Below are 58145 nucleotides of genomic sequence, written 5' to 3'. Positions count from 1 at the left end.
ATTTATTTGATAATAGCGCTCATGAAAATTACAAATTAACATCAGTATGTAGGACCTAACGTGACCTCAGTGAATCTTGGGCAGTCTTTGTCCTTGCTTTTCTCAGCTGGGCCCTGACCTGCTGTGCTTGTTCCCTTCTCCAAGTTATATCCCAGATTGACAGGGGTGGTGCACTACAGAAACTGCAGATGCTACAAGAACCGAAGAATTACTCACTTTGTATCATTTAAGGCAAGTGAACCCACTCGAGTTTCTTATAATGAGAGGAATTTAAAATAATAATACTTCAGTGCTGTAGTAACTGGCCAGTAATCAAGAATTTAGTTAAAGCCGTGAGCATTTTAGAATATACTTAGGTACATCCCTACTTTGCAATGCATTTGTAAGTTACTTCAATCCCCCTCTTTCTTCATATTAATTGTTTATGCTTCAGGGGAATGTGATTATAAGATTCAGTCCTTAGATGAACAGTGCGTTAGTGACTGAAGACTGATATAAAGTGGCAAAATGAACCTGTTTAAGCCTGCAGTACTAATTTCTCCACACTCACACCCACATACACCCCCACTCCATCTTTATTTGTCAACCACTTTAAAAAGTGATTCACTCGTGCATTTGGAAAAATGTTAGTCATCATCACGGATTTTGGTGATACTGAAAGAGAAGAAGAAAAAAACAAAGAGCAACAAAAATTTAACATCACATAGTAAGCTATACACACTGCATGCACTCAGATGACATCCTAAATATGTCCCAGAGGAATGGAGTGAGGCCATTTACACGAGGGAGTCATTACCTCACAGTGTTCAAGTTTAGATGATGTTCATATACAGCTATCCTAAGGAAAACTGTCTTTTGTCCACTGAGGAGCTGTCCAGTAGGTTAGAGCAAAAGAGATCAACAGAATCAGCTTTTGCCTTCATTTTCATCATAAAACCTTACAGGAAATTTAATTTGATTTGATGCAACCCGAAACACACCATACTGCCATTAAATTGCATGGTAATATATCACTTAAAGCACTCCCCAAAGCTGAACCTTCTAGTTCATTTGATTAATTTAACATTTAGCACTTCCTCCCATGTCTCCCTACCGTCTGTTCCCTCCTCTCCAAAAGAAAAATTGATCAATTAATTCATTATTGGCTCCTGCTGCAGGGTAATTCCCTGTCCTTTCCAATGCCAGTATACAGGTGTAGCTATCTGTTAATAAACCCAAAATCAACAAACAACCCAACAATAAGAGGGTGAAAGATATTTTTGAAGGAAATCACAAGCTAAGACCTGTAATGTTTGCAGAGACCAGTACACTTCACGTTTTAACAGTAGCCTCCACTCCTGTAAACAAATGCATGACATCCAAGAGTCCCACAGTTGTGGCTCAGGCAGACCTTCACTCTGCAATTGCTGTACCGGTGGGTTTGATGGGAGGACAGTTCACACCATCACATCCACCTTTCCAGCAGCTGGGCAGGAAGGAAGGATGCCAGCACACTCTCAGTTTGGGGCTGCTGCTGCCTTCTCCTGCCTCCTGAGCGTGAGTGCACTCAGCAGTGTCCCCAAGCACTGGCTCTGCCCTGTGTCCCTCATCAGGAGCAGCTTTAAATCCTTCAAGCCACTCCTGAGAAGTAAATAGCTGGCCAGGTGTTCTACTAGGAATGGAATTTTGAAAATAAAAATTGTAGTCAAGTCTGGGTCACAATATTTTTTATAAGAAGGGTAGAAAATCTAAGAGTAATGAGGGTTCACACAGATGGATTTCCCCAGACAATCCCCTCTTCCTCTCAGAAATTATGCTTAAATAAATTTTAAGGCTTGTCTCAGATATCCAGATTGATAGCTACAATTGATTGTACACCACTATGACAGAGCTTGGACTACTAGAAGATTTGACCACACTATTAGATGTTGACCTCACTATTAGAAAATTGGTCTTTACCCTTCTGAAACAGGTCATATGGGAATCAAATGGAAAGCAGAAAATATTGGAAAAAAAATTCAATACCATAATAGTTTTTTTGCAAATTATTTAAGAACACAAGCCCTCCAAGCCATGTACACCACTTTTTGTAACTCAAAATTTTCAGCTAGCAGCAGACATCTGACCCTGTAGTGGCAAACAAATAATTTCTAAAATGTGAGATATGATTTTGACTCAAATCTCTGCCTGCATAGCATTAAAAGCCTCATGAACTGGCAGAAAGTGAAGGACCCGTGCAGAGGAACCTGACCAAATCCAGTGGGGTGCTTTTTGCAGGTGACAAGATGGAGTAGTTGTGCAAGCTTCACAGAGCCCAATGCACAAATTGCCTGATTTCCTGTGAGAGCACTGGTCTAGTTAATAACTATAGAGAGGCTGGTTTATGAAAAGGCATTGCCATGTTGCTCCAGTGGCAGCTCTGAACAGCAGCACTGTTTATTCTTTTCCTTGAAAGACCACATGTCCTTCCTGAAATGTAAAAATCTGTTGTAACTGACTTTTGGCCTCTCTTGGGAGCCTTTGAGCAAGAGCAGTATGACTGCTCTGTTCACACAAGGCAGAGCAAAAACACGCTACTGACAAGTTGGAAACTTTTCTTCCTGGCCTTGAGGAGAAAGCACCAAGATCCTTTTAGCTTTGCATTTAAAATTTAGGTGTTCAGTTTTCACAGTAGGTCATTCACATCACAAAATCCTGTGGGAACCTCATGCTGCTGTGCCCCCTTCTAGGTGGGTCTGGAGATGGGAGAAGCTGTCACCAGCATCACTGCTGAGGCTGCTGATGGGAGAGCCTGTGACACCAGGCTCAGGAAAGCCTCCCCAGGAGAAGGCAGGAGGGATACCAGCCTCCAGAAAAAAAGCCTGTCTGTCCTCCTCCTCCCCTCACCCACAGGACTAAGCTTTGTAGTATGCAATGAGATATTACTGCTTGAAATTCCCTGTTGTATGCCCAAAATGCCACTAAAGGAATGCTGAGTTAAAGTAATTAAATTTGCCTTTGGTTTCTTCCTGCAAACTCTGCAGTTGTTCCTGTCTCTGGTGTAGTAAGGGGTACGTTTTAATCTAGTCCTGGCTCTTTCCTCCTATTGGAAATAACACTGGTGCTCCAATAGGATGCAAATGTTAATGCCAGGTGATGTCACAGACAGAAAGGAATGACCTGGTCAGGAAGGACTGAAGGGAGCTTTTTTATCAGTGTACAGGTACAGGTACACCTACAACAAATTGCAGCCACTGGATGAATTGTTGGGGCTAAATATGTTCTGACAGTGTCCAGAAGTCCAGCTGGCAGGATGTTACAAGGCTGCAATTTTCTCAGCAGCTACAAAGTGAACATGTAGTTTTAGCTGTCTTGAATATTGGGGTTATTCAGAAGCATCTGGGAGTCTATATAGGTCAACACTCAATAATAGGTACTTAGGTCATATGTACAACATTTATCAAGATGGCATCAAGTGATGACAGACATTATCACAAAACTGGGAGATGATGCTGAATTTTTCCAGAAAGATTGTGTGAATGTGACTATTCCTGCATTGAGTTCAGTCTAAGATAGCCAATTCCTGCCATTTTTCATCACTCTGGAGCCTCCTGAAGGCAACCTGTACTGAACACCCTGGGGACTTTCTGCAAGATGGGGCTGGGTGGGGGTGACCTGGAAGAGGGCACTCACCATCATTTCAAGTGCTGGATCTACACCAGGGCTCATAGAAATCCAGAAGTGAGCAGGGTGTGCTGGCACCTGGGTTTCAGTACCAGCAGACCTCCTGATGGCAAATCCCTTTCAGTTGTAAACCAGAAAGGCAAGAGATTTCAGTTGTCTCTGAAGGAGACAGCATTCAATGCTCTCTTTCTCTCTAGAAGAGAGAAATTTGCACTTTATCTGTGCAAATTGTGCTTTTTTTTTCTGACGGGCAGAGATGATTTGTAATCACAAGTGGTCTGTTGCCATCTTTGTTAGCTTGTAGGAATAAAATTTAGACTTCCAGAAGGTAATAGTCAATAAATATTATTATCTATTTCACAGGAGTAAAGTGCTCAAAAGAAAGAGGAAAAAATATGTAGTCTAAATCAAAGCTGATGAAAAGAGAAATCAAAAATACAGAATGTACCCAATGTTCAGATGTGTTGGCTCATTTGTCATAAACATCACCCAGTGCCAAAATATTAAAATATGTGGCCACTAGAAGAGTTTTATTATTTCTTGTACCACCATCATAGGAGTAATAAAGAGATGTAGGAGTATAGGTGGAGAGGAAAACAAAAATGGTTTAGAGGTGTCAAAAAAAAACCTGACCACCAATGAGCAAATGCTGCGAAGTGATCAGACTAACAGGGAAGGACACTGAACTGCCTTCCCACTCAGGGTGAAAATTCAGCCATAGAATCAATGGAGATGACGCCAACATGGCTGCTACCCTTGGCAAGTTAGCTTAGTGGCTCTGGAAAACACTTCAGCTACCTTCAGCTCCTCACTGCTGCAGACACTCACACACAGTTATGTGTGTAACAGAAAAAAACCTTGTTGAAAAGAGCTCTTACTGAATTTCACACTTTGGGCACCTCATCTGCACTGTAAGAAGATGAATTGCTTGCATGTTAGGTTATTATTTTTAATGTTCTTCAGGTGGGGAATTATTCAGGATTAGGAAACAAAAGCTGCTGGTCAATTTTGCAGCTCTGAGTGCCTCTTCACAGTGATAACATTCTTTGAAATCTGCCAAAGGGAAGGTCTCACCCACTGAATCCTGTGTCTAATCTAAAATGGTCCACGCTAAAACTTCCTGTAGCTTGAAAACAAAATGAAGAAAGAAAGAAAAAAAGCTTGGCCAAGAGGAGAAAAAGGAAAAAAAAAAAAAAAAAGCCAAACAAAAAACATAGGAGAGATTTGGCTGTATTATTAAAAAACCTTTGAATTGCTATTTTTTGACAATCACTTTTTGAGAAAAAAATATTTTCTCAGGCCTATTTCTGGTATGTCTTACTGTATCAGAAACCCATGCTGAGGATTCAGATATCTGTTCTGCAGGTGCCCAGTAAAATATAAATGATCATGTCTTTGTCACAGGAGAGTTTAAGCCAAACATATTAAAGCAAATAAAAATCTTCTGGTGTCTTCAACAGGTATTAAATCAGGCACAAAGTAGGTGATGGGGAACTATGGGGTCTCTGCCACCTGTCCAACTCTACCACAGGATTGCAAGTGATCCCAGCAAATAATTTACGCTTTATGCCTCAGTTTCTCTACTTTTCTGAGCCGGCTAAAGTTCCTGCCCAAAAGCATAATCAATCATAATGGCTCATAAGGTGATTGTAAGATCTTAGGAAGTGCTATAGGACTGCAAGGAATTCCTGCTACCCAGCAAAAAGTTTCTTTTATGTCTGGTTACACACTTAATGTTTAAGATATGAGGGGCTGGTGAAGACAAGGGTTAATTACAGGTTCCCACAGATTATGTTTTCTCTCGTGGGTCTGCTTTGAACTTCATTCCCGTGTTTATTTAGCTGTGTGTGTGTGTGCGCATGGCCCTGCATGTAGCAAAGGGCTAGAAGGGCTGAGCCCCTCCCTGAGGAAGCTCTGACAGAGGATCTGTGCAAATGTGCTTCCTCTTCCTTTCACTCCCCAACCTTAAGGTCAGAGGATCTGGAAAATCCTCCTCCACCCTGTGACTTGATCTGATGATTGTGAGAGAACTGTGGTTCCCCCGCGCCTTCCTGCTCCTTCCGCTCCCCACCCTTCCCTCTCACAGCCTGCTAACCCTTTCAAGCCTTCCCCAGAGTGATGCTGATCCATCCCAGCCACTGGAGAGGGACATGGGGGAGCTGGCTGCTCGTGTTTTCACAGGATGAGCTGTGAAATGAGTCCTGGGCTGTCCCACGTTGAAGGAAGGCTGTTTCTGTAACCCCCAGGGGCCAAGGTAACACATGAAAATTGATGTTTTTCAGGGCATTGCTTCCTATTCTCTGACAAAAGGGACAAGCCTGGAAAATGCATCAATTATTAACTAGGTTAAAAAGAGCTAATTGCTTTTATTTAAAAATTTATTTATTTATTTAATTTTAAATCTCAGATCTTTTGATTCAGAGCAGCCAAGTCAGGAATTCTTGTCTTTGGCTTCCAGCTTTGCTGCAGCATGAGGGACTCCATCATGGCTGGCACAGGTGGGAGCATCAGGGCTGCAAGGATCCTTGTTCCAGGCATCTTACTTTGGGTGGAACACTCCCATCAAGATGCTTTCCCACAGCTGGTGGTGCTGCCCTAAAGCAACTGCTCTGAGAGCTCTTAGAAAAGTCTTCAAGGTGCCCCATGTGGAAATCACAGGAAAAAGGACAGGTGGCCAGAGATGTGTCTCCATGCCCAAAATATGTGGCCAAGTTGGGTGCCAGGCAAAATGATGAGCAACCTCATCTCCAGGCACACCTCATTCCCAACAAGGCAGCACATTTGCCACTGCCTGGATTAAAAATATCCCAGGACTTGGCCTTGGCTGCCATTTTTAATGTAGCTCCAGTAAAAGAAGCAGAGAGCAGCAGCAGCACTGTCCCACCAGAGCCCAGAGGGCTCTTCTCGCCCTGTTTTCTGGAGGAGTGGGATCACCTTCCTGCCTGTCTGCTCGAAGAGACCTCGTGGGGGTGATGTGACCACAGGCTGCTGCTTCAGGTCACAGAGCCATCTCTGCTGGCTTTTCCAGCACGCCTCTCTTTGCAGGGGCTGGAGGTGCAGGAAGGGACACTGGGGACAGGATGACTTGGGGTGTCTCTGATTCCACCCTCTGCAGCTCTGGGGTCATTTCAGCAAGCAAAGGTGCCACCCTGAGGTGGCAATGTCTCATCTGCTGCTCAGATTTGTGGTGGACAGTCTAGCCAGCACTTTCCAGAGATGCTAAATGCACTCCTAAACTTTAACGCACACAAACGTGATAAATTTGTATCAATTTAGATTATTTCTAAGGAGCCATTTATTAGCACTTGTTGCTTTTGTATGCAGTCTGAATTTTGGATGCCATATATAGACTTTGCCTCCTTAAAAGGAGCTGAAGGTGCTCCCAAAGGGCACATTCAATGTGCTCCTTCATTCCTCTGCTTAGACTGAGCCAACATTTTAGGTTCTATCAGTGTTTGTGGTTTGCAGTTAAGAATGCTGAGACAGATACAGGTTAGTCTAGTTCTTCTGTAGATTGATTCATTTCAGACCAACAGGTCAGGGCTGCAAACAGCAGCAATGCTGACCCACAGAATAAGTACTTTCTAACATTAGCACTGACCCAGGTATATTACAAAGATGCCTACGTAATTATGCTTCATTGGAAGGCATTTCAGTAATCATATCTATGTATAAAACATCTTTAATTTAAAGAGCACTAAGTGTCTTGGGTTTTATTCCACTCCATTTACACTAAGGTGCTATTACTCTTCCATGGAGGTGAAACTATATTGGGCTTCAGCCCAGAGAAAACCACAGGTGTTTGTATCCTGCAGCAAACATTTCTGAATTCCTACACTGGTGTTTGTACAGGTAACCATGAAAGGAGTTACCAGGGGGCCACAAACCTGGCTATAAATATATTCACAAATTTCACATTTCCTGAAGTGTGAAGGAACTGCTACTTATTGTGTACAGCACCTGACACAACATAATTGTGAGCTGATTAGGGTCCTCCTGCAATGAAATGGTAAATAAATGAGTGATAATGATGTCTTTTCCTTTCCTTCTGCATAGCATTATTTCTGTGGTGTTTTGATTTAGTGGGTCTAATTAGCAAACTTCTGGAGTTGTTCCTGAATGAAAAGGATTTCAAAGAAAGCATGATTTGTCATTTGTGAATCCCATCTACTTTAAAACAGGGCATGGATTTCTCAAAATTTTTAAAGAAACATAACTGTGGTTTTTACAATAGTAATGAATTCTGTGCAGTGAAAAAGGTCATATGAAAAGCAGGAGGACAGGATGCTGGGATAAAGCACTGAGCAGATTTACTTCCTAAATTAACATTTTTCTCTCTTTTTTTTTTTTTTTTTTTTTTTTTTTTTTCCTACTCTCCCTGGGACTTTGTAGAATAACAGCATCTTGTGCTAGACAAAGGAAATGAAAGAGCATTAAGTACAGGTGTACTGGAAATGTAGTAGGCAAAATATTGGGATATTTCTAAAGAAAAAAACCCAAAAGATCCCAAAAAGGAATGCAGATTTAAGTGGAAACATGCAATTCAGCTTATCAGCAGCTTTACTTCTTGCTGATTTTTAGATACAGTGGAAAGATATTAAGAGAACAAGTGTATGTAAAAGCTCTCAAATGTTATAAAGACAACAAAGTAATTAAATTTAAGAGAAGCTCATGTATGTCTCTCCATGCAAATATGAAGTAGGGCTATCACACCCACGTATATGATTTTGAAGGGACTCGACCTAATTCTTCTCTATCACAATTTCATCAGTCTTCAGACATTTATTAAGTTCAGATTTGTCTGGTGTAAGTGCCTGAAAACATAAGCTCCAAAAGGAGATCGGAACCAAACAGATTTAAGAACATTGGTTTTAATAAAATGTAAGGGTCACAAATTCAAATGTCCAATATGTGTGGAATACATTTTAATTAAAGAAAGGTTTTGCACTCTGCAGCAGGTAATGATTTGCTTGTAAAGGTGTTTGACACGTATCTATGGCTAGGCAAAAAATGTTGTGACATGGACTTTGAAAATATTGTCAAGCTTACCAGGAATGTCCATATACATTTGCCACTTTGCTTCACTAGCTAGACCCTTCTGCCTGATCCGAGGTCCCAGGAGCACTCTGCATTCAGCTGCCCCAGGCCAGGAGGAGCACTGGAGCACACTGACAGTGAGACTCACCTGCTTGCTTGTGGGTGTAATTTATCTCACCATCCAGCTGTACATTTTGGCAATTCTTTGCCTTTCCCTGTCCTTTGACATGCCAAGGAGATGTAAAATTTGCAATCCTGGCATCTCTGCCCATTCTTCTCTTTTAGCCTCCTTGTCCACGGGACTGTTTCTAATTTCTTGCCTTGTTGTCACACTTACTGGGCACACCCATGAGTCCTCAGGTTTCTGCAGGATAAAAGGAGGATCAAGTTACCTGCTTTCTATTTCTGGCAAGAATTTCAGAGCCCTTTCCTGTCTCGAGTCCCCTAGTCTCACTAAGGATAAGCTCTTGCAGAAGAGAGGAAGCAAAGAAGACTCCTACAGCAACAGCACTCCTTACCTATCTCTCTGAATATCTCTGTGCAACCTCTGGATTTTCATCTGCAGAATGGAAGAAGATAAGCTTTGCCCCATTTTCCTTTCTCATGGGAGCTGAAAGATTACAAGAAAGGCTGAGACATGTAAAAAAAGCATAAATATTAATAGTTTAGGAAAAACAGATTAAAAACAAAAGATAAAAACCTGCAAGCCAGAGAATAATACAGGGAAAAAAAAAAAAAAAAAAAAAAAAAAGGAAAAATAGCATGAAAATAAGAAAAGGTACAGAAAAGAAGTTATGGTCCCAAATATCTGCATAGCTGAGGCTTTCACTTCCACAGTAATGTGCACTTCCTAGATTGACAATACTGTGCAGGAGTGTTTTGTCCTCATAAACACTGATTTTACACACAACCAGTAGAAAGGATCACAAAATCCCAGTCTTCTGTGAGATGTCTGGGAATAGCTACATTCAAGTTACAGTTCCAGTGAATAAGGAGAAAAAGTCAATACAGTGTGGTGCACTACAGCATGTTTCCATGTTTTGCCTGGGATTGCTCCCCAAGTACCTCCTACTGGGATAATTTAAAACTTTTAACATCCATGACGAGTGCATACAAATTGTATTCTCCTTTGCTTTTTCTTTATCATCTTCCTCCCAACCTTCCTCTTAGTTCTTTGGGTCAAAAGGGCATAACTTCCTGTCTGCCTCCTAGAGTCATAGTTTTTTTTATTTTGAAAAAATATTGAGTTGAAGACTGATTTTATTTTGTAGATAACTAAAGATGAAAATATTTAAAATCCATAGGAACAGAATTGGGGGTCTTCTATAACAGAAAAAAAATCAAGCAAAGTGGTTCCCTCAGAGTACTTGCAAAACAAAGAAACAGATGTGAAAAAATCCAAATGTAAATATAAAGTAAAATCCAGACCTGTGAATCCTCTTTTTTTTTTTTTTTTTTTTTTTGGTAAAGAAGGCCAGATGTTTTTAAAACATAAGGTGAAAATACAGCATTATAGGCCTAAAAAACCAAAATCAATGAAAAGAACAAAGTGAATGAGGATTTGGAGAAGCCAAATAAATGCTGACAGGACTTGAAGAGAGCAAATCAAATAATCCTGCAGAGAAAAAGATACTCTCTGTATCATAGCTGAAAAAAAATGGGAGAGATGACACTTCAAAAGATGATCTGTTATCTTCATCAGGAATTTCCTAAATTCTGACCCTAAACAGGCTGTACTAAATAATTTCTGCAGCTGATCAGCGTGCTACTTGAAAGGATGTTTGTTTATTTTCTATAAATCAGAGACCAAGGTTACTTTGAAGTTTCCAGACACTAACACCGTATACACTCCCTTGGTGTATGGGTTGCTTCCAGGCTGAAAGGTTTAGAAAGATGTACAACTGCACTCCTAAAGAGAAAATTCATCCCAGTCAGTACCATAAGTTAATCAATATAATATAATAACATGAACTGTTTTTTCTCACTATTTTGAGGAACAACAGTAAAAGCCACACCTGAAAAATTGTGGGGTTAGAGGCTTCATCCATATCTGTTAAAGACTTAGCACAAACAGCTACAATCCTTATCCTCTAGGAAATGAATCCTCCTTCTCTGTGAATTTTGATGTTCAAAATACAGGCTCACTCAAAAATCCCAATTATGTGTCTGACAGAAAACAGAGGTTTGGTTGATTTTCTTCTTCATAATTTTAAGATATGTAATATGTTGCACATACAGGCACAGATACTAATTCTTCAAATTAATTTGATTTATAATATGCAAGATGTCAACTGCCAAAAAATGGGAAAAAAAGTGACAACGGTTATCATTTTACTGGCAGAAATTCCATTAGTGTCGTAGACAAAAAAACCCCAAACTTTTAAAATTAAGGCATCAGTGCAAGGTTTTTATGAAACTTCCTAAGCAATGATGACAGCCCAAAGCAGACACTTTTAAAACTTCTTCTGTTCATATCTCACAGGCCAATAATTTTCTGCAATCTCTAAAGCTGGACCAAGTAATGCACTGTAATCTCATGCAATAGCACAATCAGTACAGAGCAATCCTGTACATTAGCATTAATGTTAGTGAGCACATAGAATATCCACTGGGTGTATAAGTCACAAATATTTGAGGGTATAACTCCTAAATTAGGATATTTTTATATGTAGTGTAAACTGTTAGATATAACTGAATACAGTTTAAATCTCTTCTCTTCTCTTCTCTTCTCTTCTCTTCTCTTCTCTTCTCTTCTCTTCTCTTCTCTTCTCTTCTCTTCTCTTCTCTTCTCTTATGTGCTGTTTGCTTTACAGCTCTCTGGAGCAGACATTTTTTTATACTGCATTTGAGAAAGCTGGTGATACTAGATTAAATGTCTTTTGTCTCCTTTCCATCTTTGTTACTTTTTCTCTTCTATACCCTGGAAGAATCCCATCCTCATCTCACAGAGAGATGACTCCTTGTCATCTCCAGACAGATGACTCAGTGTAAGTCTTGCTTAAAGTCACTCAAATAGCAAATACCTGTTACAGGGTGACAGTGTGATTGATCTCTTACCTGCAGAGTTTGCCTGCCCCTTCCTAAGCAATTTCACTGAAAAAATAAACCCAGATAATGGCAGAAGCCTTAGCTTCAACATCTGGGTCTCTACCTTCTCAAACAGATATTTTCCAGACATACGACCTACCTTTTTCTCCAGACCTGAGAAGGCTGACAATACAAATCACTGCAAGAAAATATCCCCTGAAAGATATAAAATACTCTCACAATTCAGCAAAGATTTTAAAACAGCTAAGCTCTCCCTTCCTGAAGCAAAGGACCATTATCAATAACTGTTCATCACTTCCTAGAACCCTTGCCAGGACACCCAGGACATCTCAGTTTCCTGTTTTAACCCACTCAAATGTTATGTAGAACTTTGAAGAGAGGTGATGAAACACCTTGGAAAAAAAAGATCCCACCTCTATTTCCATACAGTTCCATGGAAATTAAGCAGTCTTTGAGAGGAAAAACTCATTAAGAAGGGCCAAAATGCTACAATTCCAGATTTGTTTTGTGCCTGGACATCTCTAAGCTAGCAGTCCGACCTTAAAAGTAGCTGGCAAAGCTACAGTGAGGAAAGACAGAGGTGATTCTTGCCGGGAGAAAGACAGGCAACATAGAAGTTGCTGTTTCCTCTTCTATACCACACATCCTTGAAGGCATCTGTTTCTAGATTATTAAATTAATCTTCTGCCTGTGACTCATTTTCATTTTTTTACAAACATAAACTCCCTTGGCAGCTGTTTTGCTCAAGTAGGAAAAGTATCAGGCCTCAAAGGAAAGTATTGAACAGTTTGCACTGGTTTTGGGATTAATCCAGACAGCAGAACAAAATTATCTGAACCTTCTGATTTGTGGTTTCCTGAGGCTCTGATAGGCAAACCAAGATTATCGAGACAACCAAAAAGACCAAAGAAGAAGATGGTTAAAGACTGTCTATGTTTAACTGGCGTAACACTGGCCCTGAGGACAGTCTGGTCTTGCCTAGTAGCCTCATGTGTGGGTTAGACAAGAAGAGAGGAATTTATATCTCTGTGGAGCTGTGCAAAAAACCAAGTTGTTCCAGAAGGGAAGAGATAGTGAAGTCTGGCTTCATATGGGGCTTTACCTTTTTTGACTGGTGTTTTTTGTTGCCTAGTAAATGTAAACTCCAATTGGCTCTAATCATATGATAAAGGCATTTATACCTTATCATCATGTGGACTCATTTGTTGAGTTCAGTTACACTTCCTCCTGACTGTAGCATTAACAGATCTTCTTCCTAAGAGCTAAATTTCACAGATTTTTCATGGAGTTTAAAGTAATGTTCATCTCTGCCCAACCTGTATGTGTGTTGGGGCAATCAGGCAATCCCGGGCAAATCTTCAGGTTGGGTGGAGAAATGATTGAGAGCAGCCCTGCAGAGGATTTAGGGGTTATGGCTGCCGAAAAACTCAGCATAACTGGGCATTGTGAGCTTGAAGCCCAGAAAGCCAATGGAATCCTGCACTGCAGTAAAAAGAGGCATGGCCAAAAGGTTAAGGAAGGTGATTCTGCCCCTCTGCTCCACTCTGGTGAGACCTCACCTGGACCTCATGCAGCTCTGTGCCCCTAACATAAGAAGGACATGAATTGTTGGAGAAAGTCCAGAGGAAGGAACAAAGATGATAAGGGGACCAGAGCACCTTCCCTAGGAAGAAAGGCTGAGAAAGTTAGGGCTGTGCAGTCTGGAGAAGATTGAATGGAGACCTCATAGCAACCTTCCAGTGTCTGAAGGGGGCCTGTGGGGAAGCTGGAGAGGGAATCTTTGTCAGGAGCTGTAGTGATAGGACAAGGGGGAATGGCTTCAAACTAAGAGTAGCTTTAGATTAGATGTTAGGAAAAAATTCTTTACCAAGAATTTATTATGAGGATGGTGAGGCACTGGCACGGGCTGTCCAGAGAAGAGGTGGATGCCCCATCCCTGGAGTGTTCAAGGCCAGGTTGGATGGGGCTCTGAGCATTGTGATCTAGTGGAAGGTGTAGCTGCCCTTGGCAGGGTGTTGGAACTACATGATCTTTAAGTCCCTTCCAACCCAAACCATTCTGTGATTCTGTGAGTCTAATGTTGGTCAATTTGGCTGAAATGGGAAGCCTGGGTTACCTGCTAGCAGGGAGAACTGACAGATGCCATGCAAACTCATCAAAGTGTTCAAATCAGTCACACATACATTGGTTCTCTAACTTGCACGGTGTGTGTTCAAAGACTCATTTTTTAAAAAAATGGATTAAAGTTATTTCAGTCTCTTTGGGATTGGGAAGCTAGTATTTATTTCTGAAACATCAACAGGGCTCTGAAATTGTGTGTAATTAGCCCAATGAAAATTCAGAGTAACACCAATGATTTGTAGTAGCATTCTGTTAATTTAGACATGAGGGAGCCTGAGCAGAACAGGAGTTAGAATTGAATCCATTAACCACAGGAGCAGGATGCTCTAACCCAGTCATAAATATTTGCCACATGCAAAACTATACTTCCCACTGCTAAATGTGATCCTATGATTTGATTAGAAAAAAAAACACTCGATAATTTACAGTGTCACTGTATCAGTTTTAAACACAAGGGCTTTTTAGGGACCATTTCTTGCCAAATATTATCCTTGTGCTAAATTACTTATTATTAAAGACATAATTTTTATAGAAGTAAAGACCAGGCAAGAACATTATCATATAAATAGATATGATAAATAAAATAATGGTTAAATTGATGTATATTTCTTAATCATTTGGTAATCAGTGAGGACACAAACATGAAATCATGAATCTTGATGGTTACATTGTTATTTTGCTGTTCTAATGATTTCCTGCAAGTCAAAACATTTCCCTTTTTTTGTTTGCTTTTTGTATTTAGCACAAAAAGAAATATAACCACCCCAATAAAATATATACATTATCAGAAAAGGTGGAGGGAAAATAAAAGACTGATAACTATGGGAACTTAAGTCAGCAGATCTTATCCATGCAGAGGTAGAAGTTTTGTTCTGTACTATTTTAAAAGTAAATTGTAAACCTTCTACTTACTGTTTGCTATGTATTTCAACAAATTGTCTGAAACCTCCACATAATTTTTAAAGTTTATTCCTTTTTACATTGCTTTTAGCTTGGCAGCCCCATGGATTTTTAATTATTTAACATACATGAACTTCAGGTTAAATGTTTGTTTTCTGATCTTCCCTGTCTACCAGATGATGGAATAGTTCTCTTCCATCATACCCTGCATCATGCCTTATTGCTACAGTTAGGAAAGAACTGCTGAATGAACCAAATGAGAAACATAAATATATACATCAGCATTTATATGTATGTAGAGTTATAAAACAGGCTTCCAACATACAGAGGAACAGTTTGATGGTTAAAGCCTTTGCTGACCATTCATCCATTAGCATTACTTACACTTTTAAAGTCCTGTTCCTTTATTTTATTGTAAGTATTAACTTTTAGAATGAATAAAAACTGGAACTCAGATACAGGCCTTTACTAATTTATTTATTTGTTACTGAGAGTTAGGAAATTCCCCTTCAATTCCAACAAGGATGCATACAGAATCTGGACAGACAGACAAGTGAAAAGTGGGAGCTAATGAATATTGCTCCAGTGTCAGACAGGTAAAGCACTCCCCCCTTCCTGTTAATTCAGTCGAAACAATGAAGAGAAAAACCCAACCCACCCTTGTCTTGTTTGGCTTAGACATGAACCCTTGATAAGACTCTGGAAAACAAGAAACTTTGTAATAGATTTTAGCTACCTTTGGCTGACAAATTCATATGTCATAAAAACGTAAAAACAGTGGTGCACTTCTGCCATTCAGCTTGATATATTGTAGATTACAGAAAATTACTGAGATAAGGAATAATGTAACATTTTTACTTGAATATTACAGACTTTACATTTCTCTACAGAAAGGATATCCCAGCAGGAAGGAGAAAGGTGGAGCACAATCCCTGTAGCATTTCTTGTTCTGCATTGTACAAAACTTTGTAGGGACACAGGAAGAGGATACGGAAGTTTCTACAGGAAAACAGAGAAAAGTTCAAACATAAACAGCATCCAAAAAATTTACCAACACTTTATAACATTTCCTTTTTATTTTTTAATGTTTAAGAACAGTTGCATTACAGCACAGTTTACTATACAGTTCTATGTGTAAGTATTTTTACAATTTCTCTTGCAATTATATCACAAAGCAATTTTTAAGATGGATTGTGAAAGCTTTATGAGAGTAATATATATGCAATAATCTATTTGGGATAGCATCTTCCTTTTAACAGAATGAGCAAGTGTCAGACTAACAAGTTTATACCACAATCCATGCAGAACTTTGAAGAAACTTGGTATTTAATCAAAGTCTCTAAGCATCTGGTCCCCCAGGGCTGGCACCACAGGTCCCTGGCCCCTTTGTTATGCACCTCAGAGTCCCTTGCCTGGGGCTCCAGCCACCCAGAGCTCAACCCGCAGCTCCAACTGCAGCTGCACCCTGAGTACCTGCATTAAATGCATTCCTCAACATGCTGCTGCTTGAATATAGTTTGTGCTAAGCAAAACATAGAGCACATGGTTAGCTCCTAAGAATTTGTTTAGTAAGTATGGGCTTTGGCTTGTGTTTATGGCCTTTTGCTAAGTCTGGCTATGAAGGAGCCTATGGTTTGCATCAAAAGAGCTTTCCATATAAATGTGGCATCTTTTGACAGCACTCAGTCAGGAACACACAACAAGAGCCAAAGTAATATTCATATAACTGTAGATTTGGCTGTACATCCTCAGTTCTCTTGGAACTGAAACTACCACAAACATGATAATAGGGTATCAGCTGGGATAATGGGTATCAGCTTTTCAGTGTGTCTATTTCAGGTACAGGTAGGACAGTAGTCATGTTCTATTACAGAGCAAGTAAGTATATGAAAGATGTATAAACTGGGAATTTTTTTGAAGAACAAAATCAAGTTTGCATTTCAGCTTGAGTTTTTAGAAGGATTAAAATGCTGTCACTTTTAAATTACTTAGATGTGAGTTTGTCTACACTGAAAACCTTTCATACTTCAGTTAAAATGTGTAGCAAATAAAATATCCTCATTAGCAGCTGAGAAGTGATTCCACATTTCAGCTGTACAGAAAACAGAATACAAACCAAAGATACACCTGTGTCTTCTAACCCTAAGCTTCCCAGGATCCCTGCATGGTCAGCAGGGAGAAGCAGGAACCTCCAGAGCATTCATACCAGAGTACTAACTTACATGCCTTGAATTATTTTCCAAAAACTTTCTCTATTACCATTCAAGAAAAAGGAGTGCACATGAACATGCAATTTTTAAACTCTTTTTGTGTAAGGTGACTTAGAAAAAAGGATTTTCTAGGAAGCAAAATGAAGCTATAATTATGCTAATAGCTGTCATTTCCCATAAGAAACACATAATCTGTGTACTTTATGGTCTGCACCAATGACTGGTTAAAGGGTTAGTTTTGACTTCTAAAAACCAAACATTTTGAAGACTTTGCTTTTCCAAAGTGTCTTTTACATGAGGTTTATAATTATTGCTATGGAGTATGAGAACAGGAAGGGCTTTAAGAAACATCAGTTATTTTATTAGAAAATACACATCAGCAAGAACATGCATAATTAACTTTGTAACTACAAAATACAAAAATACATTAATTGGAACATTATAATTAAATACACAGTAATTAGAAGAGAAAAAATGTTGTCATTTTCACCCATCTGAAAATTTTAAAGTAGAACTGTGTCCCAAGGTGTATGTCATACTGGGAAACATAAAAACTATAAGGTCACATGTTGAAGGTGAAATATGTTATTTCATTCATCATTTAAAAATTTTGGAAGTAGTGTGGGTTGAACAGAAGTGGCAGTGAGTTGTGCTCCATTTGACCAAAAGCACTTGAGAACAGTAAGAGCAGTTTAATTTATGTTCAGATGCTATGGTGATGTTTGTCAGTAGAATTACCTTGGATCAGTTATATTTAGAGATTAGGTTGGGATAAAATAGACAGATAGGAAACGTGGGTGGGGGCTGGGGAGGGAGACCAATAAAGTGCAACTAAAATTCTAACTCAGACCTTTAAGTAATTAGCCTGGAAAAGAAATTTCTGTAGAACAGATTGAAAGATTTAGGAGAAGCCTGAAATAGTTAATCTTTGCAGTTAGATTAGACTTCATGGTTAGTCAGAGATTCACGGAATCCTCTTTCCCTGTATTCATAGGTTGCTCATTAGATGCTCTAGGCTCCTTCAATACACAGTGACACCACATTCCTTTAATGACAAAAAAAAAAATCTTAGGCAATTACACAGCACACAGGATGTAATTCCTTATAAATCTTTCACTAAGGAGGCAAGCCTAATGAAATTGTACACGCAATGATGCTTTGACTTGAAACATGTTGGGTCGTGTGCTTTCTTCCACAGCACACAGGAAAGCAAAACATTCAGGAAAGCAAAATTTGCCAGAGGAAGAGGAGTATAAAAGCAGCCATTTACCCTCAAACACTCCTTCCTGATCAAGCACCACAGCCTTCCGGAGGTGGATAGGGGAGAAGAGGAAAACCTTGGGGTCTCTAAAACATCATTCTCTTAAGACTGAAGGCAGATTTCTAACTGCAACCCAACAACAAATCTCATTCACAGACAGTCACGAGGGTCTAGAACATGCTCCCTAAGGGAAAAAGAAGTCCCTGGGAAGACAGAAGACGTTCCTGCTTCCTTGCCAAAGTCCTATCATTTGTACAGTATACTTGTTTCTCAGTGTGAAGAAGCACTTAGCCCTTCTCCTAACTCTGACAGGAAAAATTTTAGGTTAAAACTTGCAGGATTGCTTTGTTTCAGAAAATGTGACATGAAGTTTGGAAGCTTTAGATGGTAACATGCAATTGTTTTCCCACTAATCCGAACAAACTTTGAACAAGAGGTTTTTCAAGAACAAGCACAGTTCTGTTGGAATCTGCCATCACCTCATCTAAAGTTCACAATTTTACTCCAGACTGCTCAGCAAAGAGTCCCGGAAGAAATGCTTGTGTGAAGAAATGCTATGTGCAACCTGTTCCCTTGAGTTTCCATGGATTTAAAGTCAGTGTTACATGTTGGAGCTATGGTACTGCACACGGTGCTCCTCTTGCCAGTGAAGCTGCATGTGAGATGAGATACAACTGAGGACCTGACTACTTTGTGAGCAATATGGATCCCCCACGGATCATTTTTGCAATAATGAAGTTGTTGGCTCTAAAGCTACAGGAGAGTGTGAAAGAGAAAAGCCAAACCTCCTAAACCAACATTCATTGGTATTGATGCAACATTTGTAAGACATTTAAATAACATGTTGTGAAGGGCAACCAAGAATCTTACATGAATTAGACTGTGATTTCAGCTCAGGTAATTAGTTTCTATTTACCCAGCTTCTAAAATGCCCTGGAAATCCTTCTGTAACCTATCAGGTGGTTTTTCAATTTAGAATTGCTAGAAAATAAGAGAGAAGAATGGATAGGAATATTTCTCCCACAGAACTATTATGTTAGTTGTCCTAAAGAAAGACACAAATCTGAAGCCTCTTCACTGCAGAGCCTGTAATCTAGAAAGAAATAAAAAATGATTAGAGAAGATGAAACAATGTATACATTCATTAAATATATTAGCACTTGAAGTATTAAATGAAGCAACAATTATTTCCAACTGCTTTCAACTTTGTTCTTGATAATTACATGTGATTAGAAGCATCTACGTACACTTAAGGAAAATAGTATACCACAAAGTGACATTGCAATTATATAATTTAATTTAATAATTTAATTACTGAGGGACTGAAGGCTGAGAGTGAAATTACACCAAAACCTAGACCAACCCATTTATGAGTCTCAGTCTGAAGAGCTTTAAACAGAGATTTGGAGGATGGCAAATCTACCTTTACTTTTTTGTTTCTTTCTCTTAGATTGTTTAATTACAGCAGCACATGGGATTTATGAACAGGAGAAACAATCTGAAAAGACAGACAAAGCCTGGTTTCTTAATTGATGTAATCTAATAAAATGAGACAGAATTATAGCCACTATTCTTAGGAATGCTTTGGGGCAATTTTTTCGGCAGGAGCAGTTTATAAATACAGGCTCTTACAAATCTCACTGTCTCTAGGTAAACAGAGACATCCTGGGTGCATATGTTTGTTCAAGGATTGCCTGAACCCATCAGATTAGGACTTTCAGCAGCAGTAACCTGCCTTACTGGTACAAGGGGAGTTGTCTCTGTTAAACTTAGTCCTTTAAGAGTACAACAGCTGTTGTCTGAACCAACTCTGAGCAAGGAACAACAATTTCCAAAGCTAAACCCTCAGATCTTCATAGCTTGAGGACAGAACTAAGGCTTCACAGTTAACAGTTGTAATGATATCATGTGCTGATGAATGGATATGAAATGAGACACAGAGGCTGACTAGTGACTTTGCTAAAAATATAACCAGCATTTATAACTTTGACAACCAAGAGGTTTTCTGAAAAACAGAAGAAGAAAGCTCCTACATGACACAAACACAGTGTTTTCCTTATTCATCATCTTGAATTTTTGCATCAGATAATCCTTAAGGTTAACTGCAAGTGTAGATTAATCGAGCCAGGCAGATATTGCAGAAGAGAGTTTCAGCAATCATTCTGTACAGTGTTTTTATCAAGACATAGATGTAATTTCCAAAAATACTTTTCCTATGACATCCACAGTGCTATGATCAGTAGCTCTGGACAAAAGCTCCCATTTTCTTCCACTTTCCACAGAGCTCTCTGAACTGCTTGTGTTTCCAACACATCCTGGTGTCTTCATTCTGCTAAACGAGTTCTTTTTACTCCACTTTTGTAGGGTAATTATGAAGAGCCTCATCCAGTAGTCATATGACCTCCTGCATGGCGACCTTATTTAGGTTTGTACCTCACTAGACAAACAAAGGGCTGGTGTTGCAAAAAAACATTAAAAAATTGGTGCTGTAAACAGGTACAGCATAGGAAATTGGAGGAGAAATATGTTTTAAACATTTTTTAGAGACATAGTATTATTTGTAGAAGAAAAGAACTTGTAATGGTTTTGAGAGTTTGTTCTCGCAGATCTTCACACCAATAGCTGGTCAAGGCAACTGTGCTTTATCTGCTTCACCTTTTGGTGAGAAAGACAATAAAATATAAATGTAGAAGATGAATACTGGTACTGTCAGCTTCAGTCCAGCATTTCATTTTGATAAAAACTTCTCTTACTGCCCTGTTTGCAAAACTGGATCTTCAGCTGTAGTTCCCAAATAATGACTGATTCCTTTATCCTGATGACTTAAACTAGTGCTTACAGTAAGGACTTTATCCACTGTACATTTAATCTAGGAAATATACTATCTGAAATTAAACATTTTAATGTTCCTTTATTTGGGAAGAACAAAATGAGGATTTACCAGACTTCCTATCTCTATTCTGAAATTCAGAATGACTTCTAAAAAGGAATGATTAAAGAAAAATAACAAACTTCCATTATTTGGTGTGCTGGTACTGAGTTATTCTTGCTCCCCTATGGCATGTTAGAAGACAAGAAGGAAGAAACCTGATGGACTTCCTCAAGAGACTGAATTTGATCCTACACATCTGTTCAGATACTATTGGCTCGTGCTTAGTGGCCAACTGTGACAATCTCTTTAACTCCATAAAAACATACTTTTGTTCCCAATGACATTGCAAGCAACAAACCAATAGAGTGATAAAAAATAATCATGGCTTCTATGCCAGTCCTCATCAAAAACATTCTGAACAGCAGATACAGTGCTGGAATGATAAATCTCTTTACTATTAAAAGAAATAGCATCACTGATGTTCTAGGCAGAGAGAAGATAACGTCACTCACTCTGAAAATTTCCAAATAAAGTTAGAAATGCTGATGAAATGACAAGACACAAGAAAAGACAAAATTTATGTAAACTCCGAATACTGGAAATGTGTCCCTTTTAATAAATCCAAACCAGCAATTTAGATCTGAGGTCTACAGCTTGAAGGTCAAAACCTAAACCTCAATCAGCTAACTACCATAGGTCTGACTCTTGAGACTCGACGTGGAGACGAAAGATCCAGCTTGTATTTGACAATTTGCAATGGAAAAAGGGTAACAATTTTAAACTAAAAGAGGATAGATTCAGACTGGATATAAGGAGGATGTTTTTGACAATAACAGTGGTAAGGCACTGGCACAGGTTGTCCACAGATGTGGAGGTGCTCCAGTCCTGGAAAAATTCAAGGTCAGGCTGGAGCAGTAGCTCTGAAGAACCTGATCAAGTTGATGATGTCCCTGCTCATTGCAAGGGCATTGGACAGAATGACCATTAAAGGTCCCTTCCAAACCAAATCAAACCGTTATTCCATGATTTTACGATTTGAGTGCTCCTTGATATTTAACATGTTATTTCCCTCGATTTAAGTTGTTGCACCGCTTTTGTACTTTGCTATCGCTGCGAGGTTCAGCTCGGGAAGGTGGCCAGCGAGCATCCAGTGAGCTACTGCACCCCACCAGCCCCTCAGCCCCCAGTGACCCCAGCCACAGGTGCTGGGTGACCCCAGCCCCAGCACGGTGGGACAAAGGCGGCCGTCTCTCCAGAGGCACAGGCCGTCACAATCCCTCGGGATGGCGAAGCCCCGCTCCTAAGGGGTTCACAAGCATCTCTCCGGTGTCCCCCGGGCAAACGCGGGGATATTTCGGCCCCGGCAGCGGGGGCGGCCGGCGGGAAGCTCCTCCCTGGGGGTGTAGCACAGGAAGGGGTGGCGGGGCGGGGGAGTCGCGGAGCTCGCTGCGAGCCGGCGGAGTGCCGCTGCCCGCTGTACTATGCCTGTGTCTTGTGTTACAGCCATGCTGCACATCGGCGGCCAGAGCGAGGGGCGCGGGGAGGAAAAGGCTGTTTACACAGACTGCAAACCGCCCGGGGAATAGTGCGGGAGAGGAAGTGAGCCGGGCCGCTGTCTGACTGCCCCGGCTTCCTGCTCGCTCCCTTCACGGGCAGGCTCACACACACACACACACATACACACACGCACCGGCCCAGGGGAAAAAAAAAAAAAAAAAAAAAAAAGGAAAAAGGGAAAACAAAATCAGGATCTCATTACTAGAGCAACAGAGAGCCTGCAGAAGACTGTCAGCATGGAGAACCAGGGGATTTTACTCAGCTCCCTCTAGACTTCCAGGAGAAAGGGAAAAGTCCCTCAGCCGCTGGGTAGGTACAAGTGCCGCTGCCCGCCCGGCTCCCGCGAAGTTTCGGGGGCTGCGGCAGGAGCAGGGGAGGCCGGCGGTGCCGGGGCCGCGCTCCGCTCGTGAGGGTGGCAGCGGGGACAGCCCGCGGAGGGAGGTGAGGCTGCCGGCGCCGCGGGGAGGGGGCGCGGAGCCCCGCTCGGGGCCGGGGAGCCCAGGGGTCCTGCCCCGGGGTCGGGCCCGGGCAGCGCGGCCGTACCGAGGCAGGGGGCGGGATGCCCCAGGAGGCTCCCGCCGCCGCAGGGGCCCCGCCGCCGTGGAGGGTTTCCCCGGGGCCCTGCCGCCCCCCGGGAGCTGCGGCTGCAGGTGAGGGGACGGACCGTGTGTGTGTGGGGCGGGGGGGATGCGGGGCGAGGGGCAGGGCCGTGAGGAGGCGCCGGGGGAGCCCCGGGACCCCGCGCCGGCCGCAGCCCCTCGGCGGTGCCGGGACGTGTGGTGTGCCCGGGACGTGCCGTGTGCCCGGGACGTGCCGTGTGCCCCTCCCGGCGGTGCCGCGGCTGCCCCGTCCCGGCGGGTCCGGGTCCCGGTCCCGGCGGTCGGGGGCCGCCCGGTGCCTGCCAGGGGTCCCGGCAGCGCTGCGGGGCCGAGCGGGGCGCGGGGGGAGGGACGGGAAGGCTCCTGCAGAAACTGCAGAAGGGGCTTTAAAAAAGGGAAAGAAAAAAAAAAGTGTCGGGAGAGTTTCTGGCTTGTCTGGAAACAGCAAGACTAATTGCCATGCGCTTCCGGTTTGAAACTGGCAGCAGACAACATCTTGAAAATGAGTCACTGCAGCTCACAAAGAAACTCTGTGGTTTTCTCCCTCTCAGGTTTATGTATTTGCTCCTTTTTACAGTTTCCTTTGTAGTCTTCTGCCTTCTCCCCGGACCTCCCCCCACCCGCCTTTCTTAGCCACCCCCTGCCCCAGACCCCCTTGGCCGACGTGGATAGTTTCCACCACCAATTGAAAAAAAAAGAAACACATTTAAAAAAAAAAAAAAAAGAGAGAGAGAGAAAGGGAGAGAAAGTGGAGAGTTGTTGTTGGATCTGGCTTTGCTGAAGGTTAGAGGGACTCTGATGCTGCAGGGGGAAAAAGTTCCCTGAATTTTCCACTGGCTGCAGGAAGAGAGCCCATTTAGTCATGGCTAAGTAATGTCTGCACACACACCAACTAATCTCATTAGGAGTTTCCGTTCCCTAACACAGGAGGGTTTTGTGAAGCCCTGTCAGCCTTTCTAACGCTGCAGTTGAAAGGGAGACAAGTTACATCTTTATTTACTTAGGAGTGTAGTGCTGTGACAATTTTATATAATGTAGCATCTTTTAGGTCATGAGGATTACAAAAGTCAATCATTACATTTCATTTCAAGCCGAAAGTCGTGATTCATCTCGTATTTTGCTCATACAGACTTTTCAATTATTTCAGAATAATTTATGCATAAATATTTCCATAGGGTGAAGCAGACAAACGGGGTAGCAAGATGTCTGTGTTATGCATGCAGACATGTTCTGTGCATGTCTGACAATTGCATGTAATTGCAAAGTTAAAGGACTTTTGAGCCAAGATACTGAGGTGATGGCCATATTTGAAAAATATATTCACCCACATAGCCTTCCTGTATTGGTACTTTACGTATGTAGTTTTCAAGTGATTTTGTACATACCAGTTTTGATTTCGTGGTTTGTGTAATTACTTCATGATGATTTGCTTTCATAATGGTCATGAAAGAAATCTATGTTCAGAATTACAAAGATTTCTGCCTTGCCCCACCAATCTTTAAATTAGAAGTAACAACTTTTTGTGGGAAAAAAAAATAAAGTCTGGAGCAAACAAAGAAAATGGATTCTTGCTTGCAAGTGGATTTTAGCTGAAGGAAATGTCAATAAATGCAAACAGAATGGTATGCATTAGAAAGTTACACTTAGCTTCTTACTTGAATTATCATGTGATAGCATTAAACTAATTTGCAAATATTATGCAAAAAAATAGTCCTTGCAGTATACCACGTGTTTATCTCTGAGGATCTGCAGTTTTTCCTGCACTTCCTATGTCCCAGTGGTACAGAAAAGTTCTTCATTAACATCACAGAGGACTTCTATTAGTGGATTAGTGACACAGTCTCCAGACACAGATGTCTCTTGATTTTCTAGCTGGGCAGTGAAGAATTTTTAGAATAGTGTACAAACCAGACAATGCCTAATCTCTGTCTCAATCAAATGCAGCCATCAGGAAGCAAGGGATTATTTTTCAGTTTTGGAAGTTTATTTCTTTTGTAAAATTCTCAATTTTAGATAAAGAAGTGCAATACTGGACATAGTGTTCAAAAACCTGTTAAATATGTTATGGAGCAGTTAGTGTGGTGTACAACACCAAAACTTAATGAGGAGTATTTCCTGGCTCTTACTGTCTCTCTCTGAAATATTGACATTAAACTGTTCACCTATTGCATTAAATACTGCTGGAATTTCAGTGTGCTGTCTACTGAATCAGAACAGATGAAGCACACATGTTCATACATACATACATACATATATATATATATATATGTAGTCTATTCACACTATATAAATGTTGTATGTTTTGTTTGTTTAAGTGTAAAACATCTTGATGTCCTCAGGAAAACAGATGTAGTAGTAGTGTACTTTGTGTTGTTTGTTCTGTAAATTGGAAAGACTGAATGAAAAGTAATCCATAGATGTGTTAAAAATACAACAGTTCTGTCTGGAATAAAAAAAAAATCCAAATATCATGTAATGCATGATAGTTTCCATTCAAATAATTAAAAAGTATTAAAGGTGCTTTTATTGTAAATGTAATTTTATTCTTCACCTGTCTAAAAATGTATAAAATGAGTATATATTGTCTGCTAAGTGTTACAATCATTGCTAACATCTTGAGTTTTCCAAATCAACTCTGTGAGTTGTTCCTAAAAAGAAAAAGCCCACAGTCTTATATCCTTTCTGATATCACTGACTCCACCTAGATGCAAAAGCTGAAATAAGCAATCCAGTCTCAGGGGAGAAACTCAGCTACAGCCTTCCTTGTAACTGTTTATAACACCACACACATGGACACTTTTATATGTAGAAACAAAAGTGTATTTTGTTTTATTCATTAGCGATTCTCAGTTCTTACTGATTCACAGTGCTTCTTTGCTCCTGTTACTTAATGTTATTTCATTAAACTTAGACCATGGAAAGAAATCAAGTACATCACTCCAAAGACTGAAGTATTTCCCCTTTGCTGTGCAGAAAATCCAATTATGTAAACTTTGCCTTCTTGTTGTAATGCCCTTCTTGGGATGGAGGTATTCTTATGACAGAGTTATTCTTAGGGGCAGCTGTTATTGGTCAAGTGAAGACAAATATTGACCAAAAACTGATTCTGAAAGACAGCACAGAATGAAAGTCAGTTTCACCAAGGTGCATGGAGCTTGTTGCTTGCTCTGAGGCTCATATGTTTACATGAAGGAAGGTAGCTACACGCAACAGGGACATGGAGGTCCATGAGCTGTACAGAAAATACAAATCTTAGCCTTGGGAATGCAATCACATGACAACACGTTGCTTCGGAAGAAAGAAATAGGTACCAAAATAAACAGACGTTGGCTACTAAAGATAAGGGAGTGCAGGAGAAGGGTGGGAACACCAACACATAGTTACTTGTGATGCATGTATTTATAAAAAATTTAACTAGATTTTAACTAGTGTGTTTTGGTGGCATCATATAAAATTTGTAAGTTCATGTAGTTACCATTATCTCTCTGAGTGGTTCTCTTTAGCCATAATGCTAAATAATCTAAGATAGTAAAGAACTGATAAATTAGCTAGTTCTTCCCATAAAGATAGGGCAGGCTTTGTGCAATGGGGTGATTAATCAGTCCATGGCTTTCTTCTGGTGGAGGTGGCTCCAGCTGCTGGAATCCATCTTGGAGCTGTGACACTGATTATAGGACAGTTATCCTGGGCCGGTTTCAAAGAGAACTGCTGGTTTTGAGCTGCTGCTGTCTGTGCTTGGTAACCACACCCAATGGCTCATGCCACAGGCTGTCACTGATGGGCCTGTGAAAGTCTTGTTGTGCTGTGTATCCCTGGATGGATTCACCCTGGCTTTCTCCTCGGTGTTTCCCACAACAGGGAATCTTACCATCCTGAATCATTAGACAGATGTTTGCTTCATCTGTGCCTTGTTAAATGAATCAATGAGTATTCTGGAGGCTGCTGAGAGCTCTTGAAAGGCCAAATATGTCTGCTCTCATGTTGAAGTATTTTGATGAATAATGAGTGATTAAAGATTTAGTCATGATTTTGAGGAGAATATCAAGGTGTAGGCACAGGATGTCCAGCTAACTGCACCACAAAATACAAGGCTGCATGGATGGAAACAAAGCAGATGAAGCACAGAGTGCCTCTCATCTCTGCACTTCACAAAAAGAAATTCATCTTTGTCCTTCCAACTTTCTTTAATGCATTGTGATTTTATGTGCCAGTAGTTGTATCAGGTTTCAGGTTCTTAAGGGTTTGTTGTTAAGAATGTTGTTAAGACTTTAATTCTAAAGCTCTTTGAAGGAGACTTGCTGCTTTTCTAAATGCAAGGACTAAAGAAAACACCTGCCAATAAGCATTGGTAAAAAAATATCACAAAGGCACTACTTGCCAGCTAATTCAATGCCAGTTAATAACTGTATAGTCAGTTCTGCATTTTAATTTTTTTATTAATACTGTGGTAGTTCTTTTGCACTACCAAGATGTACCCTGGAGCTGTCGATCTGCTCATTATGTCCAATTCCTAGGCAGTATCTCACATTATACCAAACAACTAAATATATAAGTAATATTTTAAATTTATATTGCAGTTAAGAATATAGGAGGTCAATTTTGCCATGCCCTAGGCAGGTACAACTCAGCAGAAAATGATAGGGCTTTTTTTTACTGTTATGGAGTTCTCAACACCATGTCTGATTTTGAGCTGCTGTGATTGTCTACAGCAGTGGGGTTTGTCCTTCTTGTGTCTGTGGATCCAGAATTATTTCTGAGCAGCTGTGCCCACAGTAGTGGTTCTGCAGTGCTTCTGCCTCACTGTCAGGAGGAAGGTCCACTCACCCCTGCATGCTTGGGCCAAGTGTTGAAAACTGTTCCACTGCATGATGACAGGTACAGACACAACACCTATGGACTTTTAAAATAAATATCTATCAGCTATAAGTAAAGAAAGGTTTTTGAAGACATGTGATCTGTCTACGTATGTGCGCTTAGATACAGCTCAGGATCTTCAGGACAAGAGTCTCTGTAGGAAGCCACAAACTTACTTTGTTTTGATCTTTTGAAGCACTTAGGCATGTATTTACTTTTGAGTGTGTCAGCACTTCTGTTAATGCACTGAGACTGGCTGTATGTTAAATGTAACTATGGCACTGTAGTGACTCTTGCCTGTTCTGTGAAGGGTCCTCCTATTCTTCCATAGCTCTAAATTTTGCAGTGGCAGAGTGTACTGAGTGTATGAATGATGCTGCCCATTCCATGGCTTCCCCCAGACCCATTTCAGAGACTAATTTCAGTCATGTCTGTGTCTCACCAATTTACTACCCAATATTTGAAGATTCAGAATATTGATCTTTGCAAATACCAGTTTACTACATGTTAATGTGTTTTGGGTCTTTTGCAAGCAATCCTGTCTTAGTTTTTTGAGCTTTAAAGTATACTTTATTTTCTTATAATTTTATTATAAATTCTTATAATTTTCTTATCTTGTGGCTCCTAACTTGAAGATCATTTGAAGTACTATGAGGGGAAAACTCATGTTTGACACATTGTCTTTTATTTTTAACTATTATTAAATTATGTAATGAATAATATGTAACTTTTATGATTATTACCAATCATGCAAAATTGGCAAAAGCTTTCTAGGCTCTAACCTAAGTATTAATTCCTAAGTTCCATTAATACTATTTTACACAATGGCTCTTTTTCTGAAAACATTAGTGAACAAGCAAAAATGTTTGTGTAAAACATGCTTTTGCAGTTGGACACAAAAGAGTAGACTTGGACTATATCCTTCATCTAAAGAATCTAAATGTTTTTAATCAAATGTCCTCCTATAAGTTTCCCATCCTTATTTTGCAACACAGCTGATAGTTCATCTGGAAAACAGATTTTTATTCCACATCCATTTGCCTCTAATGTGGTGACAGCACCTCTTTACTATGTCTCTGTATATTTATTCTTTTTTGGTTTTTTGCTTTTTTTTTTTTTTTTAATGTAAATTGATCAGATGTGTTTCAGTTTATGCTTTTTGAGAAGGATGCTAATGTCTGCTGTTGTTTTTAAATGTTTATATTGTGATAGTGTTGAGTGGCCTTTGCTGTATCAAGTCACAATACAGCACAAACAAAAAATTTATAGACTGAAGTACCACCATTATCTCTTCCCAGCAATTAACAGTAATTCATGTGAAGAAACAATCTTTAAAAAGCATCTAGAAAATAAGAACAAGTTCCTTTTGCAGCTCAGTTAGTGAAATGTGGAGAAGGTTGACTACCATCAGAGATATTCTTCCAAGCTACACTAACATAGCTGAGATGGGAATGTGGGTTTAGATTCTGGATATAGACCTCTGTGAAGTCTGGTGACTCAGAGCAGACTCAGAGCAAGTGGCGTGTGTGGTCAGTTTAGCAAACTGGGAGTGTGGAATAGGGCTGGCATAGAAAGTATGACTGCAACACTCCTTCAGTACTGCCACTTCAGTGCTGAGGCTCTGTGATAAAAACTCTTACAGAACAGAGCAGCTTGATTCCCTGGGAGCAGGGCACAATAATGCTGACTGTGCAGTCTCATCCAAGTTGAGGAGAGGGAACAGAGTCTTTGCATTTTATTTAAATGTGTAATTTGATACAGAATTCAGGATACAAGTCAAAACAGTGGCTGTTATTCGTCCTGAGAAGCAGGGACATTGACAAACCAGTTGGTGCACTGATGTCACTTCTACACACGTGCAATCTGAGCACTCTGTATAAAGCAAAGTTTGCTGTAATCATTGAAATAGTGTCCCATTTCTCTCTCATTCATAGTTTGCAGCAGCTGTGGGAATTTGTTTAAGCACACAGGGCACAGAACAGGGGGGTGACAACCAGATGTTCTCCTGGCTGAAATCTCATGTATTCTATAGTATTCCAGTGTTTAAGGAATGAAGTTAGGTGAAACATGTAGTTGTGGCCTGCACATCCTTATTGGTGTAGTCGGCAAGTGAATAATGTCAGAAGATTAAAATATTTTAGTTGGGTTTTGGTTTAGCTTAGTGCATGATAAACACACATATCAGAACTTGATTAGCACTGAGAAGAATAGGAGATCTTTGAGATTTTTAAATGTAAGAATAATTCTTAATTTATGTTTTTACTGTGAGATGATAAAAATGCAGATCTCGACTAGTGCTGTGACTAGTTGCTAATTTTTTATGGCTAAGGAACTTAAGCTCTGGCTTGTGCTCCAAAAACTACTTCAGTAGAGCTAATATTTTGAGAAGAAATTGTCCAGGTAAAATGATTCCATATTTGTATGTTATCATTTACTGAACTGTGACACCACTTGTGGTATAATGCTATAACTGACTCCCCTTGCAACATGGCAATATGCAGGTAAGCCTGAATGTTATGTAATAGTTCAATGGCTCGTTTTGCTAATCCAGCAAATTCTGAAAATCCAGTTTGCATGGTAAGGCAAGTCTGACTACCAGTCTAAGATATGATGATCTTGCTGAGCTTCAGGTTGCATGAAAATTGCCAGCCACCCTGGTTTTCATTAACAGAACTCCAAGGACTGTTTCCTCTACTTTTGGCCAGGTTCTGCTCTGCTCACAGTATGAAAAAGACCAGTTTTTTTACTCTGAGCTTTGGTCTAGGGAAAAGCAGTGCCAAGGGGAAGAGTAGTTTAAACATCTTGAGAGGAAAGAATATGAAATGTATTAAAGCAGCATTTGAGACAGCAGATAGTAAGAGTATACCATTTAAAACATTAGAGACACTACACAAGGTCTGTTGTTGCAAAATTGAAAATTTTAATACTTCATTTAAAGAAGGGAGTACAGATAAAGCATTTACATTTGGGGGTAATCATCGCTTGATATATTAAGTAAACTTTGAGAATAGCCACTGTTCCTGGAGGTTGGAAGCACTGCTCTCTTTAGCTCTGAGAACATCAGAAATTTTATGTAGGACGGTCAAGTAATCATGATCTGTGTCCTACTGATGCCGACAAAAATATAAGAGGAAGTCATATGGGAAAAATAAACATTTAGGACCGGTTTTGAAAACAGGAGTCCCTCAGATTGCAGCGTAGCATGTTGCCAGCATGCCACAGATGTGCACCACATGAGCAGACAGAAAGCAGTGTGAGGGGTCTGCACTCATTTTATGTCTGTCCCAAGGTGAAGGGTTGGAGCCATTACAAATTTATGTAGTTTTGTTTATGGCTAGCTTTAGAAATAATTGAGCAGGTTATTTTTTAAATCTTCACAGGGAAGTAACTAACCATTTCCCCTGCTGCTAAAGGCTTTTACTCCAGTGGGATTAAAACTGTTTCTTGAACTGCATCCTTACAGAAAACGTGAAAACACTCGTGTTGTAGAGGCAGTGTCATCACACCTCTGCTTGGCAGGCAACCAGTCCTTTGTTGTACTAGTTTGGAGACTGCAGAACTTTCTTCCTTTGGACATCTGCCTCTGCTTTTCTTTGACTTAGGTAAAAAAATTAAAATCTGCAAACACTGTATTACCAAATGGGCCTACTTGAAGCATTACTGGACATATGTGTGAGTGCTTTCTTCTCTGCAGTGGAACTAGATGTTATCCCTTAATATTTTGTGAGATCTTGGTGCTGTCTCTTTTGTGTTGCTCTTAACCACTGGAGTCTGTTTATTTTTTTTAAACGTGCTGGGCCATAACAGTGGGTATTCTTGCTTGAGAAGGAGACCTTGTAAATTTCTAGTGTAAATAATCTTTTAAATTAGAATTTAAAGTAAAAAGACCACTGTTATACCAGAGTAGCAGAGTAGTCATACCTTGTATGACTCATGACTCTGTTAAGTAGATCGTCCAGCAAAACTGTCTGCGTTTTTTTGGAACATCCTTAAACCAGTCTGTGTTTATGTGGCAATATTACTGTAGTTTTGCAGTAAATCGGAACTTGTGTGCTGGGGCACCCCTGTGGCTTTCTCTAATGTTTCCACTGGGTGGTGCTGCAGGAATTCCTTTTTTTTTTAAATTTTTTTTTTTTTTTCACTTGAATCTGCATTTCCCAGAAAGACGCCTCTAAAATATAATAGGAGGAAGTCCTGATTTAGAAAGTTTTTGCAGTTTCAACACAATGGAAGGATTTGGAGGATGCTCTGACAGGAAATGTCCTGGTTGCTGGATGTGGAAAAATTACCAGCGTTCTGTATCATACACACAGTTGGTTCCCTAAAGAGTCCTGGGTATGGATTGCACCACAAGTTTGATTTATTACCTTTAACAGAGAAAGTTCTGCATCAGATGAAACCAGGCATATTTACACACTTAGATGAGAGCTTATTTTTTCAAGCCCAATTAAATTAGTGGTAAGATCTCCTTTGATGAATATTTGAAAACTTTCTGAGTAAACAAATTGATATTTGTTTTTTCTCTTTTCTGGCAGAATCACTAACTCCTCACCAACCACATCCTATTTATCACCCTTGAAGCATCTCTGTTGAGAAATAAAATGTTAGGACTGACTCAGCTTTTTCTTTCAAATAGTTATGAGCAAACATTTGGGCAGGTTTGGCAATTGTCTTTAACCTCTCATGATATAGTCATAGTTATACAGATAAATTTTCAGTGAAAAATGTTATGGCTGACTAATTTTAAAATTATTTTAGGAAAGTTTCTTTTGTTGATCGACACTCTTGCTTCTGTAATTAAATGAAAAACAAGTGTACTTCAAGTTTTTTAAAGAAACTAAAATGTAAAATAGAAAAATTGTCTTAGAGGATTTATAAGCTCTTCAGCTTTTCATATGGAGATTCACTTTAGAACTGTGTTTAGGATGTATATAGACACTGCCTTATTTAATATTTTTCTCTATGTATACTATTTGATATTTTATACAGCATTGAATTTATACACAGAATTGTTTTGGTAATTTGTAACTGTTTCTTTTCTTAGTATTAATAGACTTTAAAATTAATTAAGTAAAAATCTCAATTTCTAGTGTTGAGAAATGGTGGTTAAAAAATAATGGCAAAACAGTCACATTCTTGCACATGGTATTGCAGCAGTCACCTCAAGGGTTAAAATGAACCTGAGACACTTAGAAAAATAAAACCAGAGCTGCTATTACAAACTGGGACAGATGTAGGAGGCCAGGTTTCCTGTGGCCCATTTTCCAGTTTCCTGGCTGCAACCTGCAGAAATAAAGGAAGCCAAATGCTAACGTGAATGAGAAACTAACAATGCCCCACGTCAGGCTGCTCGGAGAAATGTGCTGGACACAATTAGGATACAAAAGCAGAAAATGGACGAACAGAAAATGTACACACGTTTTTCAGAGTAGTTGAAATGGTAAAAAAAGGCATCTGTTACTGAGAAATGCTGTGTGTTTGCAAAAGCACACACGTGCCTGTAAAGGAAATAGAAGTGGAGGTGTGTGCCTGCTGTGATGGGGCATTCAAAAAGGAGCTGGATCTTTTGCAGCTGCTTTGGCTACAGAAGGAATCAGCAGTTTCTTCATATGCTAAGGGAAATTAATTTCCCTGCCTTGGCTCAGCCTCTTAATCTTTTTCATGTACATGTCTGATGACCATCTTTCTGTGACTACCTATATGGCATAATGCTGGCTAACACCTTTTATGTCTTCCTGATTTAATTGGTCACCAGCTGGTTTTTTTCAGCCTCTGGGCACCTCAGCCAGTCCTTCCCACTCCGCTGTCTCTCCTCTTCCCCAAGTCCCATGACCTGGTTTATAGCTCAGGCTCCCAGATGTTGTTCCTTTGCAGACTCTGTAAAGCAAAAAGGGACTGGTTTTGATCCTAATGCCTGGAGGGATTCCTAGTTTCAGCCTTCAAGACTTGTTCATGTTGACTGTCCAGGATCAGCAGTTTCTATTTTAGAAAGGCTGTAGGAGAGCTAACATGGAGAAAAAATACAAGTAAGAAACCTGGACTACTTGGGAGAGCAGAGCAGTGTTACAGCTGTAACATAGTTGTGTGGAAGCTAAGGACTTCTGCAGAAGTCCTGAATTGCTACAGAGCTGTTTTCCAGCTTTTTGGCTTTTACATGTGGCTGTTCCTATGCAAGAGTCCTACAAAACTTAATGCTTCAAGGACTATCCTCCTTATCTCACATTTCATGCCATAGATCTTTCTGATACAGAGATTTTAGTTAGCTAGATTTGTCTCTGAGCCTCCTGGTTTTCTACCACTTTGAATTAAGATGCCTTGCTTATTTGTTTTATTTTGCCCAGCAGGTTAATAACTGTATTTTTGGATCTTAATGCCACCTTACTGACTGACATTTCATCACATGGAATTTGTCTCGTTAAAAAAAGAAAAAGCCTATGCAGCTCATCAGCACATATTTTATCACAACTATTTCTAGTGTAACTTGCATAATGTTTTCCTAGTGGTTTTTTCATGCTGGTTGAAGCCAGTCTTTGTATGCTAAAGGGAGAGAATTTGGCATGCAGGCCCTTGCCTAAGTGAGGAATTTGGGTAGACGTTTTACAGGAATATCATCTCTCAGATGGGTCACTTTGCTCTATGGATGTCTCTGTCCATTTCCATTATCTTCCTCAGGGTGAGCTTATGGTGTTGACTCTGCTGCTGCTCCAAGTTTAGGCATTTGTGTTAGTCCCTCAGTTTGGTTGAAGTAGGAGCAGAATTATCAGCACAGATACTCTGATTTGCTGCCTTCTGGCATCAGACCTAAACTTAAAATTTGGTGTGTGGAGAGCATGTTGTATCACACTGATCATGCAGTTGCTAGGTTTGTATGAGGGAAGCACATTGCAAGGAATGTAAATTGCTAATGCAGATGGTGTCAGTGTGGTTCCCTGTCACAGCTGCCAGAGAAATGAATTTTCAGAAAACTCAGTCCTGAAATACCATTTTGCTGTCTAATACAGCATTTCCAAGTATAATTCCTTCTAATTATGATTATTTGCATCAACAGTAGTGGAAGTGATCACAAAGTAAAATTAATAGGCTGTCTAGGTCAGGTCAAACTAGCAAATTTTGTTTCATGGCCTAGAAGGCATCTTTGACTGTCAAATGAATTGTATAAATATTTTAAAAATGGTAAGATGGCAACATCAGATATGTCAGAGTTAATGGATTAAAAAATCGACTCTTTTGTCCGTATGAATTTTGATTAGGCTTTCCATGACACAGGATATATGTTTCTAACTTGGGTTTTGTTTCTCATTCTGTACCATTGATATGCATCACTGTCTAAATAAGGGGGTATTTAAAACTATTTTTTCTGCTAATCCATGTAATTCAGTGTGTGGTTCCATGTATTATTTATTGTCCTGCATTCAAATCTTGTACTGAGCACAGTAAGAGGAATATTTAAGAAAAATATTTATTATTACTATTTAGTGTTAATAAAGAGTTGAATGAAATGTGGTCACTGTAGGAAATGACCACATTCTAACAACCCTGTGTGTCAGAGTAAGGCAAGACACTGAATTCCCTTTGAGTCCGTAAAATTCAAAAGAATTAGAAAATACATAAATGAAATAGAAGGTTTTCTGAAGATTTCCTCACAGTTATAATTTATTATGACTTTTAATACAGGTACCAGATTTTTGGTTGAATTATGTGTCTTCTAATAAATCAAATACATCTATTATGATTCTCCTGCTTGACCACTCAAATGATGCACAAGTTAAGCCCTGTGTGGCCATTCTGTCCTCCCAAGGGGACAGTTAGTGCCTTGTGGAATCCAAAACATTTCCCATAGAGAAAGGCAGGTTAATACTTCCGCTGGCCTGTTTGGAAATGAAATATTTTGTACCAGTTAAAAGATCCTGTCACTGCAGAATCTTAGATTTTTACTATTGTTGTGGGCAGAATAGGAATTTGCCATGGGCAGAATGGGAGCTTCAGACCAAGTTTATTAGAGAAGCCTTCCCTCTGAGTCACAGGGTGCAGAAGGGACCCCTTTGATTTCCAGACTCCTTCTCAGAGAGGAGTCCAGGCAGAACATCCTGCTATGACTATTCCTCTGCAAATCACATTTTTACAGAATGGAAATGAGATTACCAACAGTTTACCATATTCAAGAAATCTGAGATTTTCCTTCTCCACATATACTTAGACCAAGGTTTCTGTTATAGGTAGTTACAGCTGTGAATGTTCAGTGTGACTCAGACCTGAACATCTCCAGTTTGATGGTTAGAAGAGTAGGACCATACAATTAATGATCAGCTGAAAATGGAATTAGCATGAAGGAATCATACGTACAGTTGCTGTATGAGCAATATGGGAAGCTTTATACAGGAATGCAGTGGCAGATGGAGGGATGAAGCACAATGCAGCTTTGAGATGTTTTAATCTCATTTCTGTAGGGTAGAAGATTTATGCATGTGCCAACTGAGCACATTGATGCTGAAGTCTGAGGTACAGAGGTCCCTTATAAAGCCTGTTCAGAGCCATAGACTTGGGAGAGTTGATGGTCAGGCAAGAGGAGTCTGAGGGTCTGAGGAGCTGCCTAAATCTAATCCCCCCACAGCCATCTGCCCTGGTCGAGCACCTGAAGTGACCCCCAGAGTTTATCCATGGATCTCAGCTGGAATAACTTCCAAAAAGGTGGCAGTAACCTTTTATGCAATAACCTGATGGGAGTCACCTCTCCTTGCTCACTGGCACATTCAGTTTGTGCAGTGAGGATTCCTGTAGGATTCTCTCGCCGAGGCTTGTGCTGTTCATGCATTTTACATTATGCCTGTGGCTGAGTCACCTTGAGTGCCACACTCAGGAGATAAAATGGAATCCAAGATTGTTACAGATGGTAAGCATCAGAAAACAGGTTCATAATGGAAAGTATAGTACAAAGTTAGCTGTAATTGCCCTGTGAGTTTTCACGGGCAGAGGTGATTGGGGATGGAGCAAGCTGCAGCAAAATATTCTAGCAGTTCTGCCTAACCTCTCTTCAGAGCCACGATGGCTGATCTTGTAGTTTAAGATCTGGATAAGAGAACTGTATCTCTGAGGTATTACACTCTTTTGGGTGATGATATGGTAGTGAAGTTGGTATTGGTACTTCTATAATTCTCATCCCTCTTTACTTTCCTCAGCTGAAATTCTGCTAACATGTCTTTGTAGCATGTGACACATTTTAGTACAATTTTGAAGAAAGATATTTATATGTTACTTAGAATTTTCCAGAGCAATAAAAGTTCTGTTTGTGATTTCTTGTTAGGAAGAGTTGTATGATGGAAGTTGAAATTATGCAGGGTATGGCTGCAAAATACGTGATGTACAGAAAATAGGATTATTTAAGAGGAATATGATTGTATATAAATACACTTTTTTAGGAAAGTAAATTGCAAAACTTACAAGTATTAGAAAATACATACATATATGATGTGTATCTGTATTTTTATGATACCAGATTAATCGGGACACTTTATTATCTATGAAGCTATAGATAAATAATCTGTTAAAGATGCTAATATCTGCAAAGAGGGTGTAGTTGAAAGGAACTTTTAAAGGCTTTAGAGTGAGCAACTGTCAGGTATATTTAATCCTAGCTATGAATTTTTTGTCTTGCCTTATTCTGTGTGGAAAAGGATTTGTATAAAATGGCAATGCAGTAAATGCAAACGTTTGAAAGTGCCAAACTTCCATATAGGCTGTTCTGTTTCCAGGATCCCTGACAGTCCCAGGAGCCTCAAATGACCTTTGAAAGTGCTGCATAGTTACAGTGTCACTCAGCTGGGCATCACTGGTTTTGTATTTGTCACTCAGCCAGGACTCTCAGTCAATTAGAGAAATGAGGATTTTGAAAAGATAGTAAAATCATCATTGATTCTGCCAACCCTTGTTTGGCCAGTGTATTTAGAAATTACTTAAAAACCAAAACATAGCTCCAAATCCTGTTTTTCCACGAAACTATTGACGGCGTTCTCTAGTATCGTTAACGTCCTTTTCCACTAGTGAAGCTCATTTTTCTTTATACCTGATGGACGGTGGTTTCCTTCCTGCTGGGGCAGAGCCGGAGAGGCAGCTGTTCCCACAACCTGCACTGTCCTGTGCCCTGCCGGGATAGCTGGAAGTCTTGTGCCCTCTGGTGGTACGCACATCCAGGGAAGCGGCAGGCAGCGAGCCTGCCATCCTGTCCCTGTCATCTGCTAAACAACAATTTATGGGGGAACAAAATGAACGAGGGCACTCTCAGGTAATAATTAGCCCCATTAGCACCACAGTCAGTTAATCAATACCAGCAATAAATCGGTGTGACATAACATATCCAAGTTAAGAATCAGAAGAGACCAAGAAAAAATTATTTGATCCAGTGTTAAAATGCTAAGGCTGGGAATGTTTTTGAAAGTGGGTGAAAATCTCATTTAATGATTCTGTAGTTTAAAAGGTCAATTTTAGCTGCATCTTCATTAAAATGATAAGTTTTTAGCAGTGATAATGATCCCGATTTTTAACTTGTGTATATACCTGTGCTGAGTAGGAATAAAGCCAGCCTTCAGTTTATCCTTTTATTGCAGTGCCTGTACAAAAGGCTTGTTCTAGGGAGGGCTCAGTAGCACAGGCAGTTAGCAGAGGAAAACAAACAGCCTTTAGCAGACAAAAAAATATTCAGACGACCTCAGATGTGAGACTCAGGCACTGTTAAAAATATTCCTAATTCTCAGTAGTATGTATGATAATGAAAGAAAAGATCCCTGTTAAAGAGGAGCTCTGGGTAAACATCACTTATTTTACTGTGTTTAAGTGTACTGACTTTCCAGCTTTTCTAAAAAATAAAGAATATCTTTTGAGCTATTTGAATTGGCAAACAGAAGCAGCAAGAGTAATTTCAGGCCCTGGAACAAACAAAATAGGCAAAGGCTGTCTGGTGGTGGGAGGGGGAAGGGATGTATCTTCTGGTCTGTAATCAAAGGCAATTGCTCTGGTCTTCCCTCGTCCTCCCCTTTTCCACAGTGACATGTCCAAACAAGCCCAGTGTACTCCTCCTGACAGTAAACAGCAGGTTTTTAATGTCAGTTCAGTGGATAGTCATATTAAATCCTTTTCTCCCCCCTTATATCATCCTTTGAACAGTGATTGCTTACAACGAATGGAAGACGCCAACTGGTGGTGACTTTGTATAATGTGAGCTTTGTGGGCAGTGCTTTTCTTAATACTTCCTCTATTTTATGTGTCTCTTCAGGGAACAGCAGTGGGAAAAATACTGGAAAAGCAGGGGAAGACCTGTAGGTCTTGTGGATGTCTGGTTGTGAATGATGTGGTAGCTTCCTTTTCTCATTTATATGGGATGACTCTTGCAAAGAGCTCATTCCTGAGTGTTGGGTGGAACGCCTGCTCCCAAATGTTTTTCACACTCTTGCTCTCCTTTGTCCCTTGTAGGTATGGAGAGTGCAATCACACTGTGGCAGTTCCTTTTGCAGTTGCTGCTAGACCAGAAACACGAACACCTCATTTGCTGGACGTCTAATGATGGAGAATTCAAGCTGCTCAAGGCAGAAGAAGTGGCTAAGCTGTGGGGACTCAGAAAAAACAAAACTAATATGAATTATGACAAGCTGAGCCGGGCGCTCAGATACTATTATGACAAGGTAAATTTTGTTATTCTCATGCAGACTAAGAAAATAGAAATGCTACCAGTTAATATTTCTCCTCTCTGTGGAAGGTATTCAGAAGTTCCTCTAGCTAGTCAAGATACTAGAAGGAGAAGATTGTAGAACACAAATATACAAATATTTTAGAACACAATCTTACGTATTCACATTTCTCAATTTCAGACTCAAGTAAATTCAAGGAATTTCCCAACTGTTTCTGCACCCTTTTTTGATGAGTATTATATTGTTTTTACTAATATATATTAAATCTTCTCAGGATTAGTTCTCCTTACATGGATGTTTTTCAGTAAGATATATAAATTCCAGGTTACTGGGTTTTACTGTTTCCTATATTCTTGCAGATTAAATATTAATAACAAAGACTGTTATAGATTTTGTATATTAAAAAAGGAAAACTTCATAGCCATGCTTAGTGGACTGTTTCCATCTTGGTTTTCAGAAAAGGGGGTGAGATGAGATTATACAGTGAGTAATGCCAGTGTTCTGTACAATCAGGGCATGTTTGCTGCCTGCACAAGGCAGAGGAAAGTAGATACTGTTTCTGGACTGACCTTACAGTACTGTTGTCATGTATTATTTGTAGTGCACTAATTCTTGCAGGGCACAATGCTATGCAATCAATCTAACACAGCGATCAAAAAACATGTTGACTGCAAATGAACCATGAGCATTTGGATGATCAGACTTTTCATGACCCACAGGGGCTCCTTCTCCTGAAAAATCTTTTTAGTTTAAGATTTAGAGGTGTTAGTGTTTTGTCTACTAGAAGTCAGATTTTCCCACTTAATATGTTTCAAAGGTAGCCTGACTGAGAAGGCACAAAAGGATTCGGTGAGGACACTACAGCGGCTGTTTCAAGCAGTTGGTGTGATGAATCCCCTTCACTAAGTGCTGAAAAGGCTCCTGCCCAGCATGAGAAAGCTTGCTTCATTATATGATCCCAACCCCTCTGGTTATAAACTTGACTGGGATCAACGGAGACAGAGTGCCTGCTGGTGCATGAACAGCATAGCCAGGCAGAGCCCTAATATGCTGTTAGTGACTGAAGAGACATTGCTTAAAAACAAGGAACAAGATATTTGTAGCACTTATGCTTTGAGATCTCTCTGATCTCTTTGAAGTGATGGCATATAATGGCTACTTACCTGACTATCTTGTTTCTTTTATTCCATAACCTTTTTTTTTTTAACCCCTTTTCTGTTTTCAGTTCCCTGTCCCCAGCACACACAAACCTTTGTCATCTGTTTTGTCTCTGCTTAAGCAGCATCTGCCAGAGTGGTTGTACAGTTTCTTCATCAGGGCTCTGGCTGAGGTGACTGCTTGCTGTTTGTAGAGATGGTCTTCTCTCTGACAGTTTTATCTAAGTGTGGCACAAGGATTTTGGCCATTTTTTTCAGGTGTTCTGCAGTTCAATGAAGGTCATAGCTCCTAGATGGAAAGAAGGATAAGATCTCTATTCCCCATGTACTGCAATCAGGGCTTGAACCCCAACCCAAACCTATGGCTCTTTCTATTTAAATTGAAAGAGTAACTCCTTTAGAATGGAACAGTGGGAGCTTCTCACTTTGGGTGTAACGTTTTGTGTCCTGTAGGTTCCCAGACAGTGGAGAAAGGTGAATTATTGGCAGAGTGCAGAGGGACAGAGCAACTTGCTGCAGGTTTTCAAGTGGGAGAGATAATGGCATAAGATAGCAAATAGTGAATCCTTGTAGAGTGGGAGGTTTGCTCAGCAGTGGGTTTAGTCTTAAATCCTTCCTCTGCCTTCAGTTCAGTCTAAACTGCATAGCACAGAAGGGAAGAAGTCAAAAAAGGGAGGAAAGGCTCCTTGACATTCTTCCTTCCCCCCTGCAGAACAAAAGGTGAAGGACTGGGGAGGTGAAAGAGCCTCTCTCAGACTTTAATGCTCTTTTCCTTTAGACCATTCACCACTGTGAGATAAACCCCAAAGCAGTCTAGACTCTGAGGTAGCCTTAAGGAGCCTTCTGAGATCCTTGTCCCCTCCTTAGTTGTGTGCAGTGATGGATGTGCTGATAACTGGGGGTCCTGGGCAAATAGGATGCACACTGAACAGATGAGACAAACACTGAGCTGCAGATGGGGGTGTGGCAGCAGGAAAGATGAGGCAGAACTCTAGACAAGACTTCATTTGCACTATGGAATTATTGACAGGGATTTCTTTACCTATAACCTAAGTGATCTGGCAGCATGTGAGTTTGAGATAAGGGTCAGTGATTTTTTATAAATTATGGTAGCACATGGGCTGGACCTTCCTTTCTTAGACTGCCCTCTGCTCTTAGTGCATACAGTTGACACTGAACTAATGTTTCATGGTCTATCTTTGAAATTATTCACCATGGAGAAATATAACCTGATTGCTGGGTAAATGGGGGTTTATGAGCTTTGCCTTTTGCTTGGGGGGAACACTGGCTTGTTAAAATTCATCATCTGATTCATCTGAACTTAAAAGCAAATTAATTCCAGTACTGGAGAAAAATATCACAATTAGGACAAGTTCCTTAGCTTGGCTTTGAAAGCAAGCATGACATGCTGTTGAGGCTGATGGCTAGATTTATGTTAAATTCACATAAAAAGCACCCCAGGAAATGTAGAGTATGGCATGTCTTGATTGTAATCTGCTGCCATGATTATAGTTGCTAAAGGTTTGTAGATAATCTGAAGACTCCATTTCCTGTTTCATTTGTTCCCCAAATCCCTCCCCCTCACCCACTCTTATTTTTATTTAATGCCTCAACAGAGCAGCAGCACAGATGACAGATAGCACAGAGGAAAGGCAACCTGCACTCTACCTACAGCTTGTGTCCATCATGTCAGACACTTTTGCTGGTCAGAAATCTCTTGTAATGCTTTCAGGCAAGGAAATGCTTCAGCACTATTCCCACACAGAGCACTTAGCTTGAATTAAAATACCTTTAAAAGTAGGGCTAATAAGTTTAGTTTTTTTCCTCAAGTTACCCAGTTATTTTGTTTTTATGGTAGCTGTAATGGCACAAGTCACCAGGGGCTTCAAGACACCACAAGAGAGAAGTTAGTGAGTTTTCCCATTAGATTTTTTTTTTTATTGAGAGATGGAGGGTGAACCCAGGAAATGATATGCTGATACTGACATTAATAGGATGTAGCAGTTGTGGAAGTCAAGTCCTCAGAAGTTGGAAAATAAAAGAATCACAGTTCCCTGGATAACCCTAATGTTTGCATGTGTTATGCTGCATCTTTAATTATGCAGTCACATAGTGTTGTGATGAGCAGCTATTCAATATTTTTGCATCCTCTGTGAACAGTATGTGGCCTGAGGCTTTACTCAGCGAGTGCTATTCAGTCTGTTTCAGCTTTAGTTTCAATTAATGGCTGCCCACTTGTTTAGATGGCTTGGCAGTATGATTTATAGTATTAAAATAATATGGGCTCCTCTGTGCTTATTGCAGTGCAGGGACAGGGCTTCTCAGGTGCCAATGCATTCACTCCTTTCCCATAACAGATCCAGTAACCTGGTTACTAGTTTGTGTTTTTAATATCCAAGTGTAGGTGAAAGCACTGAAGAATTGTTTTGGGCAAGGGTCCCTTGCTTGGGTGTTTACAGAACTTCAGGGTGTAAAGTGATAATGAAAACTATTATTTTACTTTTGAGAAGGTCTTCTCCTCAGACATCTCAGGGGAAATAGAATCCTACAATGAAGCAATAGCAGTGTGATTGTGCTGGAGTACCAGCTATACCTAATGTAGTGGTACAAGTAAGAGATGTTATAAAGAAATACTTTAGGAGTATTAGAAAGTACCTTTATAGAAAACTGGAAGAAGCTTCATTCAAGAGCAATTTGTGAAAGTCGAGAAAGTGTTTGGCTGAAATGGCATAAATGGTTATGTAGTGCTGTCCCTGTGGAAAGAGGTGAGGTAGAGAAGAAAAACCAAGAACACCTGCCTCAAAAAGATGCATAAAATAGTTCATGTTTGATGTGAAAGGGATGTCCAGTGAACTGTAGCAGAGAGAGCAAAGAACCTGGTCATAGGTGCCAGCCAGAGAAATAGCCTTTATCTTCCAGATGGAGGTGAGTGAAGAAAGACTGAAACCCAGCTAAATGGGAGCCTGGATCTTCCAAAGGTCAGTACAGGTGAACTGTGTATTAGCACCTGTGCCTGCATCAAAAATGTTACAAAATCTGGCTTCTACACACACAGTGTAATAAACATAACTGCATAACCTGTGATGCTAGCAGAGTCTGTCTGCCTGCACATGCTGATGTGGACACACTCCCATTTTTCAGAGCAAAACATCCTGCCACAGGTACCTTCTGCCAGCATATGTACTTCAGACACAGAGTGTGAGCAGCCCTCTGTCTGGGTTGGGGTCCCAATAGCTGGAAGCAACCTGGATGGAGCTCTGGCAGGAATTCGTAGCCTGTGTTCCTACACATGTTGCACCCCTCAGTACTCTTAGAGATAGGGAACTTGAAACACATCCAAGTGAGACTTAGGAGCAGCTACAGCTCTCTTCTTTCTTCTCTGACCAGGGATATTTAGTACCTACAGACAAATTAATTCTGTTCTATCATAAATTTTGAGATCTCAGGTATCCTGATTATATAGGTCACTTTCTGGAAAGAGGGAAAAATGGTCTTCCTGCTCCTAAGATTCCTCATTAGTCTGAAGTTTGACTAGGAAATGGATCCCATTTCCCAGCTCAGTCTCCCAAGTGGCTCCTGCAGCCAGCAAACTTGCTAGCTAACAGGTTTGGGCCGAGCCACTAAAACCCTTGTTACCCGGTAGAATAGTTACACATTTGCTCTAAATGGATCAAACACGGAGTAGGAGTCAGAGTTTATAAAAATAAAACACAAACACATGATAGATTTCAGTAGTGCATACGCATAGTTGACACAGCCCCTCCCCAGTAGTTTAGTTTAAGCTGCAGGGAGAACCAGTCCCCGGAGCCTTTGGCACCCAGCTCAGCCTGGATGAGCTGCCCTGTGGAGCACAGGGGCAGAGCAGACCCTGCAGCCTGCAGCTGGTGATTCACAGCTCTGCTGAGGCTGGCTGTGGAAGGGCCCATGAAGCGAGTTCCTGAAGTGCTGGGTGTGGGAGCCTGAGCTCCCAGCACGGCTGCTGTGCTGGAGCAGGCAGCAGGCGCTGCTCTGCCCGGCTCTATCAGCAGCTTTCCGGGCACTTCTCAGCAGGGCGGGGTGGGCACGGCTGCTGTAGTCGCAGCAGAGGGGGCAGAGGAGGGGAAGTGTAAACTGTTCAAGAAGCCAACAGAAGAGGGACATTCCCTGCTGCCTGCTCTCTCTCTGAGTGTCAGAGAGTGCTGTCTATTGATAAGATTTTGTTTTTTAAGCTGTTGGACTGGAGCTCCTGCACTTGTCCCGGTTGCTCATTTCTTCTCCGCAGCAGCTGCATGGACACAGCAATCCTACCCTGGATCCCTGCAGCCCTGGCCAGCAGCCACCAGCACACATTGCAGGCCTGTTCATGAGGGAATTTACATAGAAAATTCGAACAACAACAATAAAATAGGGCTAAATGTTCACATACACTTACTGTCCTGCTACCAAGGAAGTGGACTTCCTGCAGATGCAGGAAGGCAGAAACAATTCTTTGCCCTTTCAAACTGCTTGTTGTGGTGCCTGTCACTGTCTTCTGTGGTTTGAACCATCATAGCTCAGAATGATTCTGACAGGTCATTGAGATGATGGTAAAAATATGCTACTTTTTACCTTCAATTATTTCTCCAAAAAATATGGAAAAGTCACTGCCTTTCCAAGGCACTTCATTAATTTCTGTCCTTATTTTCTCTTGCATGCTGGTGGAGATTTCCTCAGGCTACACATTTAAGAGAAGCCTACAAAGTGCTTGAGGGCTCTGCACTTTGAATCTTTTCATCTCCAGCCCTCGTTAAGTGGTCTTTGCTGCAGGCTGGCAGAGTTGGAGGAGCAGCACTACAACGTTCTTAAAATATAACTGTATTTAATAATAACAAAGGAAGTATAAACTCACCAATCCATTCAGTTGCTTTTTATAGCAATGTTCCCCCATTTCAAACCTGTATCAGTGTAAAAGTGCAATCCTTATAAACATTTAATCTTGTTCTTCTGGGAGTCACATTTCCCAAGGAGAATCTCAGTTGCTAGTGCTTGATTTAACAATAATTCAAAGTTGCCAGGAGGAAAAAGAAGGCATTATTTTAGATTTAAGAATATATATTGAAGAAAGAAAATAAAAATCCAGTTGGGATGTTTCTTTTTATATGTGAGTAGTTTGGAGATTTTGCTCTTTGGAGAAGGCACGCGATATCGAGAGTGCAGAAAAAGTGCAATCATCCAATGTTGCACCTAATTAGCAGTGAAAAAAAAAATCTAGGCCAAGCCCAAAGCTATGGGAATTAAAGCTCATGCAGATTGAGATTCTGTGGGCTAACTGTTTGTCCTGAACCTTCAGAGGGCAAAAAAAGACACAGCAGCATCTGCCATGTGGGTAGATGTGTGTACAATTCAGCATGGAAGAGGACAGTTTGTGCCCTTAGTCTGAACTTGCTGAATTTAATTCTTCTCTTTGCTACAGATCCCTGTTATCAACTTGGGAAACAACATTCTCTATTTGTGCCACAGCTCCTGACCTGTGAAGCAAAGCTACATCCCAGGGTTCTTTGTAGGGTTAGTTTTGTATACAAGAAGGTGCCTGAATGAAATGCCAGGACATTCAGACAGATGAATTACAAAGTGCAGTAGCTCAGCTAAAAGACAGAAGAGGTACTGATACCCAAGTGCAGATTCTTCTTTCACAGAATGATCCTTGCTTTTGTGACTGAACAAGGTGTAGTGCAGGCACTAGAAGCACCCAGCAGTATATGTTGTCTATATGTAGAGAAAGATTATGTTTCTTTCCCTTAATTTTCTTTTTCATTTTCAGTCAGTTTAACAAATGTTTCCACTATTGGAGTCAGAAGCTGTGACAGAATGAAAAGCCAATTAGATTTTTAGTAAATTTGTAAATATTTACATTCTCATATGTACAGCAAAGCAGATGTCTGCAGAATACCAGCTGGAAGTGCAGCAGATGTGCTGGACTAAAGGGAAGCCTCTTGGAAAGGGTTTTTCGGAGGCAACTTAACAAACTCTTCACCAGGGCTTTCAAGGAGAGAGAAATTAGCATGGAAATCTCAGGACATACTTCTTCTTTTGTTCTGCAGCACTTGGCTTAGGGTGGCAAAGATTCCAGTCCCTAGGCCAGGCTGTGCCATAAAGCGCCTTTGTGGAGGAGCTCACATCTGCTTGGGAATTGTGCTAGAGCAGGCAGCCAACCTGGGTTTGCAGGAGGAGTGCTAGGACTAGAAACAGGACACTCATAAAAAGTCTCAAAAGGAATCAGTTCTTTACATAAAGGGGGCACTTAAAGAAAAAAATAAATGGTTCTACAAACCTTTGAGAGGTTTGGGACTTTTTCAATAATTAATTTCCATAATCGGTTTAGACTGATGAAAATCTTCTGCCTGCACCAGTGAGCATCCTGAGCCTAATACAGGCCTGGAGATGGTGCAGGGGATATTGCAGGACACAGGTACTTTTCCAACCATGCAAGGGGCTGCATTTTTCACAGGCATAAATGATCATTGCAGAAAGACAAAAGTCACTGTAAGTTTAGCTCAATCCTTTCCTTATCTGATAAGGAGCAGAGGGTCAATAGCTGGGGCCAGGAGGCTGAGGTGGTTTTGTCCCTTGCAGACATTCTGAGAGTACTTCATCCTCGGGGTAGTTGGTGTCAGTTTTAGGAGGCATGAATGAAGGTGTTTGCCTTTATTGTGGAATTCAAATGGTGGCATGGCTCAAATCCACAAGGCAGCAGAATTGCTTTTACTGGAAAGAAAATATTTCTAAACTGCTTCAGAGGAAGCAGAAGTCAAACAGGCCCCAGTAAGTCTTTGTCACCAAGTGATGGTTTTGTTGGAAACCATGAGGAGCCAGGAGTGGACTCCCTGGCTGAGCAGAGAGAGATATTGGAATAAGCCAAGGGTGATCAGCATTTGGAGCCCCACAAAACAACTTGCATAACTTGATGAGGGAGCAGTGCCCCCTACCCTTGTGTGTGCAGTACTGGGTGCCTCTGAAATGCTCACCTTTCTAGCACCTTCTTTGTATTTGCAGAACATCATCAAGAAAGTGATTGGACAAAAATTTGTGTACAAGTTTGTCTCCTTTCCTGAAATTTTAAAAATGGATCCACATGCTGTGGAAATCAGCAGAGAGAGCCTTTTGCTGCAGGACAGCGACTGTAAGATGCCTTTGGAGAGCAGGGATCAGCACAAGCACAGCTTGTCAGCACTGAAAAGCACAAGCCGTAATGAATATATCCACTCTGGCCTGTACTCCTCTTTCACTATCAACTCTCTGCAGAACCAGCCAGACCCTTACAAGACAATCAAAACAGAAAAACTGGAGAAGTCAGAAGGAAACACACCAGTTGAAGAAGTCCGGACTGTTATCAGATTTGTGACAAACAAAACAGACAAACAAGTTACGAGGCCCATGGTGTCGTTGCCTTCTACTTCTGAAACAGCAGCTGCCTCTGCTTTCCTCAACTCTTCAGTATCAGCTAAAATATCTTCCTTAATGCTACCCAACAGTGCCAGCATTTCATCTCCATCATCATCCTCCTCCAGGTCACCATCTCTGTCTCCCACCTCACCCCTCCCTGCAGAACACAGGAGCTTCTTCCTTGACTCCAGTTGCCACGACTCAGATTCCCTTGAGCCTCTGAACCTCTCCTCAGGCTCCAAGGCCAAATCCCCATCTCTTCCCCCAAAGGCTAAAAAACCCAAAGGCTTGGAAATCTCTGCCCCACCTATGATTCTCTCCAGCACCGACATCGGTTCCATCGCCCTCAACAGCCCCGCGCTTCCTTCGGGATCCCTGACTCCAGCTTTCTTCACTGCACAGGTAAGACCTACCTGTCTCCAGGCACTCCCTCCACGTGGCCAAGAGTGTTAGTTCTGTGGGTCTGTCACCACCTGATGGGAAAAACCCCAACGTGTGGGAAAGAGGGAAACACAGCAGTGCTCGGAACAAGGGGTGGAAAGTAGGTTTCTGCTGGGGTTTGTTCCTAATTGAGTGTGGGAAGAGCTATCACAGTTCACAGACTGTCTGAAAGAATAAGGAGATGGGCAGCCATTAGTGAATTTTTTATCAGTTCAAACCAGCCTCCAGATCTACAAAACAAACAGGAAAAAGCCAAAAAGAAAACCACAGGGGTTTTGTAGGTCACAAATTGAGCATGTGGGATGCTTGGTTAGATTTCTCTGCTAGATGTTCCATCCATTCAAACAGTGTGACCTTTTTGTTAGTTTCTAAATACAGAGCAAATTAAGTGGTTTCCAAGACAGGCTCTGAAGTCAGTTTCAATTTCCAAAGCTGTACAAATTCACAGAGTACTTGCCAGAGCTTCCCTACAGCACAGACTTACTGAATAACCAGAAGGTTATTTTGTTCTTTTTAATAGCATATTTTTGGTAATGTCAGCAGCAAGTTCTCATTTTCAATCTAGTGTATGAAAAAGCCTAGGAGTTCAGAACAGAAGAGGAAATCATACAGATATGACTCAGTATGTTCATTGGTGAGTTCTGTCTTACAATACCACGTCAAAATTAGACCAAAAAAAAAAAAATCCAAGAATAAAATTATCCCAATGTGGAACATCCCCCAAGATCCCCAGCCTGGAAGTAACAGTTGATGCAAATGCTAGCATTGAATGTTGCAAATCAGGCAGTAAATAAATTAGTACAAAGGTGTGTTACAAGCCCTCACTCACTTCAGATTGCCTAGAAGACACATGGTATCCAGAATCCCATCACCTCTTCCCTCTGTGGAGGTGCTGGAGGTGTTTGATGCAGGCAGAAGTGAGAGTGTTGGCAAGTGCTCCCAGCCAGCACAGCACTTGCTCTCCTGAGTTGTGGGCTGGCTGCAGAGCATTTGTGCAGCTCAGGCACGCCTGTAAGCCACAGAGATACAAAGTTGTATCACCAAGAAAGAGTGGTTTGTGGGCTGACACCTGCCATTTTTGACATCATAAAGCCTTTAAGTGAAGTTTTGTTTGGCAGGAAGAACAGAAGTGTGGCAAACAAAAACTGAGATGCATTGACAAGCTTATAACCTCTAACTGTGGTATAACCACAGTATTTTTTTTGTAGGGAGCAAATCTGACAACATCAGATGACATCCAGACACAATGACAGTGTGAGTTATTTCAAACCCACTTTAATCTGCTGTTGCCCCAAACCACAGGATGAACAGAGATTTATTTCCTCATTTTGTAATTATTCATTTGAATATTTTACTTTCCCATGCACCTATAAACTGGTGTACTTACTGTCCTGAAAGATGTAGAAGGGAATTATGTTGAGGACTGTGGCATTGCTGTAGCAGGAGGGATAGCTAAGGCTGTGATGAGTGTTACCCAACTTAAAGCCATCACAAATCTTTTTTACAGGTTGTCCTATCACAGAAGGGGCATATGGCATCTGTGTAGGATAGTTCCTGGGTCTAATTATTTAAACTTTGGCTCTACAGCAATATAGCTTTTATCCTCTCCTTTAGCCTTCTTTTTCTAGTGTGGATAAGAAGCACCCTGCATCCTAAACACTTGTCCTAATGAATATAAAATGGAAACTACATAGCAGTTGTATTCAGGTAACTGTAATATCATAATGCAAAATAACTAAAGCCATGATTTAGACTGGAAATCTGCTGTTCATCCCATTATCCAAGGAAGAACATGCATTGTATCTCAAACGTTCTCTGATTTATCAGATCTCAGTGTGAAACACCTGCTGCCAGGGGCAGGTGCAGAACAGGATGTACATTCTGAGAAGGTCCTGAAGCCTGAGAGGATATTTAAAATATTTCTGAAATTTGAAAGGCTTTCCACTGTACCTGCTGGTCATGAGGAATACCCTCAGGTGGAACGCTGTGTAAGGGCACATGATACACACCATCAGTTTTAGAACAGAAATGTATGTGTGACAGCACTTGCTTGCTTTCTGACAGCTAGAAGTGACAAGATTGTACTTACACACATTGTAACAGAAGTCAGGAGCCATGAGCATCATTGCTTAACATAATTCTCTCTGTGAAATGAATTATTTCTATTTAAACTGCTCCTGTGCTTAGATTACAATGACATTTTTAAAGTAGGAACTTCCCAGTTGTTTTACTTCTAATACCAGATGTATGCCTGCATGTGGGCAGAAAATGAAGTGACACATCAATTTCCACATATAATTTAGGGATAGCCTGTCCTGTGGTGTTGTTTACACTTAGGTTTCCCCGGTGGTTTTGATGCTTGGCTGATGCCTATACTCAGAATAAGCCTGGGAGGCCCTGTGCTCTTTTTGCATTAAATATTAAACAGATTGGGAGGCTTGCTTTGGCTGGCTCTTGGTTCTGGCAGAACTTGCAGACACTAGTGCTCTGCCCATCAAAGGATATGAGCTTTTCCTTAGGACTGTTTTAGGCATGTTAGTGTCTTCCAGAGATGAATGAAGGGTAACAGTTTTTCAGATCTGTCTGAAGACTTGCTTTGGCTGCAGCTACATAGAAATAAACACCTCCAAGTTTTCATCATTATTTTCAGGAGCCCCCTCAAGAACTGCACTTTGAGTTCTGGATATTTGCAGCTTCTTAGAGGAAAAATAAAGAATGGAGGCTGCTCACTGGCGTTCTTGGAACAGTTGCCACAATACTGTGTACTTAGTTGAATGTTGTTGTGTCTAGCTACTTACATCTTTGGTTTTAAGGTTAGTAGGCTCTTCTGTAAGTGGATCTGAGTATTTATCCTGACCTAATTCAGTGTGTTGACAATGTCATAAATCTCCACCGGTAGCTGCCTGCCAGTGGAGCATCAGCTTGGAATGCAGCACAGGAAAGGGGCTCTTGCTGGTGCTGCTGATTTCCTTCCCCATGAAAGCACTACAGTCCTGGCAAGAGAGTGTTTGTAAAGGACTCTTGACAAGTGCCTGCTTGTCAAGTGAGATTTTTGGTTGTTTTTTTTTTTTTTTTTTTTTACAAGAGATGTCACTTGATGAGATCAAGACTGAGGTCTTCCCCTTGCCAGGCCTCCACCCACTCTTTTCCCCTTTTGTTGGCATGCAGATATATCCCAACCCTGACTGGTGCTCCTGTGACCTGATTTACTGCATCAACACCTTTTGCTTTCCCAGTGATACCACAGGTTTATTACTCCTTGGGACAAACACGGTTTCTTCCATGGGATTTGGTGTTTCTGATCCACCTTTCTCAGCACAAGAAAGGCGGTGGGGTCCTTTGCCTGCACATTACTCCACAAACCCCACTTCATCTGAGATTCCTTAGCAAAACTATTCCAGAGCAGCCAAGGTCTTTGCATTAAACAGCCTTTCAGAATCACCAGGATAACTTTAATGTTTGCTGCTCCTTGTCTTTCCCATCTCTTCTGACCCTGTTGTGAACTGCAGTGCAAGCATGTCCCAGCAGGTCTGTGTTCTGATGCCTTGGGCACTGCTTGGCAGATGGATCTGTGGCACTGGAAATGCACGTGAGCTGTGGCAGTGCCTGTGTGAGCTGCTTCTGGCAGAGAGCAGGTGTGATGGGCCCTGGTGTCAGCAGCTGCTAAGGGAGACCCCCAGCTGCAACTTCCCTGTGTGAGAGTCTGTATTTCTGCCCCGGTGGGGAGCACTGGAATACAGGACCTGCTGGTTACTACAGGGAGATGCAGGTACTCTCTGTCTTCTATCTTCTCTTGCCATATTTTAAACTCTGAACAAAAGGATGCCCCAGTTCAGCAGAGCACTGTGGCAGTTGTTTGACACAGCAAAGCATATGCTTGCTTGCTAACTGTGTACTCAAATTCCATTAAGTGCTTTGCTAAATAGGACTGATTTTGATAATTGGTGAGATTAACTCATTATGCCAAATACTTTTTTCAAAACCGTCACATGTTCTTTTCTGGTATGATAACAGTTATTCTGGATACAGAATAATTCACTTAATTCTTCATTTGAATTAAGATTTGCATGTGCTCTAACTCTATACCTCCCCTCCAATTGTGCTTTAAGAATGCTAAGGGCAATGCCAGCAATTCTTGTGCATTGTGGCACTGGAAGGAGGTACCTCTGAGTTAGGAAAAGCCTGGGATTCTAAGTTCTTGCCATTTTGGTTCCTTTCAAACAATTACCTGTGCTCTCCTCTCTGCTGTTCCCCATGGCACCTAGCCCATACACCTGTCTCTCCCTGCTCAGCCCCATGCATTGCCAGCTTCTTGAACTCTTTCATTACAAAGAGGCATCTCAGGGGAGTAAACATCAAAGGCCAGCAGCCACTCTTTCAGCTCCACACACAAAAAATGCTTCGAAAGCTGCCATCAGGTCAAGGAATTCAAGGAAGTCAGGTCAAGGCTGCCCTTCAAAAGGTAAAAACTGATTCTGAAGGAGACTAGGTGGTGTTGGCAGGCACTGGGGCACACATGGTATTATTCTGTGTGTTACACAGTTGCATGAGCGTGGTTCAAATGAACAAAAACTATGCATCTCATTAAGCAAACAGAAATTAAATCAATTTGCATATGGAGGAATATTAAATGTGCAGTTATCCAGAGACAGGATACAGGGCTGGATGGGCAGCTGCTACTGACCATGCTGTGTATCTGAATTCATTGGAAAAGAGAGCCAGCAGATGCTGTGTAAGGCTTTAGGGATGGTGAGTGCTGCCTGGAGCTGTAACCTGAGCTGTGAATCATGGTGTGTTTTTTGTCTTGCAGACCCCCAGTGGATTATTGCTGACCCCCAGCCCACTGCTGTCCAGCATTCACTTCTGGAGCAGCCTTAGTCCTGTTGCTCCTCTGAGTCCTGCCAGGCTGCAGGGACCAAACACTCTGTTCCAGGTAGGTTTTCCCAAGGCACAGGTTTCATTGCTAAACACACACATATGGAAGAGACATTGTGGGAACATCTCGTCACATGAATCTGGAGCTTTTCAAACAGATCAAGAAAGCACAGGCATCAATGGGCACTTTAAAGAGAGGCCTACTTACTTGTACCCTGTACCCTCTTCAATCCTTGGTAGCACTGCAGGGCAGTGTCTGCTGTGGAAAGCACACACATACTGTGTGAAGGAAAGAGACAGAAATGCTGGAACCCTTTGAGAGCAGGTAACAGAGCTCTCAGAGCTGCAGGAAGAGAGTGCAGACCAGTCAGTGACCAGCCAGGAGAGGGCTGGAACATGGACTCTGGGAAAGCCAACCCAGTTTGGATCTCACCCAGTCAGGTGGATGTATGTTTATCCTTTGTCCTAATGAGCTCCTTCTCACTCAGAAGAAGGCTTTCTGAACCTGAAGGCTCCATTTCCAGTTCTCCTGCCAATTATCTGTGTCCTCAGCCAAGGACATACCTCTGAGCATGACCTTGCTGTATGTAACAGCAGAAAGGCAGCATTGTGCCTGCTCTCTCCTGAGTATTGGCAGAGAAAAATTCTCAAAGTTTTATAGAGATGTGGTAAATACAAGTTATTAAATAACCCATGATGGCCACAGCACTCAGCTGCAGCATTGGCCTGAGCCTCAGGAAGAAGATAGTGGGATGATATTTGCAGCTCCAGCTGTAGCTGCTGCAAATTAAGCTGATTCATTAAATCACAGGAGAAATTATGTTGATCTGCTGATTGGCAAGGAACCTAATGGCCACCTGCCCAGCTGGAGGTGCCAGGACGCCCCTGGAATGAGCACCCTGGCTGCTGTGGAGGGCCAGAGGAGAAGGCTACTGCTGGACAGGGACCCTGTGTTAGTCTCTGAACCTTCAGGAAGGCTGACTGCCCAAATCCAGGGCTGGGCTTTAGCTCAGGTAGCTGCTCAGGTACTGTCTGCACTGGGATAATCAGTCTTTCTACCTCCAGCTGCACATGGAGCTCAGGATTCCTTATTTGTGCTTCAGGTAAAGTCATTAGTACCTGCTGGACCTTAGTTTTGCACACATGGTTAGAAACAGCCAGACATTTCATCTGAGAAGTGCCTGCGCCGAGACCTGAAATGAGCTTGTATGGACACAAGCTGGCCACTCCCTGGGGGAACAGAAAGTGAGGAGTGGTCTTGGCTTTCCCTTCTGAGAGACCCAAAGTGCCTTATAAAGGATGTTTGACTCAAGCAAAGGCCACCATGACAAGCTGTAGAGCACAAAGCCTTATTTAACAGCAAATAGGAAATGAAAACCACAGCTGAACGCCGGCCAAGCCCACCGAGAATTGATGGGTCAGCAGTGTAGGCGTCAGGCTCTCCTCAGGCTGCCTGCACTCTCCATGCATACCCAGGGAAGAGCTTGTAATCACCTTCTGGGCTTTAATGAATCTTGGCAGAAGTGATGGAAGCATTTCCTGAGGTTTGGTGTGGTTGAGGCAGAGGTATCACCAGTTTGGGGCACACCAGGAGCACGGTGCCAGACCCCCTGCAGGACTGCACTGCTCGGCCTGGCTTTGCACCCAGTGGTGGAAGACGGGCATCAGCACCTCCCCTCTGAGGGGAAGAGGAAACTTGTTACCAGCGCCTTATCATCTGCATGTGGAGGGCGTGGTTACACCACACTTGGCTGTCCAAGGACTGATCTGATAAGGGGTAAAAATACACCCGGTGCTTGAAGTTGTTCAGCTGTCTCCCTGAAGCCAACAGAAACCCAGCACAGCTCAAGGAGCTGGGCCTCGAGGCCAGATCAGTATCTGCCACTGAGATAATTCCTGCCTCATGCTGCAGCAAGTTTATTCCACCTACTTGCTTCACTTTTTCTCAAGGCAGATGTTAAGAACAAGTCAATACCCACCACTGCAGGAAAGGTGCAGTCACAATGCCATCATGAACTGGGAATATACAGCTTGTGTATTGGATAAGTTTTTTTACACAGTACTTATGAAGCAGTAGGTGACAATAAATGCCAATACATTCTGCTTTGCATGCTGAATTGTGTAGCTAGTTTGTAGTTGCTGAGTGAATACAGAAACTGTAATTACTTGAGAGTAATTTTCCCCATGCTTTGTATGCCCAGTTTTACTTTTTCTGCCCTAGAACTACATCTCAACTTTCACTTTTGCCAAACTCATTCCTGCATAAAAGAAAGGCAAAAAGGATGTAATTAATAGTGTGTAGACTGAAAAATATTTTTGGGAGCAGAGTGGATAGCAGATTCCTCTGTAGTGTTCACTTTTCCACGGTGATGACAAATGTATTATGTGAACTTTTATATAAAAAAATACCCAATAACATTTTTATATCCTCGTTCATTTACAAATTATTCAGGTTTTGTCCTCTATCTTGCATTCCCAACAGCTGATGCAGGCATTTGGTAGATGTCTTACTGAACAGACATCACAACTCTTGAAACCATCTGGAGCCAGTTGCTAATGTTAAATCCATGTGCTTCCTGGGCTGAATGTTTTGAGATAATGAGTAATTTTCACCTTTTGGTCTCTTACAGTTTCCAACTCTGCTAAATGGTCACATACCAGTGCCACTCCCCAGTCTGGACAGAGCCTCTTCACCAGTACTGCTTTCTCCAAATGCTCAGAAATCCTGATGATGCCTCACCACACCAAGGATGTATTGGTGGATTTAACACTTCATTCCTATGGGCTAGTTTTTCCTGTGTCATGAGAAGGACATTGTGAAACCCTTTATTACTTTGGTTTGCACTTTTCATTACATGGATAATCTACTTTTATTATGTTAGCATTTTTCAACAGTGTTTATATATAAAAATATATATAAATCTGTTATGCATTAAATGAATTATAATTTTTTATATCATAGCTCTCAAGTGTTGAACACTTCTGTTGTTGATGAAGTACTTTTCTTAACGGATCACAACAATTTATCTATAGGGATGTGAAGCTTCTTTTTAATCCCTTTTTCCTGCATATTATGCATCGCGCTTGTGTAAACTATAACCGGCTGTGCCTTCTTTTGCATAAAGTCATGTAAATGATTTATATATTTTTTAGTATTAAGATAAAAAGTTGAAAGAAAAAAACTAGTACTGAACAGCCCTATGGTAGTATTTCAGTATTTTCCCCACAAATAGGCCATATGATGCAGTGTATTAATGTAACTTTGTATTAAGTGCTTTCAAATTGTATAAAAATAGCCTTATAATTTTTCTTTGCCGAAGTGGAAAACGTAATCCATGTTCCAGCCAGGAGATGTAGTTCAGAGTAACAAAGCCACATTTACACATTGATGCCCAAATTCTGACAAGCTGCAACAGGGAACTGGGCTGCGTATGTTCATGAGACGCTTCCAGCATTTGAGAGTACTTCTGTAGAAAAGGAGACATTGCTCAGATTTTATTTGGCCTATACTTCTTATGAACTGTCAAAATTACAGCTGGAAAGAGTGCAGGTAATCTCTGTCCTCCCAGGGAATGAGGATCATTCCCAATAATTTCCAGGTGCTTTGTTCAGCTGTGCCAAGTGCCTTCTACTACTTCCCTGGAAAGACTATTGTAGCTACTCAAGCTCCGCAGGTCACATTTCCCCTTCCCCCAAAGCTGGAAAAGTTACAGGTCTGTAAACTGATGCCTGGTGCTTGCAAGGAGGCAGAGATGTACATGTGGGATGTTTATGTATAAACAGCTGAATTCTGGATGAAAAAACAGCACTGTGTTACTATATACTTGCAACTTGAATTTACTGGGTATGTCCTCTACCTTGAGGGGATGGCTTAGTCATCTAAATGCCAGGTTAGGATTAGGCCAGACTCCCTGGCACCACAGACTCTAATCCTGGCAGGGCTGATGCAAATCTTCAGTTTCCTGAGGTGGCTAAATTGGCTGGAATGCAGCTTTACCGTGTCGGTTTTTCAGATGAGACCTTAAAAGCCAACCCCAAATCCGATCCCTGTTTGTGACAGGTCATTTCAACCTCAACTTTGCTTTCTGGCCAAGCAGCTGGCCACGGTCCGTTCTTTTTTGAAATGTATGCAGTGAGTTGTCTGCTGATTTTCTGCTTGGATGCATTTCAGTGATGATGTGTGTAGTTATTTGTAAAGTGCTTTTGGATTCTTCAACCTGAAAGGTGCTAAATAAACATTTTATTAATGCAGCTCTGATGTTGAAAAGCCATTTTTGGGGCAGAGGTGGTTGACAAAAGACAGCAGGAATTTTCCTCAGGCTCCTGGGTTGCACAACCAAAAACTACTTGTCAGTTCCACCTGCAGTGATAAACCTGCTGTAGCCATGTAAGTACCAGCTGATAAAGACAGCAATTGAATGCCAGACATGAGGAGAACAAATGAAGCACTTGGGACATCATTTGTTTGACTCAACGTTTCAAGAGCTCAAGA

General features: G+C 41.1%; 1 protein-coding gene across 1 annotated transcript; it reads left to right on the top strand.

Moving 5' to 3' along the window:
* The first annotated feature begins 22507 nt into the window (after positions 1-22507).
* On the top strand, positions 22508-57904 carry ELK3 (ETS transcription factor ELK3). The gene is made up of 5 exons (XM_056482518.1): positions 22508-22957; positions 39565-39773; positions 47948-48739; positions 53589-53711; positions 56284-57904. The coding sequence occupies exons 2-5, from the start codon at positions 39567-39569 to the stop codon at positions 56380-56382; spliced, it is 1221 nt and encodes a 406-aa protein (XP_056338493.1). The 5' UTR covers positions 22508-22957; positions 39565-39566; the 3' UTR covers positions 56383-57904.
* Positions 57905-58145: the final 241 nt, after the last annotated feature.

This window comes from Oenanthe melanoleuca, chromosome 1A (genome assembly GCF_029582105.1).
Source record: "Oenanthe melanoleuca isolate GR-GAL-2019-014 chromosome 1A, OMel1.0, whole genome shotgun sequence".
Taxonomy (NCBI): domain Eukaryota; kingdom Metazoa; phylum Chordata; class Aves; order Passeriformes; family Muscicapidae; genus Oenanthe; species Oenanthe melanoleuca.
Note: the sequence above shows the minus strand (reverse complement) of the source record. Positions and strands in the feature narration are given on the sequence as shown.

What these genes read in the sequence shown, in the direction of transcription:
- ELK3 (XM_056482518.1), top strand. Translation starts at nt 39,567, where the DNA reads ATGGAGAGTGCAATCACACTGTGGCAGTTCCTTTTGCAGTTGCTGCTA. An exon ending in TCAGATACTATTATGACAAG is followed by an intron (nt 39,774 to 47,947) that starts GTAAATTTTGTT and finishes TTGTATTTGCAG; the next exon opens with AACATCATCAAGAAAGTGAT. An exon ending in CAGCTTTCTTCACTGCACAG is followed by an intron (nt 48,740 to 53,588) that starts GTAAGACCTACC and finishes TTTGTCTTGCAG; the next exon opens with ACCCCCAGTGGATTATTGCT.